We start from the raw sequence: 71,557 nt of genomic DNA, 5'->3' as shown, positions 1-71,557 counted from the left end.
CCTAGGATTTCCAGGTTGGAGCGAGGATCTCTAAGTCCTTCTCCCTGCTACGATTGAGGGTATACCCACCTCCAATTATTTCCCCCCAAAGCAGTCCGGAGTGGAGAGAGGAATGCTAAACCTTTCTCCTATTTCTCAGCCCTGCTTCGACCGAGGGTGTGTATACCTTTTAACTATCAAAATTCTCAGTTCATAGAATACCAACAGCGAAGACCATATTAACCACAAATGGTTCCCTCTTTACTGACCGGGGATATGGACACAGAATGATCGATCTTTTTTAAGTGTATGGTATACCTTCTTAGCAGTATTTTCAAAAAATTTAGTGCATATTCTTCCCCCTTTGCATTCTCCACCAAAAATGTTATGCTTATACAAAGCACACATGATCTTTTATAGGGGAGAAGGCAATACCCCGCATTTATTGAGAATACAGCCGTTAGCATATGCTTTTCAGTCACACACACACACACCATGCACACAGTCCCGCCAGTCAATGTTTATAGTTACCAGTCCAGAGTCTGGATCAATCTAGTGGCCAGCCACATGGGTGGCAGAGGGGAGCCAAGCTCTGTTGGTCACGATCCAGTGCTCCTGGTTTTGTTAACAAGACGAACCCAAAGCTCCATGGCAAAGCACCCTGTTCTTATAGTCCTTTCTTTTCATTGAAGTCTATGGATTTTGCTGTGTCATTTTATGACTGGTTACTCCTTAATTGGTGTTATCTTTTGACTGCTTCTTTCATTCCAAAACACCTCGAGGAGGGTCATCCTGTCCTGGTTTCTATTTTAATCAATTATCTTGTGTTTAAGGTGCTAGCCTCCACCTCAGGGTCATCAATCTGCCCTTCCTCAATCATGGATGGGTGCTGATGGTTCTTGGGTCTCGATAAGTCTCTTCACTCCTCCTCCCTTGACCATCTGGCTCTAACAATGGCCTCTACACCTTATCTTTTCCTGATGCATACATTCCTCATTCACACAAACAGTTCTTTACAGAGACCTTTAAAAGGTAACAAATAGTAGTGTTTTATGTTGAACAAGAAAGGCATCGTAAATTAGACCTTACTAAATCTCGTAACTATCTTTTTCAACATTGGGGCCTGGGCCTCCAAAATTTCTCTAATCTCATTAACATAGTGTTAGCCGACGGCCAAGGATGTTTGGTGAGATGCCAGCTATGCCCGTTTATACCATCCGTGACTTTAACCTCTAGGACGCACTGTCCCTTCGCGGCGGGCAGCCCGGGCTAGGCTGACGGATGCCCCAAGGTCCTAACCACCCGTGACTTTAACTGCTAGAGCTCAGAGCTCCTTCACAGCGGGCAGTCAATACTGACCGACAGGTGCCCCAATGGCAGCACTAAGAGCCTCTCCACACCCGTGACTTTAACTGCTAGAGCTCAGAGCTCCTTCGCAGCGGGCAGCCAGGATTGACTGACAGGTGCCCCAAGAGTTTGCCCCGTGGAGGCGGCACAACTCAACGCTAGGCTCTTAGTACTCTCACCTAATGGCCAGGCTTTAGAGCCAAAATGGCTGAGGTTCTTTAATTGTGTTGGCTGCTTTACAGTAAACCAGAGAAAACAAGTCAGGCTTATGCACAAATGGTTACCAAAATTTTTTAAGCTAGATTCTAATCATGTGGTTACAAAATTGCTAGTGCCTACTTATTTAAATGTAGAGATGTTACACACACACAAACAAGTTACAAAACTGAAGCCACAATCCCAAAGAAAGAAAACAAAGTATAGAGCTCTATTTCAAAATATGTGTACACTAAAGATAGGAGATCAGGTGTGGGTGCTTCTTACCCTCCTTGCATCTCTCGATTCCAGCGGTGCCAAGCCAGGATCGGTCACTCAATTCCGCGGAAAGACGAATAAGGGACAAGGCTTAGGGACCCTCTTAGCTGCAGAAGCCTTGGGAGGCTGCCACTTATCTGACCAGCAGATAGATAGTGAAAAGCACTCAAAAATCATGGTGCTGTAGGTCCCCTACTTATACCTCTGTACTCCTTTATTCTCTTTCTCCTTTCTTATGCCAAATTGAGGCTGGTCTGTCTGGGTGACACCAGCTTTCGCAAGAGTAGTTCACACTTGCAAGGGAGAGAAACAATAAGTGTCGACTACTGGACATTTCTTTTATCAGGGTAAATATTTTCCCACCTAGGATATTGGTGTGTGTGCATCACGCTGTTTAGTAGGGGCTAAGAGCCATGTCTGTCACAGGGCCTCTGCCTGCTGTGAGCTTAATCCTTGTATCTGTTCCCAGAGGCACATTGTAGCAGCACACCTGAGCTTTTCACAGCTTCAAAGGCTGTGCTGGAATATATGTTAAGTGCCCTGTTCTGGCTTCCTTCTGTGTTTCCAGCAATGCTGGTCTGAGGTGGGGGGGGGGGGGCTGGCTGTCTGGCTACACATAGACACAGAGAAGCCCATTTCTGTTACTTAGTTACTTACAAGGCATGAATAAAAAGAAAATAGCTAATACTAGTATCCACTATCCTATTCATTTATTCTAACACTTTAATTCTTACTTTAAAACCTGCAATGTATATAGCCAAAACATAATCAATTGTATAGCACAGTACCCATGGTACAACAGTGTGGCTGTTCTTATGTACTTAACTAAGGAGGGGATAAACTGATGGGGGCAAAATTATGGGGTGGGGGATGGAGGGGCTGAAATAAGGGGGTCGACACACCAAGACCTCAGATGTGTAGCACCATTCTACCTTCCACGATCTACAGACTGGCATCTCACCTGATGGTATTTTGTCCCACAGAGACCAAGTATTTTCTGCAGCTTCCCACCCCTAGAGTCTTCAATGGGCACAGGTAGTGGGCAGAAAAGGTGGGGGACACAGAATAGCTCAAGTGGCAGAGTAGGTGTGCAAAGTGCCAGAGGCAAAGAAGCCAAAAGATCGAGGGTCAGATGAAACAATCAGACCGTTTCGGAAATATTTAACATCTTCTTCCTTCAGCAAATTTCAAAACCCTGTTTAGAAAAAAACAACCATTTGTAAAAAAGACCCTGAAAGCTAGAATGTACAGAGGGAACAAAACTGTGAGGGTCAAAATAAAATAAAAGGGGGCATGTGTTGAAGATAACATGTCAGTTGAAAACGGCAGCATGAAGAATGTGTTTTATGTGGACTGCTCTGTCAGGGGGCCTGTGTCACAGAATCAGATCAACACACAGATATTCTGCCATCGTGAAAAGCCTGTCAGAGCACAGCCTGTCAGAGCTATAGCACCATGGTTCTCAACCAGGGGTCCGGGGCTCCCTGAGGGGCCGCAAGCAGGTTTCAGGGGGTCTGCCAAGCAGGGTGGACATTAGACTGGCTGGGGCACAGGGCAGAAAGCTGAAACCACACCACATGGAGCTGAAGCCCAGAACCCCAAAACCCCCCACCCAGGGCTGAAGCTGAAGCCTGAACAACTTAGGTTCACAGGGCCCCCCATGGTGTGGAGCCTCGGGCAATTGCCCTGCTTGCTACCCCCCGAACGCCAGCCATGTCTTTTATGTGCACAAAAAGAGTTGTTGCGGCACAGGTGGGCCAGGGATCATGGGTGTGTGTTTGGGGGGAGGCGCTCAGAAAGAAAAAGCATGAGAACCCTTGACCAACAACATCCAAGGCACCAGATTGCCCCTAGCCACGCACCCTTCAAAGAAACACTGGGCACCAGGTTGTCTTCTCATGTATCAAAAGCCTTATGTTTAAGGGGTCTGGTTCCTCTGTCTCAAACACCAGTTGTGTCAATGGTACATTTATTTCTTCAGTCCCCACAACTTGGCTCATATAACATCCCTTCATTAGCTGCTTGATTTTGCGTGTTGGCAAAGCCTGTTTCAAGGGACTTTTTGGGGTTTCCTTCTTTAATCAACAGGCCTTTAGGAGCTGCCAATCCTCTGTGATACAAAAAATGTATCAAAAATTGTAACCACTGTCTTAATCAATAGTTTAGGGAGAAATGAACACTTCAGCAGTCCATTGGGCTGTCTTCTGAGCTAAGGAGGAACTTTTGTTTGAGTTGTAGTGGGATGGGTGGGGTGAGGGGGCTTGTGAAAAGGAAAGAAGGTAGGATGAAAACCTTCACCCCCTTAGTTGTTGGTTTCAGAGTAACAGTCGTGTTAGTCTGTATTCATAAAAAGAAAAGGAGTACTTGTGGCACCTTAGAGACTAACCAATTTATTTGAGCATAAGCTTTCGTGAGCTACAGCTCATTTCATCGGATATTTCAGGTTTCATACTTGTTGATAGGTCAAGTATCAAACACAAAAGACGTATGTTCTTCTGACAATAGGTTCATGAACTTGTCTTGGGGTGGGGTAGTTGTATGGGCAGTGAAAAATCTGGCCCAACACAAAGTATCCCTGAACCACTCAGTTCTCCCCTTTTCATCAAGTCTCCTCTTAAATCAGACCCTTTCCCATTCTAACTGTACCTTTTTATTTTCCCTCAGTTGCTCTGCATTGGGACTTAAGTCTTACCACCATTGCTTTCAGTCATTTCTCATGTCTCTCTGTCATAAATATAAAAGGAAGGATAAACACCTTTAAAATCCCTCCTGGCCAGAGGAAAAACCCTTTCCCCTGTAAACAGTTAAGAAGCTAGGATAACCTCGCTGGCACCTGACCAAAATGACCAATGAGGAGACAGGATACTTTCAAAAGCTGGGGGGAGGGAAAAACAAAGCCTCTCTCTCTGTCTGTGGGATGCTTTTGCTGGGGACAGAACAGGAATGGAGTCTTAGAAGTTAGTAAGAGCCCTTTCAGTGTGAGAGCCCTTTCAGTGTGATGCTGAAGCAAAAAATGTCATTGTTCTCTGCAGATGCTGCGGCAAAATATCCCCAAGCGTGCCAACCCTCTCCTGATTCTTTTGCTATTTTTATTTATTTCCTACATCTTATCATCCATGAAACAGAGTTTAGGAATAAGAAAAGGAGTACTTGTGGCACCTTAGAGACTAACCAATTTATTTGAGCATGAGCTTTCGTGAGCTACAGCTCACTTCATCGGATGCATACCGTGGAAACTGCAGCAGACTTTATATACACACAGAGATCATGAAACAATACCTCCTCCCACCCCACTGTCCTGCTGGTAATAGCTTATCTAAAGTGAGGGAGTGAGGGGGTGAGAGAACCTGGATTTGTGCAGGAAATGGCCCACCTTCATTATCATGCACATTGTGTAGAAAGTTGTCACTTTGGATGGGCTATCACCAGCAGGAGAGTGAGTTTGTGTGTGGGGGGGTGGAGGGTGAGAAAACCTGGATTTGTGCTGGAAATGGCCCAACTTGATGATCACTTTAGATAAGCTATTACCAGCAGGACAGTGGGGTGGGAGGAGGTATTGTTTCATGATCTCTGTGTGTATATAATGTCTGCTGCAGTTTCCACGGTATGCATCCGATGAAGTGAGCTGTAGCTCACGAAAGCTCATGCTCAAATAAATTGGTTAGTCTCTAAGGTGCCACAAGTACTCCTTTTCTTTTTGCAAATACAGACTAACACGGCTGTTACTCTGAAACCAGAGTTTAGGAATAGGAGAAGAAGCAATGGGTTTCAATTGCAGCAAGGGAGGTTTAGGTTGGACATTAGGAAAAGCTTCCTAACTGTCAGGGTGGTTAGGCACTGGAATAAATTGCCCAGGCAGGTTGTGGAATCTCCATCATTGGAGATTTTTAAGAGCAGGTTTGACAAACACCTGTCAGGGATGGTCTAGGTCAGAGGTGGGCAAACTAAGGCCGGCGAGCCACATCCACGCCGCAGGACCCTACTGCCAGGCCCCTGAGCTCCTGGCCCAGGAGGCTAGTCCCTGGCCCCTCCCCTGCTGTTCCCCCTCCCCCACAGCCTCAGCACTCCACCGGCACAATGCTCTGGGTGGCCGGGCAGCGCAGTTCAAGAGCCGCGGCCTGACCCCGTGCTCTGGGCAGTGCGGCTGTACCGCCGCCAGCCGCTGGTGCTCCAGGCAGCGCAGTAAGAGGGCACGGGGGGGTAGATAGAGGGCAGGGGAGTTCATAGGTGTGGCCAGGGTTCAGGAGTGTGGATTGGGCTTGGAGCGATCAGAGGGTGAGGAACAGAGGGATGGATGGGGCAGGGGTCCTGGGGGAGCAGTCAGGAATGAGAGCGGGAGTTCGATGGGGTGGCAGGGGGCAGTCAGGCATAGGGGGTCCAGGGACAGGGAGCAGGGGGTGGTGGATGGGTCAGGAGCCCCAGGGGGAAGTTAGGGGACAGGGAACAGGGGCGTTAGATGGGGCAGGAGTCCCGAGGGAGCCGACAGGGGGCGAGAAGGTGGGGGGTCTGATAGGAGGTGCGGGCCAGGACACACCTGGCTGTTTGGAGAGACACAGCCTCCCATAACCGGCCCTCCATACAATTTTTGAAAACCAAAGTGGTCCTCAGGCCAAAAAGCTTGCCCACCCCAGTCTAGAAAATACTTAGCCCTGCCATGAATGTAGGGGACTGGACTAGTTGACCCCTCAAACTCCCCTCCAGTCCGACGATTCTATGATCGCACAAAGGGCTCTGCACCAGAGGGACACCAGCCTGAGCACTGGGCAGGGCAAGGGACAAACACACCTGCCTATGCTTGACTTTCAGCTCCACTGTACCCCACATCTCACACACACACATAGAGCCCACTGCACACCAACACACACACACAGTGCCCACTCCACTCCAAACACACACCTAGGCAGAGTACCCATTACACACACACAGCCTGACACTGAGCTCAATCAGAATGCGGAATAATTTCTACTGGGAAGCTGGGACAGATGGAATATTTCCAACTAACCTGAACAAACAGAACCGAAGGGGATTCTGCTGCCCTGGAAGGGAGATAGGACTAGATTTTTCAACTGGTCTCTTCCCTCGCCAGCTTCCTTGAGGCCTGGTTTATGCTTAAAAATTTGATCAACCGAGCTCTGTAGCACAGGACTGAGAAACTTTTCATACCATGTTTGAGGCAGTTAGCTTGTACTGACCCTCAGTATAATTTTTCCATTGACCTAGCTATTGTCTCTCGGGGCTGTGGATTAACTAAATTGGTGGAAAAACCCTTCCATCAATGTGGAAAGCATCTACACTACGGTGATGCTGCACACCATAGCTGTATATGTAATGTAGTCAATGTAATGACTTTAGTATAGACATTCCCCGAATCTATGGGGGAGTTTCCCACTTCCTCTTAATGCTATTTTTCTCTCCTTTTATAGTCACTCTTCTTCCTCCCTTGGTAAAGCTCTTTCCTTCTTTTGATAGGTAAATATGTTCAGAAAAGTTGAAAATTTTCCTCTCAGGATAATTCCTTCTTTCCCGTCCCATGAATGTCATTTCAATTAAAGGTTGAAATGCTCTGAAACTGACTTGTTTGCCCATGACGTGGTGGAACCACTTTATTTTTCCTCCCTTCACTTACAATGAGTTGAGGACGAAAGCAGTACCTGCAAAGAATCCTAAAATCAGACTTAGAGTCAAATCTTTTCCTTAATACCTCTGGAGCTGCTTCCTTGGCCAGAAGAGGTTAAATTTGGCTTTGATGACTTTGAGATTTGATCCCTGAAGCATCTTTACTCCCAGGACAACAGGTGTGCACAGCACATGCAATTAATGTTGTTGCCGTGTCTTTCCTTGTGGAAATGGAACACAGAGGGACAGAACATCAGCTGACCTGGATCGCTGTCTCTCCTGTGAGGTCTTTTTAATATGATACAAAACTTAGTTGAATGTATTCCACTTTATTTGTAGGTCACCTCTCCAAATATCTCTTTAAGTAATTTCCCAGCATTGGGACACAAAGGGGTCTAGAAAAGGGTGAATTTCTTCTGGACTAATAATTTATTGTCAAAAACAATACCGTTTGGATTGTCCTGAAACTATTCACAAATGTGTTACAAATACTCCTAATAGCTTTGTCCCAGAACAACGTGTGTCTGTGGGGGGAGGATTTAGGTGCCTGTCGCAATGCAGCCACCATAGGAGGAGGTGGTGGGCCTTCCTTTGTAATTTTTAGCCCAATAGTTGGGTGGTCAACTCTGAGGTGCGAGATGCAGGTTCAATTCCCCCCTCTGTCCAGTGCTGGGCAAAGCTCTGTGTGACATTGCACTCCATATGCTTTATGAAAATATGCTTCTGTTTAAGACATCACTGGAATATGCTTTATGCTAAGTGCCCCATGTAACATTTCATTATAAAGGTTATAATCTACTAAGTGTGTTCATCCTATTTGTTTACATGGATTATTTCTATTTCTGGAGTTTGGAGAATAAGGTATAAATTTGTATTACTGATGTAGACATTTTAAGTGGAGGCCATTAAAGGTGCTTCAGAATCAATGATCTGTGAATGGCTCTGTTTACCTTCCTGTGTACCTGTGGGATAACCCAAGAAGAATGGAGACTGGGGTCCTACAGTGACATGTGACCATGTCACCTGACACTGAAATCCATTTTGAAGCTGGTACTTTTCCAGAGGGGGGTGGAATTCCAAAAAAGGATTCCTGCCTTAGGGAAGTTCTATTCAAGTGGGGAAACAAACAAGGAGTGTTTTCAGCTGGCTTAAGTCAGGGCCTCCCTACTTCACGGAGATATCTGCAAGCACATGGAAACAAAAGGACTGTAACCACAGGAGTGAGTGAGAACAGGCTGGACCCAGCTCTGAAAAGGCATCTGACCTGAGAAGGATTTTACCTCAAGTAACAACTGGGATAAGAATTTAACATTTGTAACTGATTTCTGAGTGTATTAAGCTTAGCCTTGCGTGTTTTGTTTTATTTTGCTTTTGACTTATTTTGTTCACTCTGTTATTTCTCAAAACCCCTTAAATCGTACTTTTTATACTTAATAAAATCACTAAGCCCCTGGGGAAACCCCTCCGTTTTGTCTTCAGTGGAACATGAGATAGCCTCTCCACCCCAAGGAGATGCCTGAAAGAAAGTGGAACAAACGACAGTAACTACAGGGGTGTGAGTGAGGAAGTCTAGTCTGTAAGAGAGGCTTATTGGAACTTCTCTGAGGGTGAGATTTACCTGCACTTCATTTTTACAGTATTAGGCTTAGACTTCCATGTTTTATTTTATTTTGTATGATAATTCACTTTGTTCTGTATGTTATTACTTGGAACCACTTAAATCCTACTTTTTGTATTTAATAAAATCACTTTTTACTGATTAAGTAACACCTGGGCGGGGGGTGGGGGAAAAACAGTGTTACAAAGGGCGAATAATTTATGAGTTTACCCTGTATAAACGTTTTACAGGTTTAAATGGATTTATTGGGGTTTGGACTCCATTGGGACATCTGAGTGCTGGAGACAGGAGCACTTCTTAATCTGTTTTCAGTTAAGTCTGCAGCTTGTGCGGGTCCAGGTTGAGACTTCCATCTGTGTTTGCAGCAGGCAATCATGCCTGGCTCATACAAGTTAAGGTACTGAAGTCCCAAGTTGGCAGGGAAAACAGGTTCAGAGGCAGTCAGGTGGCAGTCCCAAAGGGGTTTCTGAGACGCAACCCATCACACAGAATTTAGGAATAAAATTTCAAAACAATGTGGGAGTAGGGGAAGGATAGGACAAGAACTGATGGACTTCAATTGCAGCAAGGGCAGTTTAGGTCGGACAATGGGAAAAATATCCCAATGCTGAGGGTGGCTAAGCACTGGAATAACTTGCTCAGGAAGATTGTGGAATCTCCTTTAATGCACCTTTAATGGCCTCCTCTTAATAGGTCAAAATCAGTAACATAAATTAATATCTTATTCTCCTAATTCCAGGCATAAAAATAATCCATGTAAACAAATAGGATGAACACACTTAGTAGATTATAACCTTTATAATGATATGTTACATGGGGAGCTTAGCATAAAACATATTCCAGTGATGTCATATTCAAGCATATTTTCATAAAGCATATGGAGTGCAATGTCACACAGCTTTGCCCAGCCCTGAACAGAAGAGGGAATTGAAAATGGATCTCCCACCTCAAAGTGGAACACCCCATCTATTGGGCTAAACATTACAAAGAGAAGGACCACCACTGCCTCCTACAGTGGTTATGTTGCAACCAGTATCAAAATCCTCCACCGCATACAAACATTGTTTTGGGACAAAGCTTTTAGGAGTATTTGAAACACATTTGTTAATAGTTTAGATCAATCCAAACGGTATTGTTTTTGACAATAAATGATAAGTCCAGAAGAAATTCACTCATTTCTAGGCACCTTTCCATCCCAACACTGGGAAATTACTTTAAGAGACATTTGGAGAGGGGACCAAAAAATAAGGTGGAATACAGTTACCTCCGTTTTGTATCGTGCTAAAATGACCTCACAGGAGAGACAGCAATCCAGGCCAGCTGATTTTCTGCCGTCTGTCTTCCATTTCCACAAGGAAAGACATGGCAACACCATTAATTGTATGTGCTGTGCACACCTGTTTTCCTGGGAGCAAAGATGCTGCAAGGAGCAAATCTCAAAGTCATCAAAGCCAAATTTAACCTCTTCTGGCCAAGGAAGCAGCTCCAGAGGTATTAAGGGCAACACTGGTGTGGTTAGCAAGCAGGAAAAGATTCGACTCTTCGTCTGATTTTAGGGTTCTGAGCTGGTACTGCTTCCGTCCTCAACTCATTTTTAGTGAAGGGAGGAAAAACAAAGAGGTACAACCAAGTGATAGGCAAACAACTCAGTTTCAGAGCATTTTGGCCTTTAATTGAAATGACAGTGAGCCATTCATGGGAAGGGAAGGAGGGAATTACGCTCAGCCCTTGTCTACACTAGGAGTTTAGGTTGAATTTAGCAGCATTAAATTGCTGTAAACCTGCACCTATCCACACGATGAAACCCTTTTTTTCAACTTAAAGGGCTCTTAAAATCAATTTTAATTAATCCACCTCTGACAAGTGGATTGGCGCTTAAATTGGCCTTGCCGGGTCGAATTTGGGGTACTGTGGACGCAATTAGATGGTATTGGCCTCCGGGAGCTATCCCAGAGTGCTCTATTGTGACCGCTCTGGACAGCACTCTCAACTCAGATGCACTGGCCAGGTAGACAGGAAAAGGCCCGCAAACTTTTGAATTTCAATTTCCTGTTTGCATGGTCACCTGCAGCTTGCCACGCTGGCCAGAGCTCATCAGCAGAGGTGACCATGCAGATCTCATCAGCAGAGGTGACCATGATGGAGTCCCAGAATCGCAAAAGAGCTCCAGCATGGACCGAACAGGAGATACGGGATCTAATCGCTGTATAGGGAGAGGAATCCATGCTATCAGAACTCCGTTTCAGTTTTTGAAATGCCAAAACATTTGTCAAAATCTTCCAGGGCATGAAGGACAGAGGCCATAACAGGGACCCGAAGCAATGCCGTGTGAAACTTAAGGAGCTGAGGCAAGCCTACCAGAAAACTAGAGAGGCAAACGGCCGCTCCAGGTCAGAGGCCCAAACATGCTGCTTCTATGATGAGCTGCATGCCATTTTAGGGGGTTCAGCCATCACTACCCCAGCCATGTTGTTTGACTCCTTCAATGGAGATGGAGGCAACACAGAAGCAGGTTTTGGGGACGAGGAAGATGATGATGAAGTTGTAGATAGCTCACAGCAAGGAAGCGGAGAAACCGGTTTTCCCGACAGCCAGGAACTGTTTCTCACCCTGGACCTGGAGGCAGTCCCCCCCAAACCCACCCAAGGCTGCCTCCCAGACCCGCCAGGTGGAGAAGGGACCTCTGTTGAGTGTACCTTTTAAAATACTATACATGATTTAAAAGCAAGCATGTTTAATGACTAATTTGCCCTGGCATTTGCAGCTCTCCTGGATGTACTCCCAAAGCCTTTGCAAAAGGTTTCTGGGGAGGGCAGCCTTATTCCACCCACCATGGTAGGACACTTTACCACACCAGGCCAGTAGCACGTACTCAGGAATCATTGTAGAACAAAGCATTGCAGTGTATGTTTGATGGCATTCAAACAACACATGTTCTTTATCTCTCTGTGTTTTCCTCAGGAGAGTGAGATGTCATTCATGGTCACCTGGTTGAAATAGGGTGCTTTTCTTAAGGGGACATGCAGAGGTGCCCGTTCCTGCTGGGCTGTTTGCCTGTGGCTGAAAAGAAGTGTTCCCCGCTGTTAGCCGGGGCAGGGGGTGAGGGGCTAGCCACGTGGTGGGGGGAGGCAAAATGCGACCTTGGAACGAAAGCACATGTGCTGTGTATGTAATGTTAATAGCAAGGTTTACCGTGAAAGAGTGTAGCCATTGTTCTAGAAAATGTGTCTTTTTAAATACCACTGCCTCTTTTTTTTTTCTCCACCAGTTGCATGTGTTTCAATGATCACAGGATCTTCTCCTTTCCAGAGGGTAGTGAAGATTAGAAGGCAAAAAAAGTGCACTTGTGATTAAATGTTCTCTGAGCTCATGGTGTCCTCCCACACTGACATAGCACAGATGACAGCGTGGAGGCAGACAATGTGAGAGTGCAGGAAAGCACAATATGACTGGGAGGAGAGGTGGCAGGCTGAAGAGAGTAAATGGTGGGCTGAAGAGAGTAAGTGGCGGGCTGAAGAGAGGGCTGAAGCTCAAATGTGGCGGCAGCGTGATGAGAGGAGGCAGGATTCAATGCTGAGCCTGCTGGAGGATCAAACCAATATGCTCCAGTGTATGGCTGAGCTGCAGCAAAGGCAGCAAGAGCACAGACCGCTGCTACAGCCCCTGTGTCACCAACCGCCCTCCTCCCCAAGTTCCATAGCCTCCTCACCCAGACGCCCAAGAACGCAGTGGGGGGTCTCCGGCCTCCCGGCCACTCCACCCCAGAGGATTGCCCAAGCAACAGAAGATTGGCATTCAATAAGTTTTAAAGTTTTAAACTTTTAAAGTGCTGTGTGGCCTTTTCCTTCCCTCCTCCACCACCCCTCCTGGTGCTTCTCTCCTCCACCACCCCTCCTGGGCTACCTTGGTAGTTATCCCCCTATTTGTGTGATGAATGAATAAAGAACGCATGAATGCGAAGCAACAATGACTTTATTGCCTCTGCAAACAGTGATTGAAGGGAGGAGGGGAGGGTGGTTAGCTTACAGGGAAGTAGAGTGAACCAAGGGGCGGTGGGTTTCATCATGGAGAAACAAACAGAACTTTCACACCGTAGCCTGTCCAGTCATGAAATTGGTTTTCAAAGGTTCTCTGATGCGTACCGCGCCCTCCTGTGCTCTTCTAACCACCCTGGTGTCTGGCTGCGCATAACCAGCAGCCAGGCGATTTGCCTCAACCTCCCACCCCGCCATAAACGTCTCCCCCTTACTCTCACAGATATTGTGGAGCGCACAGCAAGCAGTAATAACAGTGGAAATATTGGTTTCGCTGATGTCTAAGCGAGTCAGTAAACTGCACCAGCGCGCCTTTAAACGTCCAAATGCACATTCTACCACCATTCTGCACTTGCTCAGCCTGTAGTTGAACAGCTCCTGACTACTGTCCAGGCTGCCTGTGTACGGCTTCATGAGCCATGGCATTAAGGGGTAGGCTGGGTCCCCAAGGATACATATAGGCATTTCAACATCCCCAATGGTTATTTTCTGGTCTGGGAATAAAGTCCCTTCTTGCAGCTTTTGAAACAGACCAGAGTTCCTGAAGATGTGAGTGCCATGTACCTTTCCCGGCCATCCCACGTTGATGTTGGTGAAACGTCCCTTGTGATCCACCAGAGCTTGCAGCACTACTGAAAAGTACCCCTTGCGGTTTATGTACTCGGCGGCTTGGTGCTCCGGTACCAAGATAGGGATATGGGTTCCGTCTATGGCCCCACCACAGTTAGGGAATCCCATTGCAGCAAAGCCATCCACTATGACCTGCACATTTCCCAGGGTCCCTACCCTTGATATCAGCAGATCTTTGATCGTGTTGGCTACTTGCATCACAGCAGCCCCCACAGTAGATTTGCTCACTCCAAATTGATTCCCAACTGACCGGTAGCTGTCTGGCGTTGCAAGCTTCCACAGGGCTATCGCCACTCGCTTCTCAACTGTGAGGGCTGCTCTCATCTTGGTATTCTTGCGCCTCAGGGCAGGGGAAAGCAAAGTCACAACGTTCCATGAAAGTGCCCTTACGCATGTGAACGTTTCACAACCACTGGGAATCGTCCCAGACCTGCAACACTATGCGGTCCCACCAGTCTGTGCTTGTATCCTGAGCCCGGAATCGGCATTCCACCGCACGAACCTGCCCCATTAGCACCACGATGCCCACATTGCCAGGGCCTCTGCTTTGAGAGAAGTCTGTGTCCATGTCCTCATCATTCACGTTACCACGCTGACGTCACCTACTCGCCTGGTATCGCTTTGCCAGGTTCTGGTGCTGCATATACTGCTGGATAATGCGTGTGGTGTTTAATGTGCTCCTAATTGCTGAAGTGATCTGAGCGGGCTCCATGCTTGCCGTGGTATGGCGTCTGCACAGAAAAAAGGCGTGGAACGATTGTCTGCCATTGCGCTGATGGATGGAGGGGTGTCTGACGGCATGGCTTACAGGGTTGGCTTACAGAGAATTAAAATCAACAAAGGGGGTGGCTTAGCGAGAAACTGAATTGCCCCCTCAAGGATAGAACTAAACAACCTCAAGGATAGTACTCAAAACTGGGTTTGGCAGGCTATTGATTTCACAGAGGGAAGGAGGGAGGGAGGAGAAAATGAATACAAAACAAATCTGGTCTATTTCTTGTTTTGAGCCACTTCATCTATCTTTATACATCTTGCTGGCAGGAGACTGTGCAGTACGACCGCTAACCGTCATATTCTCCTTGGTGCTCGGCAGAAGACAGTGCAGTATGACGACTAGCCATCATCTTCTGCTGACTGGAGGTTAAAAGACAGTGCACTGCCTGTAGGACTGAATCGCCACGAGACGAAACTTAAAAGGGAAATGACCTGGCTGAATCACTCCCATGTTTGCCCAGGCACCCAATTAAAAGAGCACCCAGGACTACGTTGATGACGTCTACCAGTCATACTGCACTGTCTGCTGCCAAAAGGCAATTAACTGCTGCTGTGTAGCAATGCAGTACCACGTCTGCCAGCACCCAGGAGACATACGGTGATGGTTAGCTGAGCGGGCTCCATGCTTGCCGTGGTATGGCGTCTGCACAGGTAACTCAAGAAAAAAGGCGCAAAACGATTGTCTGCCCTTGCTTTCACAGAGGGAGGGAGGGAACAGGAGCCTGACGATATGTACCGAGAACCACCCTTGACAATGTTTTAGTCCCATCAGGCACTGGGATTTCTACCCAGAATTCAGATGGGTGGCGGAGACTGCGGGAACTGTGGGATAGCTACCCACAGTGCAACGCTCCGGAAGTTGACGGTTGCCTCAGTACTGTGGACACACTCCGTCGACTACATGCACTTAGAGCACTTGTGTGGGGACACACACAATCAACTGTATAAAACCGCTTTCTACAAAACCGACTTCTATAAATTTGACTTAATTTTGTAGTGTAGACATACCCTTAGAGGATAAATTTCAACATTTCTGAACATATTTACTTAACAAAAGAAGGAAAGAGCTTTACCAAGGGAGGGAGAAGAGTAACTGTAAAAGGAGAGAAAAATAGGTTTAATAGGAAGGGGGGAAACTTCCCCATTGATTCAGGGAATGTCTATACTAAAGCCATTACATTGACTCAGCTATGGTGTGCAGCAGCATCATAGTGTAGATGCTTTCCACATTCATGGAAGGGTTTTTCCTTCGATGTAGTTAATCCACGTCTCCGAGAGGCAGTAGCTAGGTCAATGGAAAAATTACACTGAGGGTCCATACAAGCTAAGTGCCTCGCACAGGGTGTGAAAAGTTTCCCCGCCCTGTGTGATGGAGTCTGTTGATCTATTTCTAAGCATAAACCAGGCCTCAGAAAAGCTGTTGATGTCAAAGACCAGTTGGGAAATCTAGTCCTATCTCCCTGCCAGGGCAGCAGAATCTTAGAATAGAATCGTAGAACCATAGAATATCAGGGTTGGAAGGGACCTCAGGAGGTCATCTAGTCCAACCCTGTGCTCAAAGCAGGACCAATCCCCAACTAAATCATCCCAGCTTCAGTTCTTTTTGTTCAGGCGAGTTGGAAATATTCCAGCTGTCCCTGATTCCCAGTAGAGATTATTCTGCATTCTGATTGAGCTCAGTGTCAGGCTGTGTGTGTGTAGTGGGCACTCTGTGTGTGTGTGTGTGTGTTTGGTGTGCAGAGGACACTATGTGTGTGTGCATGTGGTGGGGGGCACAGTGGAGCTGAATGTCAAGTGGAGACGGATGCGTGTCCCTTGCCCTGCCAGTGCTCAGGCTGGCGTCCCCCCTCCTCCCAGTGCAGGGCTCCTTGTGAAATCATGGAATAATGGGACTGGAAAGGACCTCGAGAGGTCATCTATTCCCCTCCCCTGCACTCACAGCACGACTGAGTATTATCTAGACCATCCCTGACAGGTGTTTGTCTAACCTGCTCTTAAAAATCTCCAATGGTGGCAATTCCACAACCTTACTGGGCAAATTATACCAGTGATTAGCCACCCTCACTGTTGGGATGTATTTCCTTATGTGCAACCTAAACTGCCCTTTGTGCAATTGAAGTCCTTTGGTTCTTGTGCTTTCCTACCCCCCACTTCCACCCCTCCCCACATATTGTTTTGCAATTTTATTCCTTACCTCTGTGTGAAAGGTTCGGTCACAGAAACCCCTTTGGAACTGACATCCGATGTCCTGAGACGTGAAGTTGAACATCTCTCCTTCTAGGTGGATGCCCCTGGACACCAGCTTATAAAATCATTCTCTTTTTCTTGCCCTGTGAGTCTTCCCCAGGTTTTGTCCACTGATCTCAGTTGGGGCCTGCAGACCTTGTTGGCATACTAACAAATTAATAATGATAATAATACAAGAATGAACAATACTACCATGAGCTCTGTGAAATTACATTGCAATGGGCTGGGAATTGAATTCACCTGATTCCACTCCCCATCACTAAACCAGTACAGAGGTAAACAAATTCAAGAATTGGTAAAGAGTTTATTCATTGCTTTTCTCAGGGCGTCCTTCACCTCCGTGTTCTTCAGGCTGTAGATGAGGGGGTTCAACATGGGAATAACCAGCGAGTAAAACACGGAGACTATTTTGTACATGTCCATGGAATAGCTGGAGGTGGGACGTAAATACATGAAGAAGAGGGTAACAAAATACAGGGCCACAGTGGTCAAGTGAAAAGTGCAGGTGGAGAAGGCTTTGCACCGGCCCTCGGCTGAGCGGATCTGTAGGATGGCGGAGATGACTATAGACATAGGAGAGGAGGACAGGAATAAAGCTGCTCATTATAATGCAGCACGCGAAAGTAAACATCATATTCTCACTGATGCGGGTTTGAGAACAGGAGAGCGCCAACAGTGGGGGGATGTCACAGAAGAAATGATTGATGATGTTGGAGCTGCAGAATGACAGCCAAAATGTAAAACACGTGAATATCGTTGAATCCAAAACCCCCAGAGCGTACACCCCAGCCACCAGTTGTTTACAAAGCTGCCTGGACATGGTGACTGTATAGAGCAGTGGATTAGAGATGGCCACATAACGGTCATACACCATCACAGCCAGCAAATAACCCTGAGAATCTACAAAGGCGATAGAGAGAGACATTTGGACAGCGCAGGCAGTGAAAGAAATGTTTTTCCTCTCGGCTAAGAAATTGAGCAGCATCTGAGGGGAAATTGTTGAGGAAAGGCAGAGGTCACAGAAAGACAAATTACTGGGGAAAAAGTACATGGGGGTGTGCAGTCGGGGGTCAGTTGTGATTAACAAGATCATCCCCCCATTCCCCACTAGGGTGACCCCATAAATCAGTAGGAAAAGCCCAAACAGGAGGACCTGTAGCTCCGGACGTTCTGTCAGTCCGGAGAGAATGAACTCAGTCACCTCCGCGTGATTTCCCTCTTCCATCTCCTCTCAACAGAGATCAGGCTGCTACAGAAATATGGGCAGATGGTGGTGCAGAAAACCTCTCCCTTCTCTGTAATGCAGTAAGTGAAGATAAGTGGAGATCAGTTTCTCAATGGACATCAGTACCCGCTCCGGGAAGGGCTTATCCACAGAGCCAGATGTTCACAGCTGGTCATTCCTGGTGTTCGATAAAATGCACACGCTGTGCAAACACAATGACCCGCAGGTTAATCATGCCCCCCACACAAACACTCCTGTTCACTAATCCGAGCAGCAAGTAGTGACTCTGCTGTGAGAGAATCAGAGTGAAAATCATCCCAGTCTGATGAGATTATTTGTTAGCGGAAGAAGAGGTGAGAGTAAAGCAGTATCAATCTTTCTACCCTCTTTGGGCAAGGGGAGCTCTATGGCTTGGCATGTTGGTTTGAGGTAATGTTTACTAACTGTGCTAATTACGCTTTTTGGCATTTACTTGAGCCTGTATGAAAACCCAAAGACAGAATGGGAAGCCCTGGCTTCAGTAACTATGTACGTTATTGCCTATATTTTCCAACCAAGGAGGTCGCTCCTTTCGCTGAAGTGGTCGGAGTTGGGACTAAGGCTTTTAGTGCTGGAGGTCTGGAATTTAATACCTGCTGATCCCCGTGGTGTCTGTGACTCTAATTCAGGACTATAGCATGTACCTGCTGAGAAGAGAGAGAGAGATGTGCTGGTGTGCTGAGATGTGTGAATGATGGGACATGGTTCCTGAAGCAACTGGGAATACCTGAGCTCAGAGAGACACAACACCGAGTTAATGCATTCAGTGAACCAAAGCCACCCTCTGTGTAATTGGTGCCCTGGGGATTAATTTGACCTACACTTTCTTACTGTGTTATTAAATGATGCAATTTCTACCAGAGTTACAGAGTATGAGGTTAAGGGTATATTTCATCTTGATGTTTTCAGTGCAACCTGGGTACTGTGAAGAGCTGATCCACAGAGGGTGTTTTTTTGTTTTTTTTTTTGTGGAGACCAAAATCTTTTAGCTAAAAACTTAATATTTCGACTTGGAAGTACCGTTGGGGTTCCTCAGACACTCCACACCACCAATCTCTTCCCTGGGCCAGGCTCCCAGGCTGGACAATATCGCCCATGGTGCATGATGGTCTCTCCTCTTGCTGAGCTGCCCGGGAACATCACCAGAGTCCCACAGCCATGGTGTAGGGAGGAGGGGTGTTTGGTATTTTGATGGAAGGTTTATAATTTCTGGGGAAAAGATAATTTCTTTAAAATGTAGTTAAATAGAAAATCCAATTTCCCATCAAAAAAACTTCTCAAGAAAAATTTTCAACCAGCCTTAGCAAGAAATTTGGAATCAAAGGAACAGAAAGTCAGATACAGGTGAAATGTACTAAGTGTTTGCATCTTCAGATTATATCGTCTCAGTCATTCCTGGTTTCAGAATCACTTCATTGTCCTGACCCCAATAAGTGGAATGTAAAACCTATAAGACATGTAAGAGTACTCCAGATTATCTCGCTCTTTATAGCATGCCAATCACCACGGTATCCTATGTCCTTCCCTTGCTAGGTTACTCCCCAAGGTAGGGAATGTAGGTTCACTCATTTTGCTTGATGGACATCATGACCAGAGGAGCTCAGGGGGAAGCCACAGCATGCTACGGGCTTCTGCAGTTCACAAAACTATTCCACTTGCATGCATATTATCTGCACACGGAGCTCAGCTGTAAAATGCTAAATAAATCTATGAGTCAACTACAAATAGTCATGCTGTCGTCGTATATATTAATATTTTTTATAATGTATGTGAAGTTATAAGATGACACTGTATCATGTTATTAATACATGTTCCAAGGTGAGGCTGGGAAACTGGTTTGTCTTAAACAAAGAAATGTTTGTGCTGGTTAATTCTGGATCTGAACAATAATCAGAGTCATCAAGCAGGAAGGGAAACCAACGAAGCCCAAAAAAGGTGAGGAAACAGCAACAGAGAACATCTTTCTACATAGATATTTCGTTTTCTGGTAACCAGGTGGAAATGTTTCTCAAAGGGGGGGAAGGACTATAAAAAGAAGGGGCAGACATCCCAAGGCATCCCTCTCTGTCTTCCAATTGATTCACTGCATCTGAAGGGATAAAGGAAGCAGCCATTGGACTGGGGGAGGGGTCCTGACCTAAGAAGTTTGGTCAGTGAGACTGCTGAAAGCATGTGGTGAGGAAATTTTTGCTTTGAATTTCATATAATTTGTTAACTTAGTCACAAGTTGCATTCTAGCTTTATGTTTCTTGTAACCATCTCTGACTTCCATGCCTCCTTATTTGCACTCACTTAAATCTATCTTTGTGGTCAATAAACTTTGTTTTGTTATTTTATCTAATCCAGTGAATTTCAATAGAAGTATCTGAGAAACTAAGTTGAAGGCATGTTAGTGCTATTAAAGAAATAATGGACAATGTAGCTTGTATTGTCCAGGAGAGGACTGGGCAGGACAAGATGTACATTTCGGGAGGGAAATCGAAGAATGCGGAGTGTGTTGGGGTCACCCTGCAGTATAACCAAGGGTGGTGAGAGCCTGAGTGTAATCCAATTATTCCTGGCCAGGCTGCAGTTACACACACATGCTCAGGGTGTGATTTGAATGCTAGACGGTTGTTTGTGAGTGACCCAGGTGGAAGCCACTTCAGCAAGGCATTGCAAGGTTGCAGGTCAGTGTGACACAGCTGCTGATTAGTCTGGGTTGTCACAGCCACCAACCTAGGAAATATCCCAATAACACCAAAGGTGTGGTGCTGACTGACTGTAGTGTTTGATTGACATGAAATGGTGAGCTCACCACAGGGATAGGCCCATGCTCTGATCCATGGCTGCAGATACACAAGGACATTATGGTCATCACCTCCCCACAAGGAGATCCCTGGCAGGTCCAGTGATGACTCTTCTCTTCTTCACTATGATAAAAAATATCCCCCACAGGTGTGTAGGCTTGGCTGGTATTATCAGTGCTCCAGGGAATGTTGGTTCCCCCTTCTCCTAGGCGGTGCCAACCTGTGAGGCATTGCAGGATCGAATGGATTAGGAGGAAAAATTGATGACCCAGGTAAGCTATATTCTTTGGTCTAATCCTTAGGGGAGAGGTTTCAAAGAATGGACGCAAAGTCCTGCTTCCTTGAACACAAGTGGAAATAACCAACAGCGAGCAAGCCAGCTCCCTCCCTATTCTTTTGTTAATTTTATTTATTTCATATAATTTATAGTCCTTGAAACAGAGTGTGACGTTGCACCCCATAATGCTTTGTAGAAATATGCTTATGAATGTAAATATAACATAACTGGAATATGTTTAATGCAAGATATGCCATGTAACATATCTCTTCAAAGGTTACCATAATCTGGATGTATTCATCCCATTTCCATGCATGTATCATTTTTGTATTTGAATTTATGAATTTTGGCTACATACTGGTTTGATTTAAAGTAGCCTCAGTGAAGCAGTTGGTCAGCTTCTTGAGAAAAGAGTATTCTCTGTAAGTGCCCAATCAAGAAACACTTAAGCTAAAATGAACTTTGAGAGACACCAATCCACATTTGAGCCTCACTGGCAATGTGGCTTCGGCCTGTAAGAAACTGAGTCATGAATGGACATGTGACTTGCCCATGTGACTCCAAAACTCCATCTTGGAGCTGGATTCTGCATAGGAGAGGGGAAGGAGTTTCCACCCATGAGAGAGAGTATATAACCCCCTGGGAAACCCCTCCATTTTGTCTTCAGCTGGCACAAAAGATACTTTCTCCACCACAAGGAGATACCTGAAAGAAACTGGAACAAAGGACAGTAACTACAGGGGTGTGCATGATTGCTGGACCGAGACTAGGAGGAAGTCTAGTCTGTAAAAGAGGCTTATTGGAGCTGAGATTTACGTGCATTTTGTTTTACTGTATTAGGCTTAGACTTACATGTTTTATTTTATTTTGTTTGGTAATTCACTTTGTTCTGTCTGTTATTACTTGGAACCACTTCAATCCTACATTTTGTATTTAATAATATCACTTTTTACTTATTAAGTAATACCGAGGGGGGGGCAAACAGTGTTATAGAGGGCGAACAATTCATGAGTTTACTCTGTATAAATGTTATACAGGGTTAAACGGATTTATTGGGGTTTGCAACCCATTGGGAGCTGGGCATCTGAGTGCTGGAGATAGCTGTTTTCAGTTAAGCATGCAGCTCGTGCGGGAAGTGGTTCAGACTTGGATCTGGGTTTGCAGCAGGCAATCGTACCTGGCTCATACCAGTTAAGGTACTGAAGTCCCAAGTTGGCAGGGAAAACAGGCTCAGAGGTAGTCTAGGCACATGAGGTGGCAGTCCCAAAGGGGTTTCTGAGACGCAACCCGTCACACAGAGTTTAATAATATAATTGCAAAACAATGTGGGAGTAGGGGAAGGATAGGACAACGACCGATGGACTTCAACTCCAGCATGGGCGGTTTAGATTGGACAATAGGAAAAACATCCCAATGCTGAGGGTGGCTAAGCACTGAAATAACTTTTCAGTTTTCCAGGAAGTTTCCAGGAAGGTTGTGGAATCTCCACCATTGGAGATTTTTTAAGAGGAGGTTTGACAAACACCTGGCAGGGAGATAAGACTAGATTTCCAAACTGTTCTTTTTGATCGACAGCTTCTCTGAGGCCCAGTTTATGCTTAAACATTTGTTTAACAGAGCTCTGTTACACAGTGTGGGGAAACTTTCACACCCTGTGCGAGGCAGTTAGCTTGTACTGACCCTCAGTGTAATTCCTTCATTGATCGAGCTACTGCCTCTCAGAGACATGGATTAACTACATTGAAGGAAAAACCCCTTCCATAAATGTTGAAAGCATCTAGACTACCACACTGCTACATACCATAGCTGAGTCAATGTAATGGCCATAGTATAGACATTCCCTGTATCGATGGGGGAGTTTCCCCCTTCCTATTAAAGCAATTTTTTCCCTCCTTTTCCATCATTCTTGTCCCTCCCTTGGCAAAGCTCTTTCCTTCTTTTGATAGGTAAATATGTTCAGAAATTTTTACTCTCAGCATAATTCCTTCCTTCCCCTCTCATGAATGTCATTTCAATTAAAGGCTGAAGTGCTCTGAAACTGACTTGTTTGCCCATGGTATCTCTTTCTTTTTCCTCTCTTCACTTACAAGGAGTTGAGGACGGAAGCAGAACCTTCTCAAAACCCTAAAATGAGACTAAGAGTCGAATCTTTTCCTCTTTGCTAACCGCACCAACCCTTGCTCTTTGCTAACCCTTCATACCTCTGGGGCTGCTTCCTTGGGCGGCAGAGGTTAAATTTGGCTTTCATGACTTTGAAATTTGCTCCCTGGAGCATCTTTGCTCCCAGGACAACAGGTGTGCACAGCATATGCAATTAATGTTGTTGCCGTGTCTTTCCTTGTGGAAATGCAACACAGACGGCCAGATCATCAGCTGGCCTGGATCGCTGTCTCTCCTGTTAGGTCATTTTAACACAATACAAAACGGAGGTAACTGGATTCCACTTTATTTGTTGGTCACCTCTCCAAATGTCTCTTTAAGTAATTTCCCAGGGTTGGGACGCAAAGGTGTCTAGAAATGAGTGAATTTCTTCTGGACTAATAATTTACTGTCAAGAACAATACCTTTCGATTGACCATTAACTATTAATAAATGTGTTTCAAATACTCCTAAAAGCTTTGTCCCAAAACAATGTGAGGGGAGAGGATTTTGATACCGACCGCAACATAGCCACTGTAGGAGGCAGTGGTGGGCCTTCCATTTGTAATTTTTAGCCCAGTAATTGGGATGTTCACGTCTCCAAGAGGCAGTAGCTAGGTCAATGGAAAAATTACACGGAGGGTCAGTACAAGCTAACTGCCTTGCACAGGGTGTGAAAAGTTTCCCCACCCTGTGTGATGGAGCTCTGTTGATCTAATTTTTAAGCATAAACCAGGCCTCAGAAAAGCTGTTGATGGAAAAGACCAGTTGGGAAATCTAGTCCTACCTCTCTGCCACGGCAGCAGAATCCCCTTCGGTTCTTTTTGTTCAGGCTCGTTGGAAATATTCCAGCTATCCCAGCTTCCCAGTAGAGATTATTCTGCATTCTGATCAAGCTCAGTGTCAGACTATGTGTGTGTAGTGGGCACTCTGTTTGTGTGTGTGTGTGTGTTTCGTGTGCAGTGGGTACTATGTGTGTGCATGTGGTGGGGGGCACAGTGGAGATGAATTTCAAGTGGAGGCAAGTGTGTGTCCCTTGCCCTGCCCACAGCTCAGGCTGGCATCCCCCCTCCTCCCAGTGCAGGGCTCCTTGTGAGATCATAGAATAATAGGACTGGAAGAGACCTTGAGAGTTCATCTATTCCCCTGCCCTGCACTCACAGCACGACTCAGTATTATCTAGACCATCCCTGACAGGTGTTTCTCTAACCTCCTCTTCAAAATCTCCAACGGTGTTAATTCCACAAACTTACTGGGAAACTATACCAATCCTTAGCTACCCTCACTGTTGGGTTGTTTTTCCTTATGTCCAACTTAAACCGCCTTTGGTGCAATTAAAGTCCATTGGTTCTTGTGATCTCATAAAATCATAGAACCATAGAATATCAGGGTTGGAAGGGACCTCAGGAGGTCATCTAGTCCAACCCCCTGCTCAAAGCAGGACCAATCCCCAACTAAATCATCCCAGCCAGGGCTTTGTCAAGCCTGACCATAAAAACTTCTAAGGAAGGAGATTCCACCACCTCCCTAGTTAACACATTCCAGTGTTTCACCACTCTCCTAGTGAAACAGTTTTTCCTAATATCCAACCTAAAGCTCCCGCACTGCAACTTGAGACCATTACTCCTTGGCCTGTCATCTGGTACCACTGAGAACAGTCTAGATCCATCCTCTATGGAACCCCCTTTCAGGTAGTTGAAAGTTGAAAGCCCCGTTCATTCTTCTCTTCCGCAGACTAAACAGTCCCAGTTCCCTCAGTCTCTCCTCATAACTCATGTGTTCCAGTCCCCTAATCATTTTTGTTCCCCTCCGCTGGACTCTTTCCAATTTTTCCACATCCTTCTTGTAGTGTGGGGCCCAAAACTGGACACAGTACTCTAGATGAGGCCTCACCAATGTCGAATAGAGGGGAATGACCTCATCCCTCGATCTGCTGGCAATGCCCCTACTTATACATCCCAAAATGCCATTGGCCTTCTTGGCAACAACGGCACACTGTTGACTCATATCCAGCTTCTCGTCCATTGTATCCCCTAGGTCCTTTTCTGCAGAACTGCTGCCTAGCCATTCGGTCCCTAGTCTGTAGCCCTGCATAGGATTCTTCCATCTTAAGTGCAGGACTCTGCACTTGTCCTTTTTGAACCTCATCAGATTTCTTTTGGCCCAATCCTCTAATTAGTCTAGGTCCCTCTGTATCCTATCCCTACCCTCCAGAGTTTCTAACTTTCCTCCCAGTTCAGTGTCATCTGCAAACTTGCTGAGGGTGCAATCCACACCATCCTCCAGATCATTTATGAAGATATTGAACAAAAGCGGCCCCAGGACCGACCCTTGGAGCACTCCACTTGATACCGGCTGCCAACTAGACATGGAGCCATTGATCACTACCCGTTGAGCCTGAAAATCTAGCCAACTTTCTATCCACCTTATAGTCCATTCATCCAGCCCATACGTCTTCAACTTGCTAGCAAGAATACTGTGGGAGACCGTGTCAAAAGCTTTCCTAAGTCAAGGAACAACACGTCCATTGCTTTCCCCTCATCCTCCCCACCCTCCCACACACATTGTTTTGTAATTTTATTCCTAAACTCTGTGTGACGGGTTGGGTCACAAAAACCCCTTTGGAACTGTCACCCGATGTCCTGAGACATGAAGTTGAACATCTCTCCCTCTAGGTGGATGCCCCTAGACACCAGCTTATAAAAATCATTCTCTCTTTCTGGACCTGTGAGTTTTCCTTAGGTTTTGTCCACTGATCTCAGTTGGGGCCTGCAGAACTTGTTGGACTACCAACAAATTAATAATGATAATAATACAAGAATGAACAATACTACCATGAGCTCTGCGAAATTAAATTGAATTCACCTGTTTCCACTCCCCATCACTCAACCAGTACAGAGTTAACCAGAATCAAGAATTTCTTAGGAATTTATTGATTGCTTTCCTCAGGGCATCTATCACCTCCTTGTTCCTCAGGCTGTAGATGAGGGGGTTCAACATGGGGATCACCACCATGTAAAACAGGGAGGCTATTTTTTCTGTGTCCATGGAATAGCTGGAGGTGGGACGTAAATACATGAAGAGAAGGGTGCCAAAAAGCAGAACCACAGCGGCCAAGTGGAAAGTGCAGGTGGAGAAGGCTTTGCGCTGGCCCTTGGCTGAGCGGATCTGCAGGATGGTGGAGATGATATAGACATAGGAGAGGAGGACAGTTACAAAGCTGCTCATTATAACGCAGCACGCGAAAGTAAAGATCACTTTCTCAGTGATGTGGGTGTCAGAACAGGAGAGCGCCAACAGTGGGGGGATATCACAGAAGAAATGATTGATGATGTTGGAGCTGCAGAATGACAGCCGAAATATAAAACACGAGATTATCACTGAATCCACCATCGCCACAGCGTATGCCCCAGCCACGAGCCCTTTACAAAGCTGCCTGGACATGGTGTCCACATAGAGCAGTGGGTTACAGATGGCCACATAACGGTCAAATGCCATCACAGCCAGCAAGAGGCACTCAGCATCTCCAAACATGATAGAGAGATTCATTTGCAGAGCGCAGGCAGTGTAAGAAATGCTTTTCCTCTCGGCTAAGAAATTCAGCAGCATCTTAGGGGAAATTATCAAGGAAAGACAGAGGTCACAGAAAGACAAATTACTCAGGAAAAAGTACATGGGGGTGTGGAGTCGGGGATCAATTGTGATTAACAAGATCATCCCCCCATTCCCCAGCAGGGTGATACCATAAATCAGTAGGAACACCACAAACAGGGGAACCTGCAGCTCCGGATGATCTGTCACTCCTGAGAGAATGAATTCAGTCACCTCCGAGTGATTTCCCTTTTCCATCTCCTCTGAACAGAGATCAGGCTGCTACAGAGATGTGGGCAGGTGGATGGTGCAGAAAACCTGTCCCTTCTCTGTAACAAAGTAAATGAAGATAAATGGAGATCAGTTTCCTCATGGACATCAGTACCTGCTCAGGGAAGAGCTTAGTCCACAGAACCAGTTGTTCACATCTGGTCTTTCCAGTTGTTCGATAAAACACACACTGAATAAATACAATGACAGAGGATAAGGATAATCATGCCCCACACAAGGGCACTCCTCTTCACTAATCCCAGCAGCCAACAGTGACTTGTGACTCTGCTGTGACAGAACTGGGGTAAAAACCATCTCAGCCTGAAGAGATTGTTCCTTCCCGAAAGAAGGGATGAGAGCAAAGTAGTGTCAATCTTTCTACCGTCTTTGGGCAAGGGGAGCTCTATGGCTTGGCATGTCCTTTTGGGTTAAAGTTGTTTACTGTGCTAATTAAGCTTTTTTGCATTTACTTGAGCCTGTATGAAAATCCAGAGACATAATGGAAAGCCCTGGCTTTGGTGACTATGTAATTGTCTATTTTTTCCAACCCAGGAGGTCGCTCCTTTAGCTGAAGGGGTTGGAGTTGGAACTGAGGCGCTAAGTGCTGGAGGTCCTGAATTGAATACCCACTGATAAACATCGTGCCTGCACGTGTGTGTGACTGTAATTCAGGACAAGAGCACGTACCTTCTGAGAAGAGAGAGAGATGTGGTGACATTTCCCCATCAGTAGAAACTGCCAGTTTGTAGCATGTGGGAAATTTTATACTGACATGTGTGATCTATGGAACATGATTCCAGAAGCAACTGGGAATACCTGAGCTCAGAGAGACACAACACCGAATTAATGCATTCAGTGAACCAAAGCCACCTTGGTGTAATTGGTGCCCTGGGGATTAATTTGTCCTACTCTTTCTCACTGTGTTATTAAATAATGCAAATTCTACCAGAGTTACAGAGTATGAGGTTAGGGTATATTTCAGCCTGATGTTTTCAGTGCAAGTTGGGTACTGTGTAGACCTGATCCACAAAGGTTTTTTTTTTCTGTGGAGACCGAAATCTTTTTGCTAAAAACTTAATATTTCGACTCGGAAATACCACGGAGGTGCCTCAGATACCACACACCACCAATCTCTTCCATTGGCCAGGCTCCCAGGCTGCACTACATCCCCCTATTATGCATGATGGTCTCTCCTCTTCCTGAACTGCCCTGGAACTTCAGCAGAGTCACACAGCCATGGTTTAGGGAGTATGGTAGTATTTTATTTTGATGGAAAGCTGATAATTCCAGGGGAAAATAATTTCATGAAAAAATTTCCCATAAAAAAGGTCTTAAGGAAAATTTTCAACCAGCCTTAGCAAGTTATTTGGAATCAAAGGAACAGAAAATTAGATACAGGTGAAATGTACTAATGGTTTGCAGCTGCAGATGATATCGTCTCAGTCATTCCTGGTTTCAGAATCACCTCATTGTCCTGACCCCAATAGGTGGAATGTAAAACCTCTAAGACATGTAAGAGTACTCCAGATTATCTAGCTATTTATAGCATGCCAGTCACCACGGTATCCTATATCCTTCCCTTGCTAGCTTACTCCCGAAGGTAGGAAAGATAGGTTCACTCATTTTCTTGATGGAGACCACATGATGACCAGAGGAGTTCAGGGGGAGACCACAGCATGCTACAGACTTCTGCAGTTCACAAAACTATCCCTCTTGCATGCATATTATCTGCACACAGAGCTCAGTTTAAGACGATAAATAAATCTATGAGTCAACTAGAAACAGTCATGCTCTTATCACAAATATTAATACATTTTGTTTTATAATATATGTGAAGTTATAAGATGACACTGTATCATGTTATTCATATATGTTCCAAATTGAGGCTGGCTAACTGGTCTCTCTTCAACAAAGAAATCTGTGCTCTGATTAATTTTGTATCTAAACAGTAACCAGAGTCATTAAGCTGGAAGAGAAACAAAGGTAGCCCAAAAAGGTGAGGAAAAAGCAGAAGGGAACATCCTTCTACATTGACATTTTGTCTCCTGGTAACCAGGTGTAAATGTTTCTCAAAGTGGGGACAGGACTATAAAAAGAAGGGGCAGACATCCCAAGGCACCACTCTCTCTCGTTCTCTCTCTGCTTGCCCATTGATTCACTGCATGTGAAGGGAGAAAGGAAGCAGCCATTGGACTGGGGGAGCGGTCCTGACCTAAGAAGTTTGGTAAGTAAGACTGCTGAGAGCATCTGGTGAGGAAACTTTTGCTTTGAATTTCACATCATTTATTAACTTAGGCACAAGTTGCATTCTAGCTCTATTTTTATTCTTATCATGTGTGACTTCTTTGCCTTCTCATTTGCACTTACTGAAAATCTAGCTTTTGTTCAATAAGCTTTGTTTTATTGTTTTATCTAATCCAGTGTGTTTAAATACAAATGTCTGAGAGTTGTATGCATATTAGTGCTGAGAAAAGAAATAATGGAGAACGTAACTTGTATTGTCCAGGAGAGGACTGGGGAGCACAGGACGGACATTTCGGGAGGGAAGACTGGGGAGTGCCTTGGGGTCCCCCTACAGTATAACCAAGGGTGATGAGAGCCTGAGTGTAACTCAACTACTCCTGGCCAGGTTGTAGTTACACGCATATGCATCGGGTGCGGTTTGCATGCTTGAAAGTTGTATGTGAGTGGCCCAGGTGGAAGCCACTTCAGCAAGGCATTGCAAGGTTGCAGGTCAGTGTGACACAGCTGCTGATTACTCTGAGTTGTACCCTGTTATGTCACAGCCACTAAACTAGAAAATGTCCCAGTAACACCAAAGGTGTGGTGCTGACTGACAGACGTGTTTGATTGACATGAAAAGGTGAGGTCACCACAGGGATGGTCCCATGCACTGATCCATGGCTGCAGATGCACAAGTACATTGTGGTCATGTATACACGGCCAGGAGCACCTCGGACATGATGATGACGGCTACCAGTCCTATTGCACCGTCTGCAGCCAGAAGGCAATGGGATGCTGCTACTGTGTAGCAATGCAGTACCGTGTCTGCCAGCACCCAGGAGACATACGGTGATGGTTACCTGAGAGGGTTCCATGCTTGCCATGGTATGGCATCTGCACAGGTAACTCAGGAAAAAAGGCACAGAACGATTGTCTGCCCTTTCTTTCATGGAGGGAGGGAGGGAACGGGGGCCTGACGATATGTACCCAGAACCACCAGCGACAATGTTTTAGCCCCATCAGGCATTGGGATCTCAACCCAGAATTCCAATGGGCAGCAGAGACTGCGGGAACTGTGGGATAGCTACCCACAATGCAACACTCCGGAAGTCGACGCTTGCCTCGGTACTGTGGAAGCGCTCCGCCGAGTTAATGCACTTAATGCACTTAGAGCATTTTCTGTGGGGACACACACACTCGAATATATAAAACCGATTTCTAAAAAAACGACCTCTATAAATTCGACCTAATTCCATAATGTAGACATACCCTTAGTGTAACCCTACTATTCCTGGCCAGGTTGCCGTTACACACACATGCCTCGGGTGTGATTTCCATGCTTGACGGTTGTTTGTGAGTGGCCCAGGTGGAAGCCACTTCAGCAAGGCATTGCAAGGTTACAGGAAGGTATGACACAGCTGCTGATTAGTCTGAGTTGGACCCTGATAGGTCACAGCCACCAACCTAGAAAATATCCCAGTCACACCAAAGGTGCGGTGCTGACTGACAGCAGTGTTCAATTGACATGAAAGTATAGGTCCACCAAGGGATGGTCCCATGCACTGATCCATGGCTGCAGACGCACAAGGACATTGTGGTCGTCACCTCTCCACAAGGAGATCCAAGGCAGGCCCAGTAATGACTGTTCCCTTCTTCACTATGGTTTTAGAAATTATCCCACAAGGGTGTGCAGGCTTGGCTGGCATTATAAGTGCTCCAGGGAATGTTGGTGCCCCCTTCCCCTAAGTGGTCCCAATCTGTGACGCATTGCTGGGTCAATTGTATTCGGAGGAAAAATTGATGATCCAAGTCAGCTATATTCTTTTGTATAATCTGTGGGGGAGGGGTTACAAAGAATGTATACAAAGTCCTGCTTCCCTGAACACCACTAGAAACAACCAAAAACCAGCAATCTCTGTATCCAAAGTCTGTGCCCAGGAAACACTATGCCCCTACTTAGAATCACAGAATATCAGGGTTGGAAGGGACCTCAGGAGGTCATCTAGTCCAACCCCCTGCTCAAAGCAGGACCAATCCCCAATTTTTGGCCCAGATCCCTAAATGGTCCCCTCAAGGATTGAACTCACAACCCTGGGTTTAGCAGGCCAATGCTCAAACCACTGAGCTATCCCTGCCCTCCTCTAACGGTCATGCTCATAACTCCTCCTCCTGGTTTCTGTGCCTCCGGTGACCCACAATTGACTGGGGCAGTCCTCACTAAAAATGCCAAGGTCAGGGCAGGCTGCAAAAAGGAGAATATTCCTCAAACTGGTGGTTAACCCTCAAGATCTCTGCAGCATCTCTGCAGATGTTGGAACAAAGTATCTCTGAGCAGGCCAGCTCCCTTCTGATTCTTTTGTTAATTATATTTATTTCCTATAACTTATAGTCTGTGAAATAGAGTGTTACATTGCACCCCATAATTCTTTCTAGAAATAGGCTCATGGCTGTACATATGACAGAACTGGAATATGTTTTTTGGTAGATAGGCCATGTAACATATCTCTGCAAAGGCTAAGATCTACTGGATATATTCATTCTGTTTGCATGGATGTATTTGAAGTTATGAATACTTGTTATGTACTTGTTTGATTTTAAGTAGCCTCAGTAAAGCAGTTGGACAGCTTCTTGAGAAAAGATTATTCTCTGTAAATGCCCAATCAAGAAACACTTAAGCTAAAAATGAACTTTGAGAGATGCCAATCCACATCTGAGCTTTTCTGGGAATGTAGCGTTCTTGTGTAAGGAACTGAGTCATGCATGGACATGTGACTTGCCCATGTGACTCCAAAACTCCATCTTGGAGCTGGATTCTGCATACGAGAGGGGAAGGGGTTTCCATCCACAAGAGAGAGACTATATAAACCCCTCTGGAAACCCCTCCATTTTGTCTCCACTGGCACTAAAGATAGCCCCTCCACCCCAAGGAGATGCCTGAATAAAACTGGAACTAAGGACACGTAACTACAGGGGTGTGAGTGATTGCTGCACCCACACTAGGAGGAAGTCTAATCTGTAAAAGAGGCTTATTGCAACATCTTTGAGGGTGAGATTTACCTGCGTTCAGTTTTCACTCTATTAGGCTTTGACTTACATGTTTTATTTTATTTTGTTTGGTAATTCACTTTGTTCTGTCTGTTATTACTTGGAACCACTTAAATTCTACTTTTTGTATTTAATAAAATCATGTTTTACTTATTAATTAACCCAGAGTATGTATTAATACTGGGGGAGGGGGCGGTGGAAGGCAAACAGCTGTACATATCTCTCTATCAGTGTTATAGAGGGTGAGCAATTTATGAGTTTACTCTATATAAGCTTTATAAAGAGTAGAACAGATTTATTTGGGGTTTGGACCTCTTTGGGAGCTGGGTATCTGAGTGCTGGAGACAGGAGCACTTCTTAAACTGTTTTCAATGAAGCCTGCAGCTTGTGGGTGACGTGGTTGAGACTTGGATATGGGTTTGCAGCAGGCAAGCATGTCTCGCTCAAACAAGGTAAGGAACTGAAGTCCAAAGCTGGCAGGGAAAACAGGATCAGAGGGAGACTCAGCACATTGCGTGGCAGTCCCAAAGGGGTTTCTGTGACCGAACACGTCACAGGGGCAAAGTCAAGCAGGATCTGTGCACAGCTGATTGCTTTCAGACTCTGGTAGTTATTTTCAGTGAGTTTTGGGTGTGGTGGGTGAAGAAAAGACTAAGTGGTTTCTGGTTTGTTATTTTCTGTTTGTTTATTTCGGGTAAGGGAAATAGGGACAGAAAAATAAGCAAAATAAGTAAGAGTGAAGATCAAAAGAAGCTAGAACTACAGAAGTTGTGGACTGCCCAGAAAGGCTGAACAATGGGTACTGGGAAAGTTTCTCTTCACTAAGAAGCCCCTGAACTGACTGAATCTCAGTTTCAGTGAACAGCAGAGCGGGTGTGGCCCAGCACAAGAAAGCAGGAAAATGACCACCAGTGAGGCAGCTGCTAAAGTAGAGCTGGCCAGACTGGAAGCAGAAGAGAAGGCAAAGGACCGAGAGTTTCAGTTGAAGCTCAAAGAGCAGAGGCAGCCAGGGAAGAAGCTGCCCACAAAACAGCTAGGGAAGCAGAGGCAGTCGGGGACAAATGAGCCCTGGAGTTAACAGACAGAGAAATACAGGCCCAGATTGAGGCCCAGAAGCATGAAGTGACTGTTATGGAGTGGAAGATACAAAATCCACCAGCAGCTGGCCCCACTTCCCCAAAATACACAAATGGGAGCAACAATGTCCGGGGTATGATGAGTCCACTGATATTGCCGAATATTTCTTCACGTTTGTGCATCCTCCATACAATTCCTGACAATCAAAAAATGACCACATTGGTCATAAAATTGACTGGAAGAGCTCTGGACATATTCAATAAGATGGGTATTGATGATACTTCAAACTATGGTAAATTTAAGAAACTGGATTTGAAACAGTTTCAGAGTACATCTGAAACCTTCAGTGTTAAATTCAGGAGTATTAAGCGGGGATCTCGATTGAGTAATGTGGCTTATGTAAATGAACTGAGAGATTTGTTCGTTAAGTGGGTGAGGGGAAAAGGCATTACAAGCTTGGAAGAAATGTGTGATTTGGTTACACAGAAACAATTCCTGAATATGTGCAATGATGATGTAAAGCAGTATTTGTGGGACAAAAAGGTGGATGCAGTGAGTGGATTGGCTGAGTTTGCAGACTCTTTTGACCTATCACAAGCTGCAATTAAACATAAACCAGTGGCAGAGGTGTACAGGGTTTGTGGAAAGCAGAATCACCATTTTACCCCAGGGAAAAAGGAGGCTGGGCTTTCACCTCCACATTCCCCTGTTATTCCTCCCAAATCTCCTGTACAAGCAGAGGAGCCCAAGAGGTGCTCGGATTGTGAGTCTACTGAGCACCTGAGGAATAAATGTCCTTTCCTGAGTGGGAACAGGCAGCATGTAACACATGAAGCTGCTGCTTCTCAGAGCCAGGCTGCTGCCTCTTTCCACACAGAATTTGTTAAGGTGGCTTCTATACAACCATGCAGTGAGCATATGCATGCTGTTAAACTGAATGGGAAAGTACCCCTGGGATTAAGGGACACGGGTGCAGAGTTTTCTGTGATCAGGAGGGACCTGATCCAGGAGAAGGATTTGTTTCCTTGGAAAATGTCAGAACCAGAGGGGAGCCCAGAGAGGGAAGTCCAGATGGAAGCTGAGGGGTGATAGAAGAGTCTGCCCACCTCTTGAAGGGAGACTGTGCGCCCTCCATACAATTCCTGACAATCAAAATATGACCACATTGGTCACAAAATTGACTGAAAGAGCTCTGGACATATTCATTAAGATTCCTATTGATGATTCTTATTGATGATGCTTCAACTATGGTAAATTTAAGGAACTGGTTTTGAAACAGTTTCATATGACACATGAAACCTACAGGGTTAAATTCAGGAGTCTTAAGTGGGGATCTGGATTGAGTAATATGGCTTATGTAAATTAAATGAGAGATTTGTTAGATAAGTGGGTGACGGGGAGAAGGCATTACAAGCTTGGAAGAAATGTGTGATTTGTTTACTCAGGAACAATTCCTGAATATGTGCAGTGATGATGTAAAACAGAATTTGTGGCATGCTATGGACTTCTGCAGTTCACAAAACTATCCCTCTTCCATGCATATTATCTGCAAACAGAGCTCAACTTTTATATGCTAAATAAATCTATGAGTCAACTAGAAATAGTCGTGCTCTCACCACAAATATTAATATAAATTTTTTATAAAGTATGTGAAGTTATAAGATTACACTGTAACTTGTTATAAAAACATGTTCCAAACTGAGGCTGGAAAATTGGTCTGTCTTAAACAAAGAAATGTGTGCTCTGCTTAATTTTGTATCTAAACAGTGACCAGAGTCGTCAAGCAGGAACGGAAACAAAGGTAGCTTAAAAAGGTGAGGAAAAAGCAGCAGGGAACATCCTTCTATGCAGACATTTTGTCTTCTGGAAACCAGCTGGAAATGTTTCTCAAGGAGGGATAGGACTATAAAAAGAAGGGGCAGACATCCCAAGGCACCTCTCTCTCTCTGCCCATTGATTCAGTGCATCTGAAAGGAGAAAGGAAGCAGCCATAGGACTGGGGGAGGGGTCCTGACCTAAGAAGTCAGTAAGACTGTTGAAAGCATGTTGTGAGGAAACTTTTGCTTTGAATTTCACATCATTTGTTAACTTAGCCACAAGTTGCATTCTAGCTTAATTTTTCTTGAAACCACGTCTGACTTCTATGACTCCTTATTTTCACTCACTGAAAATCTATCTTTGTGGTCAATAAACTTTGTTGTTTTGTTTGATCGAATCCATTGTGTTTAAATAGAAGTGTCTGAGAAGCTAACTGGCAGGCATATTAGTGCTATTAAAGAAAGCTCTGCAGAAGATGCTGCAAAATGTCTCCGAGCATCCCAGCTCTGTCCCGATTATTCTTCTCTTAATTTTATTTATTTCCTATTGTTTATAATCCATGAAACATACTTTAGGAATAAAACACCAAAGTAACGTCTCTGGGGGGGGACAGGATAGGACAAGAACCAATGGATTTCAATTGCAGAAAGGGCGGTTTAGGTTGGACATTAGGAAAAACATCCAACAGTGAGGGTGGCTAAGCACTGGAATAACTTGCCTAGGAAGGTTGTGGAATCTCCCCCATTGGAGATTTTAAAAGTATTTTAGACAAACACCTGTTAGGGATGGTCTAGGTAATACATAGTGCTGCCATGAGTGCATAGGAGGGGAATAGATGACTTCTCGAGGTCCCTTCCTGTCCTATGATTCTATGATCTCACAAGCAGCCCTGCACTGGGAGGAGGGGGTCACCAGAGTGAGCTGTGGGCAGGGAAAGGGAAATGTACCTGCCTCCACTTGACATTCAGCTCCACTGTACCCCCCAACACATGAACACACAAAGTGCCCAGTAAACACACACACAGAGAGTGCGCACTACACACAACACACACAATGCCCACTTCATACAACACACACAGTTACAACTCTACACCAAAGACACACACACACCTGACCGTGAGCTCAGTCAGAATGCAGAATAATCTTGACTGGGAAGCTGGGACAGCTGCAATATTTCCAACTCGCCTGAACAAAAAGAACTGAAGAGGATACTGCTGAAATAGCAGGGAGATAAGACTAGATTTTCCAACTGGTCTTTTCCATCGGCAGCTTCTCTGAGGCCTGGTTTATGCTTAAAAATTTGATGAACAGAGCTCTGTATCACAGGGCAGGGAAATTTTTCTCACCCTGTCCGAGGCAGTTAGCTTGTACAGACCCTCAGTGTCATTCTTCCATTGACCTAGCTACTGCCTCTCGGAGACGTGGATTAACTATATCGAAGGAAAAACCCTTCCATCAATGTGGAAAGCATCTACACTGTGGAACTGCTGCACACCATAGCTGAACCGATGTAATGCCCTTAGTATAGACATTCCCTGAATTGATGGGGGAGTTTTTCCCCTTCCTCTTAAAGCTATTTTTCTCTCCTCTTCCAATCAGTCTTCTTCCTCCCTTGTAAAGCTATTTCCTTTCGTAAATATGTTCAGAAAAGTTGACAATTCTCCTCTTAGAATAATTCCTTTGTTTCCCTCCCATGAACGGCTCACTCTCATGTCAATTAAAGGCTGAAATGCTCTGAAAATGACTTATTTGCCCATGAATTGGTGGTACCTCTTTGTATTCCCTCCCTTCACTTACAATGAGTTGAGGATGGAAGCAGTACCTGCTCAGAACCCTGAAATCAGAACCGTAAAATCAGAATTTAATCTATCCCTCTTTGCAAACCACACCAATGTTTTCCTTAGTACCTCTGGAGCTGCTTCCTGGGATGACTTTGAGATTTGCTCCCTGGAGCATCTTTGCTCCCAGGACAACCGGTGTGCACAGCACATGCAATTAATGTTGTTGCAGTGTCTTTCCTTCTGGAAATGGAACACACAGGGACAGCGAATCACCTGGTCTCGATTGCTGTCTCTCCCGTGAGGCTTTTTCAATATTATACGAAACTGAGGTGACTGTATTCCCCTTCATGTGTTGGTCATTGATGGTTACCACTGAAGATCTCTGCAGCATCTCTGCAGCTGCTTCAACAAAGTATCTTCAAGCATGTCACCCCCCTCCCTCCCTCCTGTCATCTGGTGTGCTGTTTTCCCTGTCAGCCTGGGCCTCCAGAACCCTGCCTTGTTGAGCCAGACATGCTCGCCAGCTGCAACACAGACCAAGGGTCCGGGACACACCCCCAAAACTGCATATGTAGATTGAAACCAGCTCAGCAGGATACCTGTCAACAGCAGGCAGACAACCAGCTCTCAAATGGCTCTAAACCCCAAATAAATGCATTTGACTCTGCATAAAGCTTATACAGGGTAAAATAATATGTTTGCCCCATGTATCACTGTAAGAAAGATATGCACAGCTGTTTGCCCACAAGGTAACAATTATTCACACTGAGTTTATAAATAAACAATAGTGATTTTATTAAGTATAAAAAGTCAGATTTAAGTGGGTTTAAGTCATAACAGATAGAACAAAGTAAATCACAAAGTAAAACATGCAAGGCTAACCTTAATACATTCAGAAATCAGTTAACTTCTCACCCCAGATGTTATTTCAGGTAAAGATGTCTTTTCTGACCTAGGTCCAGCCTGCTCTCACCCACCCCTGTGGTTACAGTCCTTATGTTTCTAGGTGATTGCAGGTATTCTTGTGGGGTGGGGAGGCCATCTCTTAAACCAGCTGAAAACACTCATTGTTTGCTTCCCCATTTTATATAGAACTTCCCCAAGGTGAGAAACCCTTGTTTGGAATTCCACCCCACTCAGGAAAAGTACCAGCTTCAAGATGGAGCTCAGTTTCTTGTGACATGGTCACATGTCACTGTAAAACCCCAATCTCCATTCTTCCTGGATTATCCCACAGGTACACAGGAAGGCTTGCAGGTAAAAAGAGTAATTTACAGTCCATTGATTCTGAAGCACCTTTAATGGTCTCCACTTAATATGTCTAAATCAGTAATACAAGTTAATATCCTATTCTCCTAATTCCAGACATAAAAATAATCCATGTAAACAAATAGGATGAATGCATTTAGTAGATTAGAGGCTTTATGATGATGTTACAAGGGGCACTTAGCATAAAGCATATTCCAGTGATGTCATATTCATATGCATATTTTCATAAAGCATATGGAGTGCAATGTCAGACAGAGCTTTGCCCAGCACTGGACAGAAAGGGGAATTGAACCTGGATCTCCCACCTCACAGGTGAACACCCCAATTATTGGAGTGAAAATTACAAAGGGAAGGACCATCACTGCCTCCAACAGTGGCTGTGCTGCGACCTTTATGGAAATCCTCCCCCCCCCCCCACACACACACACATTGTTTTGGGACAAAGCTATTCAGCGTATTTTTAACACATTTGTGAAGAGTTTCAGGTCAATCCAAACGGTATTGTTTTTAACAATAAATGATTAGTCCAGAAGAAATTCACTGTTTCTAGCTATCATAGAATATCAGGGTTGGAAGGGACCTCAGAATGTCATCACGTCCAAACCACAGCTTAAATCAGGACCAATCCCCAATTTTTGCCCCAGTCCCTAAATGGTCCCCTCAAGGATTGAACTCACAACCCAGGGTTTACAAGGTCAATGCTCAAACCACTGAGCTATCCTCCCCCTGCACGCGCACACACACACACGCTCATACTCTCTCTCTGTCTCCCCCATCTCTCTCTCTTACTTTTGCAATTTTATTCCTAATTTTATTCCTAAACTCTGTGTGATGGGTTGGGTCACAGAAGCCCCTTTCGAACTGCCACCCAATGTCCTGAGACATAAAGTTGAACTTTTCACGCTCTAGGTGGGTGTCCCTAGCCACCAGCTTATAAAATCATTCTCTCTCTTTGGCTCTGTTATGCTTCCCATGTTTCATCCACTGAACTCAGTTGGGGCCAGCAGACCTTGTTGGGATACAAACAAAGTAATAACAAGACAATAATGAACAATACTCCCATGGGCTCTGCGAAATTTCTTTGTGATGGGCTGGGAAATGAATTCACATGTTTCCACTCCCCACCACGAAACCAATACAGAGTTAAACAGATTCAAGAATTGGTTAGGAGTTTCTTCATTGAGTTCCTCAGGGCATCCTTCACCTCTGTGTTCCTCAGGCTGTAGATGAAGGGGTTCAACATGGGGATCACCAGCGTGTAAAACACTGAGGTCACTTTGTCTCTGTCCATGGAATAGCTGGAGGCGGGACGCAAATACATGAAGAGGAAGGTGCCAAAAAACAGGACCACAGCGGTTAAGTGGAAAGTGCAGGTGGAGAAGGCTTTGCGCTGGCTCTCAGCAGAGCGGATCCGAAGGATGGTGGAGGTGATATAGACATAGGAGACTAGGACAGTCACAAAGCTGCTCCCTGTAATGCAGCTCATGAAAGCAAACGTCACAATCTCATTGATGTGGGTGTCGGAGCAGGAGAGCGCCAACATTGGGGGGACGTCACAAAAGAAATGATTGATGATGTTGGAGCTGCAGAATGACAGCCAAAATGTACAACACGTGTGTATCATTGAATCCACCACCCCCACAGTGTACACCCCAGCAACCAGCTGTTTACAAAGCTGCCTGGACATGGTGACCGTATAGAGCAGCGGGTTACAGATGGCCACATAACGGTCATACGCCATCACAGCCAGCAAGAGGCACTCAACATCTGAAAAAACAATAGAGAGATACATTTGCACAGCGCAGGCCGTGTAAGAAATGCTTTTCCTCTCGGCTAATAAATTCAGCAGCATCTTAGGGGAAATTATCAAGGAAATGCAGAGGTCACAGAAAGACAAATTACTCAGGAAAAAGTACATGGGTGTATGGAGTCGGGGATCAATTGAGATTAACAAGATCATCCCCCCATTCCCCAGCAGGGTGATACTATAAATAAGTAGAAACACCAGAAACAGAGGAACCTGCAGCTCCGGATGATCTGTCAGTCCTGAGAAAATGAATTCAGTCACCTCCAAGTGATTTCCCTCTTCCGTCTCCTCCGCACAGAGATCAGGCTGCTACAGAGATGTGGGCAGGTGGATGGTGCAGAAAACCTGTCCCTTCTCTGTAATGAAGTAAGTGAAGATAAATGGAGATCAGTTTCTCAATGGTCATCAGTACCCGCTGGTACTGATCACAGCTGGTCATGCCAGGTGTTCGATAAAATGCACATGCTGTGCAAATACAATGACACGCAGGTTAATCATGCCCCCTGCACAAACACTCCTGTTCACGACTCCAAGCAACAAGTAGTGACTTGTGACTCTGCTGTGAGAGAACCAGGGCGAAAATCATCTCTGTCTGAAGAGATTATTTGTTAGCTGAAGAAGGGGTGAGAGTAAAGGAGTGTCAATCTTTCCATCCGCTTTGAGCAAGGGGAGCTCTATGGCTTGGCTTCTCTGTTTGGGTTAAAGTTGCTCAGTGCGCTAATTAACCTTTTTGACATTTACTTGAGCCTGTATGAAAACCCAGAGACATAATGGGAAGCCCTGGCTTCAGTGACTATGTAATAGCCTATTTTTTCCAACCCAGCTGGTCATTCTTTAGCTGAAGGGGTAGGAGTTGGGACTAAAGCTTTTAGTGCTGGAGGTCTGGAATTTAATACCTGTTGATCACCATGGTGTCTGCGTGTGGGCATGTGTGACTGTAATTCAGGACCAGAGCACGTGCCTGCTGAGAAGAGAGAGAGAGATGTGGTGGTGTTTCCCCATTGACAAAATCTGCAAGTTTGGAGCATTTGGGAAGGTTTATATGGAGATTTGTGATCTGTGGGACATGATTCCTTCAGCAACTGGGAATAACTGACCTCAGATAGCCATAAAACCTAATTAATGCATTCAGTGAACTAAAGCCACCCTCAGTGTAATTGGTGTCCTGGGGATTAATTCAACCTACTCTTTCTCACTGTGTTATTAAATGATGCAATTTCTACCACAGTTACAGAATATGAGGTTTGGGGTATATTTCATCCTGCTGTTTTCAGTGACAGCTGGGTACTGCGTAGAGCTGATCCACACAGGGTTTGTTTTTTTCTTTTGAAGACCAATTTTTTTTTGCTAAAACTTAACATTTCAGCTCGTAAATACCATGGGGGTGCCTCAGATACCACACACCACCAATCTCTTCCATGGGCCAGGCTTTCAGGCTGGACTACATCACCCATGATGCATGATGTTCTCTTCTCTTGCTGAACTGCCCTGGAACATCACCAGAGTCCCACAGCCATGGTTCAGGGAGGAGGAGAGTTTGGCATGTTGATGGAAATCTTATAATTTTCAGGGAAAAGATAATTTCATGGAAAAAAGAGTTGAATGGAAAATCAAATTTCCCATCAAAAAAACTTCTCAAGAAAAGACTATTCTCTGTAAGTGCCCAATCAAGAAACACTTAAACTAACAATGAACTTTGAGAGACACCAATCCACATCTGAGCTTTCCTGGGAATGTGGCATCAGCCTGTAAGGAACTGAGTCATGCATAGACATGTGACTTGCCCATGTGACTCCAAAACTCCATCTTGGAGCTGGATTCTCCCTAGGAGAGGGGAGGGGGTTTCCTCTCACAAGAGAGAGACGGTATAAGCCCTTGGGGAAATCCCTCAATTTTGTCTTCAGCTGTCACAAAAGGTAGTCTTTTCGGTCCAAGGAGATGCCTGAAAGAAACTGGAAAAAAGGACAGTAACTACAGGGGTCTGATTGATTGCTGGACCCAGACAAGGAGGAAGTGTAGTCTGTTAGAGAGGCTTATTGCAACATCTTTGAGGGTGACATTTACCTGCATTTAGTTTTTTACTGTATTAGGTTTAGACTGACGTGTTTTATTTTATTTTGTCTGGTAATTCATTTTCTTCTGTCTGTTATTACTTGGAACCACTTCAATTCTACTTTCTGTATTTAATAAAATCACTTTTTACTTATTAATTAACCCAGAGTATGTATTAATACCCAGTGGGGGCGGAAGGGAGCAAACAGGAGTGTGTATCTCTCTATCAGTGTTATAAAAGGCAAACAGTTTATGAGTTTACCCTGTATAAGCTTTGTACAGAGTGAAACAGATTTATTTGGGGTTTGGACCACATTGGGAGCTGGGTATCTGAGTGCTGGAGACAGTAGCTCTTCCTAAGCTGTTTTCAGTGAAGCCTGCAGCTTGTGGGGGACGTGGTTGAAACTTGGATCTGGGTTTGCAGCAGGCAAGTGTGTCTGGCTCAAACAAGATAAGGTAGATAAGTCCCAAGCTTTCAGGGGAAACAGGTTAGGAGGGAGACTCAGCACATCGGGTGGCAGTCCTAAAGGGGTTTCTGAGACCCAACACCTCACAGTGGTGTAGTCAAGCAGGATCTGTGCACAACTGATTTCTTTGATACACTGGTTGTGATTTTGCATTAGTTTTGGGTGTGGTGGGTGAAGAACAGACAAAGTGGTTACTGGTTTGTTATTTTCTGTTTGCTTATTTCAGGTAAGGGAAATAGGGACAGAAAAATAAGCAAAATAAGTAAGAGTAAAGATCAAAAGAAGCTAGAACTGCAGAAGTTGCAGACTGCCCAGAAAGCCTGAACACTGGGCAATGGGAAAGTCTATGTTAACTAAGAAGCCCCTGAGCTGAGTGCATCTCAGTTTCAGTGATATGCAGAGGGGGTGTGGCCCAGCACAAGAAAGCAGAAAAATGACTACCAGTGCGGCAGCTGCTAAGGTAGAGCTGGCCAGACTGGAAGCAGAAGAGAAGGCAAAGGACCTGGAGTTTCAATTGAAGCTCAAAGAGGGAGAGGCAGCCAGGGAAGAAGCTGCACACAAAAGGGCTAGGGAAGCAGAGGCAGCCAGGGACAAATGATCCCTGGAGTTAAGAGACAGAGAAATACAGGCCCAGATTGAGGCCCAGAAGCATGTTATGGAGTGGAAGATACAAAACCCACCAGCATCAGGCCCCACTTCCCCAAAATACACAAATTGGAGCAACAATATCCATGATATGATGAGTCCAGTGATATTGCCGAATATGTCTTCACGTTTGTGCATCCTCCATACAATTCCTGACAATCAAAAAATGACCACAGTGGTCGTAAAATTGACGGGAAGAGCTCTGGACATATTCAATAAAATGGGTATTGATGATGCTTCAAACTGTGGTAAATTTAAGAAACAGGTCTTGTGGGACAAAAAGGTGGATGCAGTGGGTGGATTGGCTGAGTTTGCAGACTCTTTTGACCTATCACAAGCTGCAACTAAACAGAAACCAAGGGCAGAGGGACACAGGGTTGGGGGAATCAGAATCACCGTTTTACTCTAGGCTAAAGGAGGCTGGGTGTCCATCTCCCCATTCCCCTGTTACTCGTCCCAAGTCTCCTGTACATGCAGAGGAGCCCAAGAGGTGCTTGGATTGTGAGTCCACTGAGCACCTGAGGAAGAAATGTCCTTTGCTGAGTCTGAACAGGCAGCAGGTAACACACGAAGCTGCTGCTTCTCAGAGCCAGGCTGCTGCCTCTTTCCACCCAGGATTTGTAAAGGGGGCTTCTACTCAACCAAGCAGTGAGCACATGCATGGTGTTAAATTGAATGGGAAAGTTCTCCTGGGATTGAGGGACACGGGTGCAGAGATTTCTGTGGTCAGGAGGGACCTGATACAGGAGAGGGATTTGTTGCCAGGGAAAATAGCAGAATTAGAACTGGTGGGAGGTAGAATCATAGAGTCATAGAATCATAGAATATCAGGGTTGGAAGGGACCCCAGAAGGTCATCTAGTCCAACCCCCTGCTCGAAGCAGGACCAATTCCCAGTTAAATCATCCCAGCCAGGGCTTTGTCAAGCCTGACCTTAAAAACCTCTAAGGAAGGAGATTCTACCACCTCCCTAGGTAACGCATTCCAGTGTTTCACCACCCTCTTAGTGAAAAAGTTTTTCCTAATATCCAATCTAAACCTCCCCCACTGCAACTTGAGGTGACAAAGTCCTTGCCCCTTTAGCTAAAGTCCACATGGAAACTGGTGATTTGCAGGCTGAGCTGACTGTTGCCACAGTGGCATACAATCTTGAACCATTTCAACTGGGGAATGATTTCTTTGATGTGGCAGAATCCGTCCCAGGCTTGGTTAACAGCGAGACGGAATCTCAAAGCCCCAGGGCAGGGTGTGTGTGTGAAGTCACATGGGCTAGTGGGGGAATAGGACAGAGTCTCTTAAATTCCTCTGTATCGGTGAAGCTTGCAGCCTTCAGGGCAGGAATGTCTGTAGCCAGTTCCTGTAGCTCCGGGGCTCAAGGCAAGTCCCTGCAGGAGGGGCTGGACAAAGCCAGCTCCTGTCCTGTGATCATCTGCCTGCTGGAGGGGAATGTTCCAGCTGTAACAAGGAGGCCGTCCCAGCTGCTGACTGCCAGGAAGTTGCAGGTCGGCAGGGGACAGGCCCTGCTCTGGGGTGCACAGAAATATATACCCCAAAGGTGGAAGTTGGGGTCTTGGTAACTGCTTTGGTGGGAACACACCCCAGAGACTTTATAGCTTGTAGCAAGCCCAACCTGAAGGAAAGAGGGGGATTTTGCTGGTCAGATAATGGTCTGTCCTAGCTGGTAGCTGTTAGTTCACAGCCGGAAGAGAATCACCTTTACTTTTGTTGGGCGTAGGAGTGTCTGGCCCAGAGAGGGAAGTCCAGACGGAAGGTGAGGGGGAATCGGAGAGGCTGCCCACCTTTTGTAGGGAGGTATTTTCCCAGGAGGAGGATGAAAAATCTGTATTTAAAATGCCAAACCCCTATCCTGTGAATCAGGTTTTAAGGGAAGACTGTGGGTCAGATCTCCTGGAGGGGAGAGTCTACCCAACTGACCTGTTGGTAACTGAGGGGATCTTACTGATCCAAAGCACTCCATTAAAGAATGTTATTCCTGATACCCTTATAAAAATAACACTGTCTTTTCAAGGCTGGGGGGAGAAAATCTCTGCACTTGGGAAGCTTCACAAGAGGGGGTGGCCGAGGGCAGGCATGGTTGCAGTGCCCCCTTTCCTTGCCAAAGCCTCAAACTCATGTCTGAATTAAAAGCCTTCTCCAAAGAGGCAGAAGAATCTGCATCAGAACACCTACCAGGGTACACAAAGGAATTTGGAAATGCAATAGACACTAAACAAGCTAAATTGTGTGACCACCGAAGATTTCCTTATAATCTTGTGTCTTTTGCTACTTCATCTATGGGTCAAGACAAAGGAGTTAATACTCTCGGTAAACCCTTGAAAAATGTGGGACACACCTGCTTTGTGGAAACAACTTTTGTTCATGCTAGGGAGGATAAGACAGTCCCACAATCATGTTGCTTTTCAGCTTATATCTGTAAAGAGGCTGGAAGCTTGGCAAAGCAGCAAAAGCATAACAGGCCTATGCTGCTGTATGGAAGAGGAAACTGAGGCACACTGCCTCATGGCATTGGTGGCTAAATGCCAAGACACCTACACTTTAACAGATATTGGTGCCTGCATTCTGTTAACAATACTACATCCCAACCTGTTTTCAGTCTTCCGGGGACCAAGATCCCCAAACCCTGATAGAGCACCTATGAATGACCTCATACGGTTTAGAGGTACAAAAAGGGGGTGTGAACAGAAACAAACAGGGATTTTACATGACCTGCCTCCACCATGGACAGTGTCCAAGTCTCTGGCAGTAAGTTCAGGAGGAGGGTGTGATGATGCACCCCATAATGCTTTCTAGAAATATGCTTATGAGTGTAAATATGACATAACTGGAATGTGGGTTATGCTAGATGTGCTGTCATAAATATAAAGGGAAGGGTAACCACCTTTAAATCCCTCCTGGCCAGAGGAAAAACCCTTTCACCTGTAAAGGGTTAAGAAGCTTAGACTACCTCGCTGGCACCTGACCAAAATGACCAATGAGGAGACAAAATACTTTCAAAGCTGGGCGGGGGGTGAAAAGAAAGGTTTCTCTCTGTCTGTGTGATGCTTTTGCTGGGACCAGAGCAGGAATGCAGGTCAGAACTCCTGAAAAGGGTTAATAAGCAATCTAGTTAGATATGTGTTAGATTCTGTTTTGTTTAAATGGCTGATAAAATAAGTTGTGCTGAATGGAATGGATATTCCTGTTTTTGTGTGTTTTTGTAACTTAAGGTTTAGTCTTGAAGGATTCTCTATGTTTTCAATCTGATTACCCTGTAAGGTGTTTACCACCCTGATTTTACAGAGGTGATTCTTTTACTTTTTCTTCAATTAAAATTCTTCTTTTAAGAACCTGATTGCTTTTTCATTGTTCTTAAGATCCAAGGGTTTGGGTCTGTGTTCACCTGTGCAAATTGGTGAGGATTTTTATCAAGCCTTCCCCAGGAAAGGGGGTGTAGGGCTTGGGAGGATTTTGGGGGGAAAGACATTTCCAAACACGCTCTTTCCCTGTTATATTTGTTAGACGCTTGGTGGCGGCAGCAATAAAGTCCAGGGACAAAAGGTAAAATAGTTTGTACCTTGGGCAAGTTTTAACCTAAGCTGGTAAAACTAATCTGAGGGGGTTTTTCATGCAGGTCCCCTCATGTATACCCTAGAGTTCAGAGTGGGGAAGGAACCTTGACATATGCCATGTAACATATCTCTGCAAATGTTATAATCTACTGGATATATTCATCCTGTTTGCATGCATGTAACATTTTTTATTCAAAGTTATGAATACTTGTTATGTACTTGTTTGATTTTAAGTAGCCTCAGTGAAGCAGTTGGACAGCCTCTTGAGAAAAGAGTGTTGTCCATAAGTGTCCAATCAAGAAACATTTAAGCTAACAATGAACTTTGAGAGACGCCAACCACATGTGAGCTTTCCTGGGAATGTGGCGTCGGCATGTAAGGAACTGAGTTGTGTGTGGACATGTGACTTGCCCATGTGACTCCAAAACCCCGTCTTGGAGCTGGATTCTCCATAGGAGAGGGGAAGGGGTTTCCACCCACAAGAGAGAGACTATATAAGCCCCTGGGGAAACCCCTCCATTTTGTCTTCATCTAGCGCAAGAGAGAGACTCTCCACCCCAAGGAGATCCCTGAAAGAAACTGGAACAAAGGACAGTAACTACAGGGGTGTGGGTGATTGCTCAACCCAGACTAGGAGGAAGTCTAATCAGTAAAAGAGGCTTATTGGAACATCTCTGGGGGTGAGATTTACCTCCATTTAGTATTTACTGTATTAGGCTTAGACTTGCGTGTTTTATTTTGTTTGGTCATTTACTTTGTTCTGTCTGTTATTACTTGGAACAACTTAAATCCTACTTTCTGTATTTAATAAAATCATGTTGTACTTATTAATTAACCCAGAGAATGTATTAATACCTGGGGGGGGGCATACAGCTGTGCATAACTATCTATCAGTGTTATAGAGGGTGAACAAATTATGAGTTTCCCCTGTATAAGGTTCATACAGAGTAAAATTGATTTATTTCTGGTTTGGATCCCTTTGGGAGCTGGGCATCTGAGTGTTAGAAACAGAAACACTTTTTAATCTGAACCTTGGGCAGGACAAGGGACACACACCTGCCTACACTTGACATTCAGCTCCACTGTAACCCCCACCACATGTACACACATAGTCCCTGATGCACACCAAACACACACACACACAGGCAGAGTGCCCGCTACACACACACAGCCTGACACTGAGCTCAGTCAGAATGCAGAATAATCTCTACTGGGAAGCTGGGACAGCTGCAATATTTCCAACTAGCCTGAACAAAAAGAACCAAAGGGGATTCTGCTGCCCTGGCAGGGAGATAGGACTAGATTTCCCAACTGGTCTTTTCCATCAGCAGCTTCTCTGAGTCCTGGTTTATGCTTAAAAATTAGATCAACAGAGCTCTGTTGCACAGGGCGGGGAAACTTTTCACAAGTTAGTTTGTACTGACCCTCAGTGTCATTCTTCCATTGACCTAGCTACTGCTTCTTGGAGATGTGGATTAACTACATCGATGGAAAAACCCTTCCATCAATGTGGAAATCATCTACATTATGGCACTTCTGCACAGCATAGCTGAATCAATGTAGTGGCCTTAGTATAGATATTCCCTGAATCGATTGGGGAGTTTTCACCCTTCCTCTTAAAGCTATTTCTCTCTCCTTTTCATGTCACTCTTCTCCCTCCCTTGGTAAAGCTCTTTCCTTCTTTTGTTAAGTTGGTCACGTCTCCAAATGTCTCCAAGTAATTTCCCAGCGTTGGGACACAACAGTGTCTAGAAATGGGTGAATTTCTTCTGGACTAATCATTTATTGTCAAAAACAATACTGTTTGGATTCACCTGAAACTCTTCACAAATGTGTTACAAATACTCTTAATAGCTTTGTCCCAGAACACTGTGTGTGCGCAGCGGGAGGATTTGGGTGCCGATCGCAACATAGACACCATAGGAGGCAGTAGTGGTCTTTCCCTTTGTAATTTTTAGCCCAAGAGTTGGGGTGTTCACCTGTGAGGTGGGAGATTCGGGTTCAATTCCCCCTTCTGTCCAGTGCTGGGCAAAGCTCTGTGTGACATTGCACTCCATATGCTTTATAAAAATATGCTTATGAATAAGACATAACTGGAATATGCTTCATGCTAAGTGTCCCATGTAACATATCATTATAAATCTTATAATCTACTAAGAGTGTTCATCTTATTTTTACATGGATTATTTCTATGTCTGGAGTTAGGAGAATAAGGTATAAACTTGTATTACTGATGTAGACATTTTAAGTGGAGGCCATTAAAGGTGCTTCAGAATCAATGAATGGTGAATGGCTCTGTTTACCTTCCTGTGTACCTGTGGGACAACCCAAGACCATGTCACCAGATACTGACCTCCATCGTGAAGCTGGTACTTTTCCAGAGGGGAGTGGAATTCCAAAAAAAGGATTCTTGCCTTAGGGAAGTTCTACTCAAGTGGGGAAGCAAACAATGAGTGTCTTCAGCTGGCTTAAGTCATGGGCTCCCCACCCCATGGAGATACCTGCAAGTACCTGGAAACAAAAGGACTGTAACCACAGGAGTGGGTAAGAACAGGCTGCACCCAGGTCAGAAAAGACATCTGATCTTAGAAGGATTTTACTGCAAGTAACAACTGGGATGAGAAGTTAACATTTGTCATGGATTTCTGAGTGTATTAAGCTTAGCCTTGCGTGTTTTGTTTTATTTTGCTTTGTGACTTACTTTGTTTGCTTTGTTATTTCTTAAAACTGCTTAAATCCTACTTTTTATGCTTAATAAAATCACTTTTGTATATTTGTAAATTCAGTGCAAGTAATTGTTATCTGGGGGGCAAACAGCTGTGCATATGTCTCTTGCAGTGATATAGAGGGCAAACATTTATTATTTTACCCTGTATAACCTTTATACAGAGTAAAATGGATTTATTTGGGGTTTAGATTCCACTGGTAGCTGCGTGTCTGTGTGCTGGAGACAGGTGTCCTGCTGAGGTGGTTTCAATCTAGATCTGCAGTTTTTGCAACCTCAGTCTTGGTTGCAGCTGGCTCGCGTGTCTGGCTCAACAAGGCAGGGTTCTGGGGGCCTAAGCAGTCAGGGAAAATGAGCTCAGATGTAATTTCAGCACTTTAGATGAGTCACCATGAGGGTCTCTGTGACCAAAACCGTCACACTCTGGACTTGGGTTTCCTGCTTTTCCAGAAAGCATCCCAGCCCCTGAGTGATGTTCTATTACAGTCTGGGCTGCTCTTGCCTTTGAAAGTTGTTCAACTGTGGATAACTAATTAAATAACCCATGAAACAGAGACATGAAATTGAGTGACTCACTCTCTAGGTAGATGCCCCTAGCACCAGCTTATAAAATCATTCTCTCTTTCTTCTCCTATGAGTCTTCCTGTGTTTTGTCCACTGATTTCAGATGGGGTCTGCAGACCTTGTTGGAATATAAAAATTAATAATAATAAACAATACTACCACGGGCTCTGCAAAATTATTTTTCAAATGGCTGAGAATTGAATTCACCTGTTTCCACTCCCCATCAGTAAACCAGTACAGAGTTAAACAGATTCAAGAATTGGTTAGGAGTTTATTCATTGCTTTCCTCAGGATGTCCTTCACCTCTGTGTTCATCAGGCTGTAGATGAGGGGGTTGAACATGGGGATCACCAGCGTGTAAGACACTGAGGCCATTTTATCTGTGTCCATGGAATAGCTGGAGGTGGGACGCAAATACATGAAGAGGAGGGTGCCATAAAACAGGACCACAGCGGTCGAGTGGAAAATGCAGGTGGAGAAGGCTTTGCGCAGGCACTTGGTGGAGCAGATCTGCAGGATAGTGGAGGTGATATAAACATAGGAGAGGAGGACAGTCACAAAGATGCTCTCTGTAATGCACAACGTGAAAGCAAACATCACAATCTCATTGATGCGGGTGTCAGAACAGGAGAGCGCCAGCAGCGGGGGGAATTCACAGGAGAAATGATTGATGATGTTGGAGCTGCAGAATGACAGCTGAAATGTGAAACACGTGAATATCATTGAATCCACCAACCCCACAGCGTACACCCCAGTCACCAGCTGTTTACAAAGCTGCCTGGACATGGTGACCGTATAGAGCAGCGGGTTACAGATGGCCACATAATGGTCATACGCCATCACAGCCAGCAAGAAGCCCTGAGAATCTGCAAAAGTGATAGAGAGAGACATTTGCACAGCGCAGGCGGTAAAAGAAATGCTTTTCCTCTCGGCTAATAAATTCAGCAGCATCTTCGGGGAAATTGTCAAGGAAATGCAGAGGTCACAGAAAGACAAATTCCTGAGGGAAAAGTACATGGGGGTGTGGAGTCGGGGATCAATTGTAATTAACAAGATCATCCCCCCATTTCCCAGCAGGGTGATACCATAAAGCAGTAGGAACAGTTCAAATAGGGGGACTGTTTGGTGTGCAGTTGGCACTGTGTGTGTGTGTGCTTGGTGGGCAGTATGTGTGTGAATGTGTTGATGGGTACAGTGGAGCTGAATGTCAAGCGGAGGCAAGTGTGTGTCCCTTGCCCTGCCCATGGCTCAGGCTGGCGTCCCCCCTCCTCCCAGTGCGGGGCTCCTTGTAAGATCATAGAGTCATAAGGTTTGAAGGGACCTCGAGAGGTCATCTATTCCACTCCCCTGTACTCAAGGCATTGCTAAGTATTCTCTAGACCATCCCTGACAGGTGTTTATCCGACCTGCTCTTAAAAATCTCCAATGGTGGAGATTCCACAACCTTCCTAGGCAAGTTATTCTAGTGCACAGCCACCCTCACTGTTGGAATGTTTTTCCTAATGTCCAACTTAAATCGCCCTTTCTGCAATTGAAGTCCATCCATTCTTGTCCTATCCTGTCCCCTCCCCAGACACGTTGCTTTGCAGTTTTATTCCTAAACTCTGTTTCACTGACTATAAATTATAGGAAATAAATAAAATTAAGAACAGACTAATAGGGGAAGAGCTGGCCTGCTCGGAGATATTTTGCAGCAGCTTCTGCAGAGATGCTGCAGAGATCTTCCGTGTTAACCACCAGTTTGGGGAATATTCTCCTTTTTGCAGCCTGCCCTGACCTTGGAGTTATCAGTGAGGACTGCCCCAAGCACCTCCCGGTCACAAGCAGCAAAAAGCCAGGAGGAGGAATTATGAGCATGACTCCTAGAGGAAGTAGGGCATAGTGTTTCCTGAGCACAGACCTGGAGTGACAGACTCTGGAGTTTATGAATACAGAAGTTGCTGGTTGTTGATTGTTTCTACTGGTGTTCAGGGAAGAAGGATTCTGCATCCATTCTTTGTAACCCCTCCCCCACGGATTATACCAAAAAATATAGCTGACTTGGATCATCAATTTTTCCTCCTAATACAATCGACCGTGCAATGCCTCACAGGTTGGCACCACTTAGGAGAAGGGGGCACCGATATGTGCTGGAGTGCTGATAATACCAGACAATAAGTGGAATATGAAACCTGTAGGACATGTAAGAGTACTCCCAGATTATCTAGATATTTATAGCATGCCAATCACCATGGTGCCCTATGTCCTTCCCTTGGTAGATTACTCCCCAAAGTAGGAAAGGTAGGTTCACTCATTTTGCTTGATAGATACGACATGTTGACCACAGGAGATCAGGGGGAGGCCACAGCATGCTACGGACTTCTGCAATTCACAAAACTATCCCTATTGCATGTATATTATCTGCACACAGAGCTCAGTTTAAGATGATAGATAAATCTATGAGTCAACTATAAATAGTCATGCTCTCATCACAAATATTAATACATTTTTTATAATGTATGTGAAGATATAAGATTACACTGCATCATGTTATTCATACATGTTCCAAACTGAGGCTGGCAAACTGCTCTCTCTTAAACAAAGAAATGTGTGCTCTGCTTAATTTCGTATCTAAGCAGTAAACAGAGTCATTAATCAGGAAGGGAAACAAAGGTAGCCCAAAAAGGTAAGGAAAAAGCACCAGGGAACATCCTTGTACATAGAGTTTTTTCTCTTCTGGTAAACAGGTGGAAATGTTTCTCAAAGTGGGGATAGCACTATAAAAAGAAGGGGCAGATATCCCAAGGAACTGCTCGCTCTCTCTCTCTCTGCCCGCTGAAACTGACTTGTTTGTCCATGACTTGGTGGTATCTCTTTGTTTTTCCTTCCTTCACTTACAATGAGGATGGAAGCAGTACCTGCTCAGAACCCTAAAATCAGTACCATAAAATCAGTTTTGAATCTTTCCCTGTTTGCTAACCACACCAACGTTACCCTTAATACCTCTGGAGTTGCTTCCTGGGATGACTTTGAGATTTGCTCCCTGGATCACCTTTGCTCCCAGGACAACAGATGTGCACAGCAGATGCAATTAATGTTGTTGTCGTGTCTTTCCTTGTGGAAATGGAACACAGAAGGCCAGAGAATCAGCTGGTCTCGATCACTGTCTCTCCCGTGAGGCCTTTTGAATATAATATGAAACTGAGGTGACTGTGTTCCCCTTCATGTGTTGGTCACTGGTGGTTAACAATGAAGATCTCTGCAGCAGCTCTGCAGATGTTGCAACAAAGTATCTCCAATCATGCCACCCCCCTCCCTCCCTCCTGTCATCTGATGTGCTGTTTTTCCTGCCAGCCTGGGCCTCCAGAACCCTGCCTGTTGAGCCAGACACACCAGTCTGCTGCAACACAGATGAAGGGTCCAGGCCACACCCCCAAAACTGCAGATCTAGACTGAAACTAGCTCAGCAGGATACCTTTCTCCAGCACGCAGACACCCAGCTCACAAAGGGATCTAAACCCCAAATAAATCAATTTTACTCTGTATAAAGCATATACAGAGTAAAATAAGATATCTTCACCCCCTGTATCTCTGCAAGAAAGATAGCTATAGCTGTTTGCCCCCCAAGGTAACAATTACTCATACTGAATTTATAAATAAACAGAAGTGATTTTATTAAGTATAAAAAGTAGGATTTAAGTGATTTTAAGTCGTAACAGATAGAACAAAGTAAATCACAAAGTAAAAAGTGCAAGGAGAAGCTTAATACACTCAGAAATCAGTTAACTTCTCAACCCAGCTGTTATTTCAGGTAAAGTCCTTTTCAGACCAGTTGCCTTTTCTGACCTGGGTCCAGCCTGTTCTTACCCACCCCTGTGGTTACATTCCTTATGTTTCTAGGTGCTTGCAGGTATCTCTGTGGGGTGGGGAGGCCATCTCTTAAGCCAGCTGAATTTCCACCTTTTTTTCTATCCCACTTTATATAGAACTTCCCCAAGGTGGGAAACCTTTGTTTGGAATTCCACCCCCATCAGGAAAAGTACCAGCTTCAAGATGGAGCTCAGTATCTGGTGACATGGTCACATGTCACTATAAGACCCCAATCTACATTCTTCCTGTTCTGTCCCACAGGTAGACAGGAAGGCTTGCAGCTAAACAAAGCCATTCACAGTTCATTGATTCTGAAGCACCTTTAATGGCCTCCACTTAATATGTCTGAATCAGAAATACAAGTTAATATCTTATTCTCCTAATTCCAGACATAAAAATAACCCATGTAAACAAATAGGATGAACACACTTCATAGATTATAACCTTTATAATGACATGTTACATGGGGCACTTAGCATAAAGCGTATTCCAGTTATTTCTTATTCAGAAGCATATTTTCATAAAGCGTATGGAGTGCAATGTCAAACAGAGCTTTGCCCAGCACTGGACAGAAGGGGGAATTGAACCCAGATCTCCCACCTCACAGGTGAATACCCCAACTATTGGGCTAAAATTACAAAGGGAAGGACCATCACCGCCTCCTGCAGTGGCTGACTTGTAATCGGTCGAAACTCAAACAGCTTAATGGGACTAAATCGGGGGCCCAGATAATCTTCATCCAAGAATATTAACGAAATCGGCACATGAAATTGCAAGCCCATTAGCAAGAATTTTTAATGAATCGGAAAACTCAGGGGTTGTACCGTATGATTGGAGAATTGCTAACATAGTTCCTATTTTTAAGAAAGGAAAAAAAAGTGATCTGGGTAACTACAGGTCTGTTAGTTTGACATCTATAGTATGGAAGGTCTTGGTAAAAATTTTGAAGGAGAAAGTAGTTAAGGACATTGAGGTCAATGGTAAATGGGACAAGATACAACATGGTTTTACAAAAGGTAGATCGTGCCAAACCAACCTGATCTCCTTCTTTGAGAAAGTAACAGATGTTTTAGACAAAAGAAACACAGTGGATCAAATTTACCTAGATTTCAGTAAGGTGTTTGATACGGTGCGACACGGGGAATTCTTAGTTCAATTGGAATAGATGGGGATCAATATGTGTGATGGGAGTGAGAGAACCTGGATTTGTGCTGGAAATGACCCACCTTGATTATCATACACATTGTGAAGAGAGTGGTCACTTTGGATGGGCTATTATCAGCAGGAGAATGAGTTTGTGGAGGGGGGGGGGCGGAGGGTGAGAAAACCTGGATTTGTGCTGGAAATGGCCCAACTTGATGATCACTTTAGATAAGCTATTACCAGCAGGACAGTGGGGTGGGAGGAGGTATTGTTTCATGGTCTCTGTGTGGATATAATGTCTTCTGCAGTTTCCACGGTATGCATCCGGTGAAGTGAGCTGTAGCTCACGAAAGCTCATGCTCAAATAAATTGGTTCGTCTCTAAGGTGCCACAAGTACTCCTTTTCTTTTTGCAAAGACAGACTAACACGGCTGTTACTCTGAAAATAATCACATGGGTTCTGCAAAATTACGTTGTAATGGGCTGGGAGTTGAATTCACATGTTTCCACTCCCAATAACTAAACCAATACAGAGTTAAAGAGCTTTAAGAATTGGTAAGGAGTTTACTCATTGCTTTCCTCAGGGCGTCCTTCACCTCCATGTTCCTCAGGCTGTAGATGAGGGGGTTCAACATGGGGATCACCAGCGTGTAAAACACTGAGGCCACTTTATCTCTGTCCGTGGAATAGCTGGAGGTGGGACGTAAATACATGAAGAGGAGGGTGCCAAAAGACAGAACCACAGCGGTTAAGTGGAAAGAGCAGGTGGAGAAGGCTTTGTGCCGGCCTTCAGCAGAGCAGATCTGCAGGATGGTGGAGATGATATAGATATAGGAGAGGAGGACAGTCACAAAGCTGCTCCCTGTAATACAGCTTGTCAGAGCAAACATCACAATCTCATTGATGTGGGTGTCAGAACAGGAGAGCGCCAACAGTGGGAGGATGTCACAGAAGAAATGATTGATGATGTTGGAGCTGCAGAATGACAGCCGAAATGTACAACAGGTGTGTATCATTGAATCCACCACCCCCACAGAGTACACCCCAGCAACCAGCTGTTTACAAAGCTGCCTGGACATGGTGACCGTATAGAGCAGCGGGTTACAGATGGCCACATAACGGTCATATGCCATTACAGCCAGCAAGAGGCACTCAGCATCTCCAAAGGCGATAGAGAGAGACATTTGCACAGCGCAGGCAGTGTAAGAAACGCTTTTCCTCTCGGCTAAGAAATTTAGCAGCATCTTAGGGGAAATTATCGAGGAAAAGCAGAGGTCACAGAAAGACAAATTCCTGAGGAAAAAGTACATGGGGGTGTGGAGTCGGGGATCAATTGTGATTAACAAGATCATCCCCCCATTCCCCAGCAGGATGATACCATAAATCAGTAGGAACACCCCAAACAGGGGGACCTGCAGCTCTGGACGATCTGTCAATCCTGACAGAATGAACTCAGTTGCCTCCGAGTGATTTCCCATCTCCTCTGAACAGAGATCAGGCTGCTACAGAGATGTGGGCAGGTGGAGGGTGCAGAAAACTTTTCCCTTCTCTGTAATGAGGTAAGAGAGGATAAATGGAGATCAGTTTCTTAATGGACATCAGTACCCGCTCCGGGAAGGGCTTAGTCCACAGAGCCAGATATTCACAGATGGTCATTGCATGTGTTCGATAAAATGCACACGCAGTGCAAACACAATGACACACAGATTAATTGTGTCCCACACACAAACACTCCTGTTCACTACTCGGAACAGAAAACAGTAACTTGTGACTCTGCTGTGAGAGAATCAGTCTGAAGGGATTATTCCTTAGATAAAGAAGGGGTGAGAGTAAAGGAGTGTCAATCTTTCCACCCTCTTTGGGCAAGGGGAGCTCTGTGGCTTGGCATGTCAGTTTGGGGTGAAGTTGCTTACTGTGCTAATTAAGGTGTTTGGCATTTACTGGAGCCTATATGAAAACCCAGAGACATCATAGGAAACCCTGGCTTCAGTGACTAGGTAATTGCCTATTTTTTCCAACCCAGGAGGTCGCTCCTTTAGCTGAAGGGGTCGGAGTTGAGGCTGAGGCTTTCGGTGCGGGAGGTCTGGAATTTAATACCTGCTGATCTCCATGGTGGTCTGCGTGTGTGCGTGTCTGTAATTCAGGAGAATAGCACGTACCTACTGAGAAAAGAGAGAGAGCTGTGGTGGTGTTTCATCATTGACAGAAACTGCCAGTTTGAACCATTTGGGAAGCTTTATACAAAGTTGTGTGATCTATGATACATAATTCCTGAAGCAACTGGGAATACCTGAGCTCAGAGAGTCATAACATGTAATTAATGAACTCAGTAAACCAAAGCCACCCTCTGTGTAATTTTTGCCCTGGGGATTAATTTGACCGACTCTTTCTACTGGTTTATTAAATGATGCAATTACTACCAGATTTACAATGTAGGAGGTTAGGGGTACATTTCAAACTGCTGTTTTCACTTCAAGCTGGCTACTGTGTAGAGCTGATTCACAAAGGGTTTTTTGTTGTTGTTGTTGTTGTTTTTTTGTTTTGTGAAGACCAAAATCTTTTTACTAAAATCTTAATAGTTTGACTAGGAAATACCATGGAGGTGCCTCAGATACCACACACCACCAATCTCTTTCCTGGGCCAGGCTCCCAGGCTGGACTACATCCCCCATGATGCACTATGGTCTCTCCTCTTGCTGAACTGCCCTGGAACATCACCAGAGTCCCACAGCAATGGTTAGGGAGGAGGGGTGTTTGGTATTTTGATGGAAAGCTCATAATTTCTGGGGAAAAGATAACTTCTTGGAAAAAATAGTTAAATGGAAAATCCAATTTCCTATCAAAAAAACTTCTCAAGAAAAATTTTCAACCAGCCATAGTAACAAATTTGGAATCAAAGGAACTGAAAGTTAGATACAGGTGAAATGTACTAATTGTTTGCAGGTGTAGCTGATATCTTCTCTGTCATTCCTGGTTTCAGAGTAACCTCATTGTCCTGGCCCCAGTAGGTGGAACGAAAAACCTGTAAGACATGTAAGAGTACTCCAGATTATCGAGCTATTTATAACATGCCAATCATGATGGTATCCTATGTCCTTCCCTTGCTAGGTTACACCCCAAAGTAGGAAAGACAGGTTCGCTCATTTTGCTTGATGCTGACCACATTATGACCAGAGGAGCTCAGGGGGAGGCCACAGCATGCTACCGATTTGTGCAGTTCATAAAACTGTTCATCTTGCATGCATATGATCTGCACACAGAGCTCAGCTATAAAATGCTAAATAAATCCTTGAGTCAACTAAAAATAGTCATGCTCTCCTCACAAATATTAATAATATTTTCATCATGTATGTGAAGTTATAAGATTACACTGTACTGTGTTATTAGTACATGGTCAAAACTGAGGCTGGCAAACTGTTCTGTCTTAAACAAAGAAATGTGTGTTCTACTTAATTTTGTATCTAAATAGGTGAGAGAAAAGCAACAGGGAACATCCTTCTACATAGACAGTTTGTCTTCTGGTAAACAGGTGGGAATGTTTCTCAAAGGGGGAATAGGACTCTTAAAAGAAGGCGCAGACATCCCAGGGCACCTCTCTCTCTCTCTCTCTCTCTCTCTCTCTCTCTCTCTCTGCCCATTGATTCACTGCATCTGAAGGGACAAAGGAAGCAGCCATTGGACTTGGGGATGGCTCCTGACCTAAGATGTTTGGTCAGTGAGACTGCTGAGAGCATGTGGTGAGGAAACTTTTGCTTTGAATTTCACATTATTTGTTAACTTATGCACAAGTTGCATTCTAGCTTTATTTTTCTTGAAACCATCTCTGACTTCTATGCCTCCTTATTTCCACTCATTTAAAATCTATCTTTGTAGTCAATAAACTTTGTTTTTTTATTGTTTTATCTAATCCAGTGTGTTTAAATAGAACTGTCTGAGAAGCTAAGTTGCAGGCATGTTAGTGTTATTAAAGAAATAATGGACAATGTACCTTGTACTGTCCAGGAGAGGATTGGGTAGTACAGGATGTACATTTTGGGAGGGAAATCGAAGAGTGGGGAATGCGTTGGGGTCACCCTGCAGTATAACCAAGGGTGGTGAGAGCCTGAGTGTAACCCAACTATTCCTGGCCAGGCTGCAATTACACACAAATGCCTTGGGTGCGATTTCCATGCTTGACGGTTGTTTGTGATTGGCCAAGGTGGAAGACACTTCATCAAGGCATTGCAAGGTTGCAGGCAGGTGTGACACAGCTGCTGATTAGTCTGAGTTGGACCCTGGTATGTCACAGCCACCAACCTAGAAAATATCCCAGGAACACCAAAGGTGTGGTGCTGATTGACAGCAATGTTCAATTGACATGAAAGTGTAGGTCCCCCAAGGGATGGGCCCATGCACTGATCCATGGCTGCAGATGCACAAGGGCATTGTGGTCATCACTTTTCCACAAGGAGATCCAAGGCAGGACCAGTAATGACTCTTCCCTTCTTCACTATGGTAGCAGAAATTATCCCACAAGGGTGTGCAGGTTTGGCTGGTATTATCAGTGCTTGAGGGAATGTTGGTTCCCCCTTCTCCTAAGTGGTCCCAACCTGTGAGGCATTGCAGGGTCAATTGTATTCAGAGGAAAAATTGATGATCCAAGTCAGCTATATTCTTTGGGATAATCTGTGGACGAGGGGTTACAAAGAATTTACGCAAAGTCCTGCTTCCTTGAACACCACTAGAACCAACAAACAACCAGCAATCTCTGTATCCAAAGTCTGTCACCCCTGGTCTGAGCCCAGGAAACACTGTGCCCCTATTTCCTCTAAGAGTCATGCTCAGAACTCCTCCTCCTGGTTTCTGTGCGTCCTGTGACCCGGAGGTTCCTGGGGCAGTCCTCACTGAAAATGCCAAGGTCAGGGCAGGATGCAAAAAGGAGGATATTCCCCAAGCTGGTAGTTAACGCTCAAGATCTCTGCAGATGCTGCCACAAAGTAGCTCTGAGTAGGCCAGGTCCCTTCTGATTCTTTTGTTAATTTTATTTATTTCCTATAACTTTTAGTCCATGAAACAGAGTGTGATATTGCACCCCATAATTTTTTATGGAAATAGGCTCATGGCTGTACATATGACAGAACTGGAATATGTTTTATGATAGATAGGCCATGTAACATATCCCTGCAAAGGTTATGATCTGCTGGATATATCCATCCTGTTTGCGTGCATGTAACGTTTTTGTATTCAAAGTTATGAATATTGGCTCTGTACTTGTTTGATTTTAAGTACCCTCAGTGAAGCACTTGGTCAGATACTTGAGAAAAGACTGTTCTCTGTAAATGCCCAATCAAGAAACATTGCAGCTAAAAATGAACTTTGAGAGACGCCAATCCACATTTGAGTTTTCCTGGGAATTTGGCGTCGGCCTGTAAGGAACTGAGTCACGCATGGACATGTGACTTGCCCATGTGACTCCAAAACTCCAATTTAACTCCAAAACTCCAATTTTATTCTGCATAGGAGAGGGGAAGGGGGTTCCACCCACAAGACGGAGACTATATAAGCCCCTGGGGAAACTCCTCCATTTTTTCTTCAGCTGGCACAAAAGGTAGCCCCTCCACCCCACGGAGATGCCTGAAAGAAACTGGAACAAAGGACAGTAACTACAGGGGTGTGAGTGTTTGCTGAAACCACACTATGAGGAAGTTTAGTCTGTAAAAGAGGCTTATTGCAACGTCTTTGAGGGTGAGATTTACCTGCGTTCAGTTTTCACTCTATTAGGCTTTGACTTACATGTTTTATTTTATTTTGTTTGGTAATTCACTTTGTTCTGTCTGTTATTACTTGGAACCACTTAAATTCTACTTTTTGTATTTAATAAAATCATGTTTTACTTATTAATTAACCCAGAGTATGTATTAATACCTGGGTGGGGACTGGGGGGTTGGACAGCTGTGCATATCGCTCTATCAGTGTTATAGACGGCGAGCAATTTATGAGTTTACCCTTTGTAAGCTTTATAATGAGTAAAACTGATTTATTTGGGGTTTGGACCCCATTGGGAGCTGGGTTTCTGAGTGCTGGAGACAGGAGCACTTCTTAAGCTGTTTTCAGTGAAGCCTGCAGCTTGTGGGGGACGTGGTTGAAACTTGTATTGGGGTTTGCAGAAGGCAAGTGTGTTTGGATCAAACAAGAAAAGGTACTGAAGTCCCAAAGGGCCTTCTGGGAGCCAACCCATCACACTGGCGTAGTCGAGCAGGATCTGTGCACAGCTAATTGTTTTGAGACACTAGGGGTGATTTTAAGTGAGTTTTGGGTGTGGTGGGTGAAAAACAGACAAAGTGGTGACTGGTTTGTTATTTTCTGATTGCTTATTTCAGGAAAGGTAAATAGGAAAGGAAAAATAAGCAAAGTAAGTAAGAGTGAAGATCAAAAGAAGCTAGAAAGGTGGAAAACTGGGTACTGGGAAAGTCTCTGTTAACTAAGAAGCCCCTGAACTGAGTGAATCTCAGTTTCAGTGAACTGCAGAGGGGGTGTGGCCCAGCACAAGAAAGCAGGAAAATGACTAGCAGTGCGGCAGCTGCTAAAGTAGAGCTGGTCAGAGTGGAAGCAGAAGAGAAGGCAAAGGACCGAGAGTTTCAGTTGAAGCTCAAAGAGGCAGAGGCAGCCAGGGAAGAAGCTGTCCACAAAAGGGCTAGGGAAGCAGAGGCAGCCAGGGACAAATGATCCCTGGAGTTAAGAGACAGAGAAATACAGGCCCAGATTGAGGCCCAGAAGCATAAACTGGCTATTATGGAGTGAAATAGACAAAACCCACCAGCAGCTGGCCCCTCTTCCCCAAAATAGACAAATGGGAGAAACAAAGTCCGCAGTAGGATAATTCCAGTGATATTGCCGAATATTTCATCACGTTTGTGCACCCTCCATACAATTCCTGACAGTCAAAAAATAACCACATTGGTCGTAAAATTGACTGGAAGAGCTCTGGACATATTCAATCACATGCGTATTGATGATGCTTCAAACTATGGTAAATTTAAGAAACTGGATTTGAAATTGTTTCAGATTACATCTGAAACCTTCATGGTTAAATTCAGGAGTCTTAAGCAGGGATCTGGATAGAGTAATATGGTTTATGTAAATGAAATGAGAGATTTGTTCGATAAGTGGGTGAGGGGAAAAGGCATTACAAGCTTGGAGGAAATGTGTGATTTGGTTACTCAGGAACAATTCCTGAATATGTGCAGTGATGATGTAAAACAGCATTTGTGGGACAAAAAAGTGGATGCAGTGGGTGGATTGGCTGAGTTTGCAGACACTTTTGAGCCGTCGCAAGCTGAAGTTAAACAGAAACCAGGGGCAGAGGGGCACAGGGTTGGGGGAAGCAAAATCACCATTTTACGCCAGGGAAAAAGGAGGCTGGGTGTTCACCTCCCCATTCCCCTGTTACTCGTCCCAAATCTCCTGTACAAGCAGAGGAGCCCAAGAGGTGCTCGGATTGTGAGTCCACTGAGCACCTGAGGAATAAATGTCCTTTGCTGAGAGGGAACAGTCAGCGGGTAACACATGAAGCTGCTGCTTCTCAGAGCCAGGCTGCTGCCTCTTTCCACTCAGGATTTGTTAAGGTGGCTTCTGCCCAACCAAGCAGTGACCACATGAGTGCTGTTAAACTGAATGGGAAAGTACCCCTGAGATTAAGGGACATGGGTGCAGAGTTTTCTGTGGTCTGTTTTCTGTGGTTTCCAGATACAGGAGAAGGATTTGTTACCATGGAAAATGGCAGAACCAGAGGGGAGCCCAGAGAGGGAAGTCCAGATGGAAGCTGAGGGGGGATTGGAGAGTCTGCCCACCTCTTGAAGGGAGGCTTTTTTCCAGCAGGAGGGTGAAAAATCTGCATTTAAAAGGCCAGACCCCTCTCCCGAGAAGAGAAGACTGGGTTTTAAGAGAAGACTGGGGGTCAGATCTCCTGGAGGGGAGCACCCACCCAGCTGACCTGTTGGTAACTGGGGGGATCTTACCAATCCAAAGAACTCCATTAAAGAACGTTATTCCGGATATCCATATTAAAATAACATTTCAGAGGTTGCAGGCAGGTGTGACACAGCTGCTGATTAGACTGGGTTGGACCCTGGTATGTCACAGCCAACAACCTAGAAAATATCCCAGTAACACCACCCTTTCATGTCATTCAAACACTCCTGTCAGTCAGCAGCACACCTTTGAAGTCACCACAGGGATGGGCCCATGCATTGATCCATGGCTGCAGATGCACAAGGACATTGTGGTCATCTCCTCCCCCCAAGGAGATCCATGGCAGGCCCAGTGATGACTCTTCTCTTCTTCACTATGTTAGCAGAAATTAACCCCCTCGGTTGTGTAGGCTTGGCTACTATTATCAGTGCTTTAGGGCATATTGGTACCCCCTTCTCTGAGTTGTACCCCCTTCTCTGTATTCAGAAACACCAAAGTCTGCCACTCCAGGTCTGTGCCCGGGAAACACTGTGCCCCTACTTCATCTAGGAGTCATGCTCATAATGCCTCCTCCTGGTTTCTCTGCCTCCTGTGACCCAGAGGTGCCTGGGGCAGTCATCAGTGAAAATGCCAAACTCAGGGCAGGCTGCCAAAAGGAGAATATTCCTCAAACTGGTGGTTAACACTAAAGATCTCTGCAGCATCTCTGCAGATGCTGCTACAAAATATCTCAGAGCAGGTGAGCTCCCTTCAGATTCTTCTGTTAATTTTATTTATTTCCTATCATTTATAGTCCGTGAAACAGAGTGTGAGGTTGTACCCCTTCTCTCTTCTTGGCGAAGGGGTTTTCACCCACAAGAGGGAGAGTATATAAGCTCCTGTGGAGCAGGATCTGTGCACAGCTGATTGCTTTGAGACATTAGTAGAGATTTTAAGTCAATTTTGGGTGTGGTAGTTGGAGAACAGACAAAGTGGTTACTGGTTTGTTATTTTCTGTTTGCTTATTTCGGGTAAGGGAAATAAGGACAGAAACATAAGCAAAATAAGTAAGAGTGAAGATCAGAAGAAGCTAGAAGTGCACAAGTTGCAAAATGCCCAGAAAGACTGAACACTGGGTGCTGGAAAAGCCTCTGTTAACAAAGAAGCCCCTGAGCTAAGTGAATCTTAGTTTCAGTGAACTGCAGAGGGGTGTGGCCCAGCAGAAAAAAGCAGGAAAATGACTACCAGTGAGGCAGCTGCTAAACTAGAGCTGGCCAGATGGCAAACAGAAGAGAAGGCTAAGGACCAGGAGTTTCCACTGAAGCTCAAAGAAGCAGAAGCAACTTCGCACAGAAGGACTCTGGAAGCTGAGGAAGCCAGTTACAATGAGCCCTGGAGTTAAGAGACAGAGAAATACAGGCCCAGATTGAGGCCCAGAAGCATGAACTGGCTGTTATGGAGTGGAAGAGACAAAACCCTCCAGGAGCTGGCCCCACTTCCCCAAAAATACCCAAATAGGAGTGACTATATCCGCAGTATGATGAGTCCAGTGATATTGCTGAATATTTCATCACCTTTGAGATACTGCACGCCCTCCATACATAACCTATGGACTTCGATTGAAGCGAGGGTGGTTTAGATTGGACATTAGGAAAGACATCCCAACAGTGAGACTGGGTAAGTACTGGAATAACTTGCCCAGGATGGTTTTGGAATCTGCACCATTGGAGATTTTTAACAGCAGGTTAGACAAACACCTGTCAGGGATGGTCTAGATAAAACTTAGAACTGCCATGAGTGCAGGGGAGGGGACTAGATGACCTCCCAAGGTCCCTTCCAGTCCTATGATTCTGTGAACTCACAAGGAGCCCTAAACTGGGGGGAGGGGGGACACCAGCCTGAGCACTGGGCAGGGCAAGGGACACACACCTGCCTCCACTTGACATTCAGCTCCAGGGTACCCCCACCACTTGCACACCCATAGTGCCCACTGCACACCAAACACACACACACATGCACACACAGAATGCCCACTACACACACACAGCCTGACACTGAGCTCAATCAGAATACAGAAGAATCTCTACGGGGAAGCTGGGACAGCTGGAATATTTCCAACGAGCCTGAACAAAAAGAACCGAAGGGGATTCTGCTGCCCTGGCATGGAGATAGGACTAGATTTCCCAACTGGTCTTTTCCATCAGCAGCTTCTCTGAGGCCTGGTTTATGCTTAAAAATTAGATCAACAGAGCTCTGTCGCACGGGGGGGGGGGGGATCTTTTCATACCCTGTGCTAGGCAGTTAGCTTGTACTGAACCTCAGTGTAATTCTTCCATTGATGTAGCTACTGCCTCTCGGAGACCTGGATTAACTACATTGATGGAAAAACCCCTTCCAGCAATGTGGAAAGCATCTACACTGTGGTACTGCCGACCATCATAGCTGAGTCAATATAATGGCCTTAGTATACAAATTCCCTGAATGGATGTGGGAGCTTTCCACCTTCCTACTGAAGTGATTTTTCTCTCCTTTTCCTGTCACTCTTCTCCCTCCCTTGATAAAATTCTTTCCTTCTTTTGATCGGTAAATATGTTCAGAAAAGTTAAATTTTCTCCCCTCAGGATTATTCCTTACTTCCCTTCCCATGAATGGCCTACTGTCATTTCAATTAAAGGCTGAAATGCTCTGAAACTGACTTGTTTGCCCATGACTTGGTGGTACCTCTTTGTTTTTCCTCCCTTCACATATAGTGAGTTTGGGGCAGAAGCTATACCTTCTCAGAACTGTAAAAATCAGGCTAAGAGTCGAATTTTACCTGTTTGCTAACAACACCATCATTACCCTTAATACCTCTGGAGCTGCTTTCTGGGATGACTTTGAGATTTGCTCCCTGTAACATCTTTGCTTCCAGGACTACAGCTGTGCACAACACATGCAAATAATGTTGTTGCCTTCCTTGTGAAATGGAACACAGAGCATAAGCTGGTCTGGATTGCTCTCTCTCCCATGATGTCTTTTTAATATGATACGAAACTGAGGTGACCGTATTCCACTTCATGTGTTGGTCACCTCTCCAAAAGTCTTTTTAAGTAATCTTCCAGCATTGGAACATGAAAGTATCTAGAAATGGGTGAATTTCTTCCAGACTAATCATAGAATCATAGGCTTTAAAGTCAGAAGGGACCATTATGATTGTCTAGTCTCACCTCCTGTACAATACAGGCCACAGAATCTCACCCAACCACTCCTGTAACAAACCTCTGACCTCTGCCTGAGCTATTGAAGTCCTCAAATTGTGGTTGAAAGACTTTGAATTGCAGAGAATTCTCCAGCAAGTGACCTGTGCCCCACGCTGCAGAGGAAGGCGAAAACCCCCTCTGACAATCTGCCCTGGAGGAAAATTCCTTCTCAACCACAAATATGGAGATCAGCTAAACCCTAAGCACGTGGGCAAGACTCACCAGCCAGGCACCCAGGAAAGAATTCTCTGTAGTAACTGAGATCCCACCCCATCTAACATCCCATCACAGGCCATTTGGCATATCTACCACTAATAGTTGAAGATCAATTAATTGCCAAAATTAGGCTATCACATCATATAATCTCCTATGTAAACTTATTGAGTTTAATCTTAAATCCAGATAAGTCTTTTGCCCCCACTGCTTCCCTTAGAAGGCTGTTCCAGAACATCACTCCTCTGATGGTTAGAAACCTCCATCTAATTTCAAGTCAAAACTTCCTGATGGCCACTTTATATCCATTTGTTCTTGTGTCCACATTGGTAGTGAGCTTAAATAATTCTTCACCCTGTGTGGTATTTATCCCTTTGATACATGTATAGAAAGTAATCATATCTCCCCTCAGCCTTCTTTTGGTTAGGCTAAACAAGCCAAACTCCTTGAGTCTCCTTTCATAAGACAGGTTTTCCATTTCTCGGACCATGTTTGTAACCCTTTTCTGTACCTGTTCCAGTTTGAATTCATCTTTCTTAAACATGGGAGACCAGAACTGCACACAATATTCCAGAGGAGGTCTCATTAGTGCCTTGGATAATGATACTAACACCTCCTTATCTCTACTGGAAATACCTCACCTGATGCATCCCAAGACCTCATTAGCTTCTTTTCACAGACATATCACATTGGTGGCTCATAGTCATCCTGCAGTCAACCACTACTACGAGGTCCTTCTCCTCTGTTACTTCCAAGTGATGTGTCCCCAGTTTATAACAAAAATTCTTGTTATTAATCCCTAAATGCATGACCTTGCACTATTCACTATTAAATTTATTAATAATTTATTGGAAAAAACAATGCCGTTGAGGGTTGACCTGAAATTATTCACAAATGTGTTACTAAGTCTCCTCATTGTCTTGTCCCAAAACAATGTGTGTGGGTAGGAGGATTTAGGTACCGGTCACAAAGCAGCCACCGGTAGGAGGTGCTGATGCTCCCTCTCTTTGTAATTTTTAGCTCAATAGTTAGGCTGTTCAGTTATGAGGTGGGAGATCCAGGTTCAATTCTCCATTCTGTCCGGTGCTGGGCAAAGATGTGCACTTGGCTTTCTTGTATTTCCAGAAAGCATCCCAGCCCCTGAGGGATGTGACATTCCAGTCTGGGTTGCTCTCAATCTCTCCTTTCAAAGTTGTTCTATGGTGGAAAACTAATTAAAAAACCATTGGAACCGAGACATGAAGATGAGCATGTCGGTGTCCCGAACCACTTGTCTATAGAGTCAATCTCTCTTTCTGGCCCTGTGATTCTTGCCCGTGTTTTATCCACAATGCAACAGCTTCAACAGGAGAGACTGAGGCCATATCTACACAACTGGCTAAATCAGGACTACTGCGATAGATGAAATGGTCTTGATTGAGTAGGTCTGGGGAAGACATGCTAAATCGATGGGAGAGCTCTCGCCTGTTGAAGTCTGGACTCCACCTCACTCAGACACTATGTTCCACAATAGATCTTTCTCAGGGCTGGTTTACACCTACTCTGTGGGATGATCTGTTTTACACTACTTCAGTTACGTAACTCTCTGGTTGACTTAGCACGGTGTGGACACCACTATAAGTCAGACTAACTTAGTCAACTTGAAGTAGCTTAATTTAGATCAATTTACAGCAATAGCGTACACCAAGCCTGAGAACGATGCAGGACAGAACATAGCCCAGTAGCCAGGATACTGTCCAGCAATGTGTGAGACCCACTTTCAAATTGTTTCTCCCCGTCAGATGGATTGGGGATTTACCTGGATCTCCCACTTCCCATGGGAGTGATCTAATCACTGGGTTACAGTCTACAAGGGAAGCAGCACCATTCCCGCCACTTCCATTCCCATCCATTTTTTTAAGTGTGGCCCAACATTGTCTTTGCATGTACATCAAAAAGTATCCAGGAAGGAAATGAAATGTTCCATTTCTGGTCATGCTAAATAGTTCCTTCCACCCCACAGGACATTTCTGTCAATATTTTTAATTTGCCAAACATTTAAGGAATTTTCAGATTTGGTTCAGGTTGAACTGAATTTGTTTTTCAATTTTTTTGAAACACCCATTAACTCAAAAATCAGCTATTGGCTCAGGTCTATTCATTTCTCAATCTCCGTAATCTGAGCTGTACAATTCCCAGAATCCCTCTTCTTCAGAATCCATAGGACTAAGAACTAAGAGTAAGACCTCATAGCTAACCTGCTGATGTGATATGAACATCTAGTGTCTGATATGACTTTTTCTTTCTGTTTAATTTATGTGCTGGAGAAAACTCACCCTTTCCATATTATTTTGTATTCAGTTCAGAGCAGATTCTCACAGAGGATGCACACACACCATGTTGTAACCATATGTTACCCTTGTTTTTACTTATTTTGTTTCTCCCTAAGCTTAAAATAAAGGCCATTTTGATGGAAATCACTTTTCTCCTTCATATGCATGAATACAAACCAGGTGAAAATCTACACAACAACCCCACAGAGAACATAAAGGGCTGCAGAATATCAGGAGGGTGTGCAAAACTCCCTTTAGTTCAGCCATGGAAACCACACACTTCATACTTCCAACTGCATAACAAAAACCAAACCCACTACAAAGCAGAAGGAGAAAGATTAGATGCCCCCATCTTCTTCCCCAATACAAATACTTCTATATTTTTGAAGCACGTCACAAATATTCACACATCTGAAACAGGTGCCTCCTGGAATTTTTATGGGGTAATAGCCTAATAAAGCCATGATTTTAGTTGGGGCCTGCAGGCCTCATTGGAATACAAACAAATTATTAATAATAACAATATAATAATGAACAATACTCCCAGGGGCTCTGCGAAATTACATTGCAATGGGATGGGAATTGAATTCAACTGTTTCCACACCCCATCACTAAACCAGGACTGAGTTAAAGAGATTCAAGAATTCGTTAGCAGTTTATTCATTGCTCTCCTTAGGGCGTCCTTCACCTCCGTGTTCCTCAGGCTATAGATGAGGGGGTTCAACATGGGGATCACCAGCGAGTAAAACACTGAGACTATTTTGTCCGTGTCCATGGAATAGCTGGAGGTGGGACGTAAATACATGAAGAGTTGGGTGCCATAAAACAGGACCACAGAGGTCAAGTGGAAAGAGCAGGTGGAGAAGGCTTTGCGCTGGCCCTCGGCGGAGCGTATCTGCAGGATGGTGGAGGTGATATAGACATAGGAGAGGAGGATTGTCACAAAGATGCTCCCGGTAATGCACAACGTGAAAACAAACATCATAATCTCATTGATGCGGGTATCAGAACAGGAGAGCACCAACAGTGGGGGGGTGTCACAGAAGAAATGATTGATAATGTTGGAGCTGCAGAATGACAGCCGAAATGTAAAACACGTTAATATAATTGAATCCACCACCCCCACAGAGTACACCCCAGCCACCAGCTGTTTACAAAGCTGCCTGGACATGGTGACTGTATAGAGCAGTGGGTTACAGATGGCCACATAACGGTCATACGCCATGACAGTCAGCAAGAAGCCCTCAGAATCTGCAAAAGCGATAGAGAGAGACATTTGCACAGCACAGGTAGTAAAAGAAATGTTTTTCCTCTCAGCTAATAAATTCAGCAGCATCTTGGGGGAAATTGTCGAGGAAAGGCAGAGGTCACAGAAAGACAAATTCCTGAGGAAAAAGTACATGGGGGTGTGGAGTTGGGGGTCAATCGTGATTATCAAGATCATTCCCCCATTCCCCACCAGGGTGATAACATATATCAGTAGGAACAGCCCAAACAGTGGAACCTGCAGCTCTGGACGATCTGTCAGTCCTGAGAGAATGAACTCAGTCACCTCCGAGTGATTTCCCTTTTCCATCTCCTCTCAACAGAGATCAGGCTGCTACAGAGATGTGGGCAGGTGAATGGTGCAGAAAACCTGCCCCTTCTCTGTAATGAAGTAAGTGAAGATAAATGGAGATCAGTTTCTCAATGGACATCAGTACCCACTCCGGGAAGGGCTTAGTCCACAGAGCCAGATGTTCTCAGCTGGTCATTCCAGGTGTTCGATAAGATGCAAACACTGTGCAAATACAATGACACGCAGGTTAATCATGTCCTACAACACACACTCCTGTTCACTAATCCAAACACAAAACAATGACTTGTGACTCTGCTGTGAGAGAATCAGTCTGAAGGGATTATTCCTTAGCTAAAGAAGGGGTGAGAGTAAAAGAGTTTCAATATTTCCACCCTCTTTGGGCAAGGGGATTTCTGTGGCTTGGCATGTCAGTTTGGGGTGAAGTTGCTTACTGTCCTAATTTAGCTTTTTGGCATTTACTGTAGCCTGTATGAAAACCCAGAGATATCATGGGAAGCCCTGGTTTCAGTGACTAGGTAATTGCTTATTTTTTTCCAACCCAGGAGGTTGCTCCTTTAGCTGAAGGGGTCGGAGTTGTGCCTGATGCTTTTAGTGCTGGAGGTCTGGAATTTAATAGTTGCTGATCCCCATGGTGTCTGCGTGTGTGTGTGACTGTAATTCGGGACAATAGCACGTACCTGCTGAGAAGAGAGATAGAGATGTGGTGGCATTTCCTCATCGAAAGAAACTGCCAATTAGGAGCATTCGGAAAATTTTATATTGAGATGTGTGATCTATGGGACATGATTCCTGAAGCAACTGGGAATAACTGAGCTCAGAGAGCCATAACACCTAATTAACGCATTCTGTGAACCAAAGCCACCTTGGTGTAATTGGTGCCCTGGGGATTAATTTGTCCTATTCTTCCCTACTGTGTTATTAAATGATGCAATTTCTACTGGAGTTACAGAGTATGAGGTTAGTGGTATATTTCGTCCTGATTTTTTCAGTGCAAGCCAAGTACTCTGTAGAGCTGATCCACAAAAGGTTGTTTTTTGTTTTTTGTTGTTGTTTTTTTTTTTGTGGAGACCGAAATCTTTTTGCTCGGAAATACTATAGGGGTGCATCAGACACCACACAGCACCAATCTCTTCCATGTTCCTGGCTCCCAGGTTGGACTACATCCCCCATGATGCATGATGGTCTCTCCTCTTTCTGAAATGC

General features: G+C 44.8%; 5 protein-coding genes and 1 pseudogene across 5 annotated transcripts; all 6 read right to left on the bottom strand.

Moving 5' to 3' along the window:
* Positions 1–17,004: 17,004 nt before the first annotated feature.
* Positions 17,005–17,944, bottom strand: LOC140913730 (olfactory receptor 5AR1-like; annotated as a pseudogene).
* Positions 17,945–26,098: 8,154 nt separating this feature from the next.
* Positions 26,099–27,037, bottom strand: LOC140913729 (olfactory receptor 8U9). The gene has a single exon (XM_073350531.2). The coding sequence runs from the start codon at positions 27,035–27,037 to the stop codon at positions 26,099–26,101; it is 939 nt and encodes a 312-aa protein (XP_073206632.2).
* Positions 27,038–39,415: 12,378 nt separating this feature from the next.
* On the bottom strand, positions 39,416–40,508 carry LOC144930600 (olfactory receptor 5G9-like). The gene is made up of 2 exons (XM_078853040.1): positions 40,482–40,508; positions 39,416–40,378 (listed from the first exon to the last, which is right to left on the bottom strand). The coding sequence occupies exons 1-2, from the start codon at positions 40,506–40,508 to the stop codon at positions 39,416–39,418; spliced, it is 990 nt and encodes a 329-aa protein (XP_078709166.1).
* Positions 40,509–50,342: 9,834 nt separating this feature from the next.
* Positions 50,343–51,041, bottom strand: LOC140912438 (olfactory receptor 5AS1-like). Its single transcript, XM_073346839.1, has one exon. It carries the CDS (start codon positions 51,039–51,041, stop codon positions 50,343–50,345), a length of 699 nt encoding a protein of 232 aa, XP_073202940.1.
* A 4,586-nt stretch (positions 51,042–55,627) lies between these two features.
* On the bottom strand, positions 55,628–56,560 carry LOC140913728 (olfactory receptor 8U9). Its single transcript, XM_073350530.1, has one exon. It carries the CDS (start codon positions 56,558–56,560, stop codon positions 55,628–55,630), a length of 933 nt encoding a protein of 310 aa, XP_073206631.1.
* Positions 56,561–69,412: 12,852 nt separating this feature from the next.
* On the bottom strand, positions 69,413–70,351 carry LOC140913727 (olfactory receptor 5AR1). Its single transcript, XM_073350529.1, has one exon. It carries the CDS (start codon positions 70,349–70,351, stop codon positions 69,413–69,415), a length of 939 nt encoding a protein of 312 aa, XP_073206630.1.
* Between the last annotated feature and the right edge of the window lie 1,206 nt (positions 70,352–71,557).

Source organism: Lepidochelys kempii, chromosome 6 (assembly GCF_965140285.1).
Source record: "Lepidochelys kempii isolate rLepKem1 chromosome 6, rLepKem1.hap1, whole genome shotgun sequence".
In the NCBI taxonomy this organism is placed as follows: domain Eukaryota; kingdom Metazoa; phylum Chordata; order Testudines; family Cheloniidae; genus Lepidochelys; species Lepidochelys kempii.
Note: the sequence above shows the minus strand (reverse complement) of the source record. Positions and strands in the feature narration are given on the sequence as shown.

Bases quoted from the DNA above. Each gene is read 5' to 3' on its own strand.
- LOC140913729 (XM_073350531.2), bottom strand. From the start codon at position 27,037: ATGGAAAAGGGAAATCACTCGGAGGTGACTGAATTCATTCTCTCAGGA.
- LOC144930600 (XM_078853040.1), bottom strand. From the start codon at position 40,508: ATGACCAGCTGTGATCAGTACCAGCGG. The intron at 40,379-40,481 runs GTACTGATGACC...ACATCTCTGTAG, and splicing joins GCTGTGATCAGTACCAGCGG to CAGCCTGATCTCTGTGCGGA.
- LOC140912438 (XM_073346839.1), bottom strand. From the start codon at position 51,041: ATGCTGCTGAATTTATTAGCCGAGAGGAAAAGCATTTCTTTTACCGCC.
- LOC140913728 (XM_073350530.1), bottom strand. From the start codon at position 56,560: ATGGGAAATCACTCGGAGGCAACTGAGTTCATTCTGTCAGGATTGACA.
- LOC140913727 (XM_073350529.1), bottom strand. From the start codon at position 70,351: ATGGAAAAGGGAAATCACTCGGAGGTGACTGAGTTCATTCTCTCAGGA.